Source organism: Vanessa atalanta, chromosome 8 (genome assembly GCF_905147765.1).
Source record: "Vanessa atalanta chromosome 8, ilVanAtal1.2, whole genome shotgun sequence".
NCBI classification, from domain to species: Eukaryota; Metazoa; Arthropoda; class Insecta; order Lepidoptera; family Nymphalidae; genus Vanessa; species Vanessa atalanta.
In genome coordinates this window covers 10,436,521-10,497,468 of record NC_061878.1, presented here as the reverse complement: position 1 = coordinate 10,497,468, position 60,948 = coordinate 10,436,521, and the positions used below count along the sequence as shown (strand labels likewise).

Sequence of the window (60,948 nt, the reverse complement as noted above, 5' to 3'; positions counted from 1 at the left end):
ACGAGATACGGCTAAATTCCAATAACTATTATTGATACATGTTGGGGATGTTATGTACACGTGATTTCGCATGAATACAATTATAGATGTTATCTTAAGTACATAAGAGCTATATTGCAATGTATATACTAGTTTATGATTTAGTTATTTTAAATTAAGAGTCGTCAATTAAAATTAAATATTGATAAGATATGGATTGTTTTGGATAGGTTAGAGAGTTCTTAAATTTTGTGTCGATATTGTTGACGGTATTAATGTGCTGCTAACAATACGATCTACATAAGGAATGACTTTACCTTACTAATATTATAAATTTGAATGTAACTCTGTCTGTTACCTCTCATGCAAACTGCTGAATCAATTTAGATGTAATTTGGTATTGAAATACTTTGAGTTCCGGCGACGGCAAAGTTAGCTTATATTACAAAAATCATCCTTTAATGGTGTAAAAAGGTGGTGTGATTGTGTAAGGGGAAACAATCATTGTTATTTTGGGGGTGAAACGGGGTGACGCTTTGTGTACTATAACATTTTATAAATTTCTTAGTACTTCATGCAATTGCGCCAATGTGATATTTATCATAGGATACAATTTCTATGTTCCATGTGCCATTTATGATACTGATATTCACCCTCCAAGTATTGTTGTATAATATATAGTAGATAAATGATGAGCGTGGGACACCCACCCAGATAGGCTTGCACAGAAAACCAGTAGGACTACATAGGTATATAATCAACTAGTTACAGTCCGATTGCGATGGGTATTAAAAGTACCCTATGTGCTATTTCAAAGTATAATCCGTTTAACCGTTCTGGCATGATTGAATAACAAACATTTATTCGAACTTTGGCATTTATAATATAAATAAGATTACTACAATTCCTGAATAAGAATCAAATTTGTGACATTCACCGCTTAAAATATTTTATCTCGAATTTTGCCTTTACTAGATAGTAGGTAGGTATTAGTTTATCAATACTCAGGGATAAGTCTTATTATTGTTGTTACTTTATTAAAATTTGAACACCAGTCCAGTAACCATACTTTTACAACCTACAGTAAGAACCCTTTGCCATTGAAGATCTCTTTAGTCTTTTCAGTGAAAATAGCCTTTAACTTATGACATTTATTACGTTTTATTTCTGAGAGCGTGTCATATAGGAAATTACCTGACCTGTCCTCGTATACATCATATTCAGTCAGATTAACACTAAAACACTTATTAAAATGAAATTGACAAGCTGACAAGACTTGTGTTTAGTCAAAAGTACTCATTTATTTTGTTAAGCAATAGTCCCTTTTAGCAATGGCATAGGCCATTCAACTGTATTTAATGTATCTCATTACAAGAACTACACGGACGTTTATTGCCTATTTTCTAGATGCTAAATAGATATAAAACTAACCTAATCTATCTTTAGTACATATTTTTAGTAAATTTTATAAATAAAAAATCAATTTTGATCGGGATACAGTTTTAACTGGTACAAATAAACACATATAAAATATGGTTAATTTTGTAATAAACAAAAATGTTTAAAATTATTGTCAATTTATAATAAATAATTTTACAACGATATTTTTAGTAACGAGAGAATTGTTTGCACATCATTAATCGGCGATCCATAAACACGTGGGCGTATTATTAATTGGCATTATTGATTAAAATCTTGTTTCCAAAAATAATGTTCACTAAAAATTATGATAAATAGCCAATTTAAAAGTCGCCAGGTGACCTCTATTTTTATATAAAAACATAGTTAAGTTTAATGAAAATTTAGGCATATTTGAAGAAATGGATTTTATACTGTTATTCTACAAGAGATATATTGATATACCTTCAAATGAAACTTCTTGAGCAGATGTTAATTTATTCATTGTTTCTTAATTAAATGATTATACTAATGACAACATAATAATTTGATTAAAATATTTGCAATGTTGTTGAAATAGCCATACATTATAATTATCGATATAAACTTTTAGACTTAATAGAAAATGATCGAAATTTAATTTGATATAACTTATATGCCTTGTACTAAATAATATACAAATATTAATGTTTGTTTTTGTTTGATATTAATAGACCTCGACATCGTTTGACAAATTATTTTGAAAGTTGGCATACATATTTTTAAATCGATTTTTTTTTACGATCCGCTTTGTTTTAACTCACCGATAGATGGCGTTGTAGCACATTATCTTATTTAAACGTTCGCTATGACAATTTGTGTACACACAATATTACACGGACAGGACGACGTCCGTCGGGGTTCTTAATAAGATTCCTATTGTTTAGAGATCTAATTTTTGCAACACTTGTAAAATAGCTAAGTAACGTTAATTTACTAGTAAAAGATTTTTTTAATTAAAGGCAAAAATTCCCGCGTTTTATCTTTAACAACAAATAAAATTTTAAAGTAATTAGGCGATTTCTTTCTCAATGTTTAATTACTTCATGTTAAATTAAGTGTTCCAGCTAAAAACCATTTTACCCTTTGGCCATTCAATTGAACTCGAGCCGTAATGTCACGCATTCGCGTCTGTACGTTGATACGGGTATCGGGTGTCAAAGCGGCGTTTCTCAACGGTTTAACATTTGGCGAATAATTTGAGCAAATTTTACAATTATGCTTAAATAATTCGACCGAAAAATTATTCCTCATGTCTCTTGCTTTATGGTCGTTTTTTGTTAATCGTTTTTTTGCTTCGAAATGTTTAATTATATGTATGTAAGCTTTAATACTATTCTGTAGTTTGAAAGGAAAATGCAAAACAGTGTTATATTTTTATAATTTAACGTTATCGACAGATTTTTACATATAATTATAATACAAAAGCAGGAATTATATATGGGATATGTTAATTGTAAGTGAAAAGTTGAAATAAAAATAGTTTTAATTTCATAATATCAACTTTTTTATAAGCTTTGACAGGACATACTAAAGATATATTGTTTCGCAATTGCGGATTATAAACATAAAGAACGATCATATTATGTAGTTATTATTATATCAGATGGTCTAAAAAAAGGACCAATTTTACTAGATTTTATTTAATTTGCAATGTTTGTTTGTATCGCTGGGACTCTTAACATTTCCTCACTGTTTAGTTCCGATGATAATGAATTTGATGAAACATGACCATCACCTGATTTAACACCTAGTATTGACTCCAGACGAAGGAACTTCTCAACTATTAACAGTAGAAACACAAAATTAAACAACTTTTATATAAGTATTTAATTATAATAGCCCATTTTAGACGTGACATAGGTACTGCACTGGATTGGCTCCTCATGTAGGAATTGCTCAATGATCCACAGCAATGACAAGACATTTTGTATGTCTTATTCAATTATGATAGTCAATACGATACTCGTCTATTACGATAGTATGGCATAACTTGGCGGTGTTTACGTTATATGTACCGTACTGTATGTAGAATGCAAATTATATTATGCTGGGAGTTAATAGTACATAAAATAGATAAATATTTTTTTAGGCATTGGTAGGTAGTGGTCACCACTGCCATAAATACTAGCGTAACGACAATAGTCCCTAAATCACCAACGTGCCACCAATTTTAGGAATGTTATGTCCCTCTTGCCTATAGTTACACCGCCTCATTTACCCTTTAAACCGGAACAAAATAATACTAAGTAGTGCTTGGCGGTAGAATATATAATGACTGGGTGGTAACTATCCAGACTTGCACTAAGCCCTACCACTAAGCACGATTCATCATACTGTTGTCAATTTAGACTCTAAGCTCTTCAGTGCTAGGCAATCACATGTTGATTTAACTACGGTCAATTCAATAGGTCTCCCTATTGAAGAACTAAATTGTAGTCAATTTATATAAGCATACAACCGTTCAGCAATGATCAATGATGCGTAAATTGAAATACACAGCCAAGTGCATCAAAACAAAGAAAATGTTTAATAGTAAAAATAACATTGTTGAGGAAGTTGAAGCCATCAGTTTCTTATATAATATAAATTATAGGATATAATATTCTTTAATATTTTATGCAATTAACATCTGATCTTAGAGGCAAATCAAACATTATTAGATCTCTATTCAAAAAGCTTCATGTACTTCAAACTCGCGATTAATCGATTATTATCTCGTTAAATCGATTTATATTAGATATTTGTATATTTTATAATTATACAAATATCTAGTAAAAGTATAATTGGACCGACATATCCTGAAATCATATCCTGAAATCATCATTCATGGATCTATATATTCATGGATATCTGATGCTAAAAAGCCTCATCGGCAAAAACGATCATCGGCGTTTAATAAAAATTGATTTTGCAGTTTGAGAGTTATATCATTCATATAACAATATCAATATGCAACTCAAAGTATATAATTCCACATATTTATTAAACATTCTGAGTCTCGTGAACTCTCGAAATACTACACAAGAGTATCGTTGTCGCTCACATGAGTCGAGTACTTAAGCAATTCATTCTTTGGATTGCTTAATTGGTTTTGCATTGGCAAGCAAGCTTCGCGTCCTGAACTCTTTAGCATTTTTAGTAAAATACATAGAGATTTGTGTACTGGAGCCTTTAGTAATTTATTTAAGTATATAACACTTTTTAGAGCGATGTTCACCTTTTCTTCCACAAACAAGGTTTCCAGCAATTCAGTTTTTTTTTGGATTGCAATTACTTCCCCAAAAAACAGTTGTTGCGTAATACGGTGTAGTAATCTGGTACTCCCGCATTGGCGAAATTGCTCGACGCGCTGCAATCTTTGACATAAAAAAATGGGACATTCTTGTACCGACCGCTGTGCAAATTTATGTGGGTAAATAGTAGTTTTCACAGGGGACGTGTAGTGAAAAACAAGTGCAGTTTTAATAATGTTATATTTTGATTCAATAAGTTACTCGCATAACATACTTTTTACATCTTAATCAATGTGATAATAAATTTACAAATATTCCCGTATCACGTCTCGTTTCTTCTATAGATATAAATAAACTTAATTATTTTGTACCTATCATATTGTTTCCTGCTACAAAATATACATTAGTGTGGTCTACGCTTATTTCTATTACAATAATCCATTACCAAAAACGCATACAAGTCATTCCTTATTACAATATTACTAATATATATAAAATTATAAACAAAATTTACTTTGTGAAACACACAAATCAAAGTCTTATAGCTAGTCTTTTTGTTTTTTGTCGATATTTGTTTGTGAGCTAAAGGCGTTAAATTTTAAGGTCCAACTTCAGTGCAAGATTTTACTTAATCAGTGACGGATAGGTGATTGAGCTACCACACACTTTAATTTTATTTTCATATCTTGTTTTGAATATATAAAGAATTATTATTATAAATAAATATATTTATCCTACAAGCAATAAAATATTGTTTATAAAATAAGACAATTTTATTGGAAAGCGATGTATCAGTGTTTATTTAATAATATTAATGTATATGTGTAATAATTAGTGTTTTTAAATGATTTTACGATTTACCATAGATTTGTTTCATTACGATAATTTTTAGGGTTCTGTATAAAATGATAACTATAACATGCAATGTCAACATGAGAGTGTGTGTGTTTATATTAATGTAACATATACGTAGATATGATTTCATTGGTTGAAATGTATTTTAAATTGATTTGACATTAATGCGTGTAATTTTAAATCCGTAACTTCATAGTGAAGAAAGCATAAAGATTTTGACTTGTGTGCGTACGTGAGGAACTATAAACAAAAATACAACTATACAACAACACAAAAACAAAAACCAATCAATTTTTTATGACGTGTATAAAATTTTAACATTCATCTTTCGCGCTTTATTATTTAGAAAGATTTTATAAATAATTTACTAATTATAACCTGTAAACTATTTCTTCTAATTAATTGTTTCAGTTGATGTTTTTAAATTAGATTTTATATAAATTTATATATTTTATTTTGAACATCCTATAACGTTCAACTTTCATTATTCATATTAAATAATCTCTCATTACACAAAGAAAATCGAAGCGAAACAAATCCACAATATAAAATTTAACGCTTGACCCAATGTACCTCAGCAAAGTGACCTTCTATATAAGTTAAATAAAACTTTTGAAATAATAAAGCAAATAAATCCGACCATCCACTAAACACTTAGCGATATAGCGCCAATAAAGCGAGTTTGCCAGTAGCTTACGCTACAATCGAATCCTCATTACGCATTTTATTTTATTAAGCGATATGTAAGATCATATTTTGATAAAAATATTAGTGTAACATAGTACTATAATTTTGATAGTTTACCAGCCTTTATCAGTGTTGTGAGTAAAAATGGCAATAAAGCGGTCAGCCATATTGTTGCACTAATTGGCGCTTATCGGCGGTCTCGCGTTATACATTAATTACTCATTTTACGACTCGAGACTCTCCTATGCAATCATATTTACGTGGACATTTTTATATAATTTAATTATATCGAAATGTTATTCAGAACAATGAGATTTTAATAGGTTATTCGGGTTAAGTGGAATCGTAGATTAATTTTGAGTTAATGATGTTGTTATAATTTCGTAAACATGGAGTTTGATCGTATATCATCACGTCACTGTTGGCCAAATATGTATACTAATATTATACATGTGAAAGTATATGTACGCTTAAACTGCGAAACCGATTTATATGAAATTTGGTAAGGAGGTAGTTTGAGTCTCGAGAATGGATATAGACCACTTTTTAATTCACCTGAGAGGATACAATGGGGGTGACGGTTTGTGTGCTATAGGTAGTTTTATATATTATGTTCAGCTAGTTGTCAATAAAAACTCAAGAATAAATTTACCAATTTAAAATATAGTCATAGTCTGAAAACGTTCTACTGCCGGGCAATGGCTAGAAAAATTGGAGTTTATTCTACTGTAATGGGAGTTGGAATTGCAATAACTTTCTAAGTATACGAGATCGAAAATGAACGGTTATTCCAGTTTTGAGTTCCACTAAAATAAATCATAACCGGGAGTTATCAGCTTAGCATACAAATTGAAATCAACGGATTGCTGTGCGTTTCATATTTACTCGTAACACCTTCGACCGGTTCTGTTTGCTCGGAATTTATTTCACTTACACATCAGCAGGTGTCCTTTGACAACATAAAGAGCGCAGTAGCAAAAACTTTATTTAGCGAATATAAAAGGACAATTTATTAAGTTTGTAAAGTGGTAAAGCGGGGCGTGTAAGAAATTATATTGTAATGTCGGCAATTAGGTTAATTGCTCGCTTCGCTTGTGATGGAACAAAGTTACTTAATTTTCTGTTAAATGTCCGCTATTTCCACAGACGATAAATGAGATAAAAGCTTAATTAATTTAAAAAATAGTACTTTAATATATATGTGGATGAAAAGATTATTAATAATATAATGTCGTTGCTTAAAACACTAAAAATGACATTAGTAATACCTCATACACAACCTTTGTTAAGTCAAACCGAAAAAAACTGGCTTACAGTGGTCAACATTTAACGAAATTCTTACATGTTACTTATTTGTGTTTCATTGAATGTACTCATTGAAAATCTAGATAATTATACAATATATCTGATTTAAGTTTTAAGAAGGTTAATTTTTTATAAGTACAAAGCCAACATCTGTAATTTTAAAAAAACATGAAATATGTAACCTTTTTGGTTAGGGCTAATACTTCAGCCATAGTATCGTAAGATTAAAAAATAAAATAGTGATGCTTCTTTTTTCTGTATTTTTAAGAAACCCGCCAAAAAACTTTCATTTATTGATTTACTTCCGAATAGTATAGGATCTTAAGTTAAACGAGATCGATATTTTATGTAGAGAAAAATCGTTAAACTTTTAATTTTTCAATAAATATACACGTGAAAAAATAAAATAGTAAATGATTAACAAATATTTAGATTTTTTTGTATTATTGCCCCACGATGAATAAAATAATAGATTAACAAGACGAAAATAAATATAAAATTACTATTTACACTACTAACTATATAATACAAATCCTACCTAATATTCACAAAGGGATATGTAAACTGGTACCTATAAGTCTTAACCGAAGCTGATTACAACTAATGATAATAGTTCATTAATATTAAAGCAAAGGAACATTTCACAAAATGCCAGTGTTTAAGTCTGTGAAAGAAAAGTTACATCCGGAAGCCTCCCAAGGCGTACTTATTCTAGAAAAGTCATTTTCACGTGTTAAGGAGGGATTCTATACTGAACGGATTGTGTTTTCTTGTTCCCCCGTTTTTGGAAAGGTCCTGTTCGGTATTTGAACTGCCGCTCAGGTCTAAGGATACTGCTCTGCCAGAGTCAAAATCGAATTTGTCGAAGTTGCTAGCAGCTGTGCTGAACTGCTTGAAGAAAGACGACTGAGGATCGGGTAGGGGGCTAAAGTTTCTTGCTGAGTGGCCGTCTGAAGTAGAACTATCTGAATTATTGATAGCATCAGTTCCAGAAGGTGCGCGAAGTCTTCCAGAGAGTGAAAAGTCTTCTGGTCCGGAATCGTGACAGGAATCGCCACCGACTACATCTATCATGCATTCTTCTCCTTCGATTTCTCCATCAGAATCCGAATAAAGTCCACTGTTTCTGTGCTGTGCCAAGTATTCCGCCTTCAAAGCTTCGAGATCCACTGCGATGCCCTTAGCACGCAGCTTTCTCGCTTGACGCTCTAATGCCTTTGCCAGCTTCTTTCTTCTTCTCGCCCTGTTGGAAATTGTAGGGCCTAATTAGTATAGAACCTTATTTTAGAGGGATAGAAGTCGATAGTAAAGTTAACAAGCCTAACTTAAATATTCAAAATTTGTTCTTTGTAATGCTATGTTAATAGAATATATAATATATTAAAATATATAATAATAAATATATATTAATATATAATATATTATAATATATTATTAGAATACCCTAAAATAGTGATATTTTTGAGGATCTACTGACATTATTAAGCGGTATAATTTATTAACAGTGTTTTATTGACAGAGCGTTACACATGAGGTAATAACATCTTTTGTGGCTGATATTAAATAGTGTTCATAAGCCATCAGTCCACATACAATGAGCAATATTGTCATTAGGTGATCATATTTGATGGTCTAATAATAATTATTCTGTATGTGTAATTCCATCACCATCATCATTTACTTTAATATAATATATTATTTTTTCAACTTATTATTTCAATCAGTTTTTTCTAAGCTATCCTTAGAGGTTTGGCCTGTAATCTGCTCACCTCTCGCGAGCTCTCAGCTCATGCGGTGGGATGGGCTCCCCGGAACAGGATTGTGGGTGCGCGTTGTGGGCAGGCCGCCCTGGGCCCTTCTTTGTATGTTCCTTCTTGCGCCATTTTGCGCGACGGTTCTGGAACCATACCTATGGACAATGGAGAATCGAGATTAGATATTGAAATTAACATAATTCTTGACTTTCAAAAACAATTTTCGACTGAAGTTCCGTAACAAACGAGTTTATACATTTATTTGCTTAGACAAATAATGACAATTGATTTATTTATACGCGGCATTAAATCATTACACAAATTTGTATTGCACAAAATTGGATAAGCGTTTTTTGATTCGGTTATTTGTTTTGCTGTTTTAAAACATAACTTACATAGAACACGATAAACGATAAATCTTAGTTGTAGTGTAACAGATAGTTCCAACACGATAATTTAAAAAAAAAATACAATAAAGTACATATAATTTATTCCGTAACTATTTTATTCCCTACAAACAGGTTTAGGCCCACTTATCAGATATTTTGCCGCTAAAGAGCAAAAAGCTAAGTTGTGTTGTGTTGTTGTGTTCCGCTTTGAAGAGTGAGTAAGCCAGTGTAACTACACGCACAAGGGAGATAACACCTTCGTTCCCAAGGTTGGTGGCACATTGACGATGTAATAAATGGTAAATATTTCTTACATCGCCAATGTCTAATGGCAGCGGTCACCACTTACCATCTGGTGACCCAGTCCATCCAGATACATATAAAAAAATTCGCAAGCTCAAATACAATATTTCCATTACAAATTATGCTATTTACAATTCTGACATAAATAAAAATTGTCTCGTATATAAATAGAACTATTAATTTAACATCTAAGGATTCCACTGACAATAATTACGGAACAGATCATATTTTATAATAAACTCAATTTATTTTCATAAAAGTCGTTTATCTTATGCCCTTTTATACTTAGGCTATCATTAAATTGCTTTTAGCTATGAGAAATATAATAACTCTATAAATAATATAATTTCAGTTTATAATTAAGGATATTTATCTACTCTTTTTAAATTATCAGTTATTATGAGTAATACGGATACTACTAAGGGGAAAAGTAATTATCTAATTAATTGTGATATTCTATTTTTAAATGTACTTTTGATAGCATCCTGTCAAATTGCATTTATCTTATTATAAAGTTACGTTACGTTTTTATACTTTTTGTACAACAATAAATAGTTTTATTTAAAGAAACTGTTATATTATTTACTTGTTGAAGTCACTTGAATTAGCTAGCATGGTTTTTATGGCTCTATGATTTTTAATTCTATTTGTTAAACACAGAGATATTTTTGTAAGCTCTGTAAGACTTTTCCAGTCCAAAAAAGGGATTTGTTTACATATTCAGCGATAGATATCGAAAAATTAATTAGATTAATATTGATCGGATTTCATTTTAATAAAAAATCTTTAGGTATTGTTATTAATTAAACAAAGCAAGGAATTTTTAATTAAAATAAACTTAGTGGTAGGCTCTATTAATGGAACGAATTAAGAGTAAAGCTAACAGATGTTTGAAATGTATATTCAACCGAGAAGAACTGACAAAGACTTAATACTCCTTTATATGTATATATGTGTTATAGTAGGTAATATATACCTTTGACCTTTACGTATTCATATTTTACATTTTTTATATATTGTGCATTCAAACTAACAGATATTAAATAAAATAAGGAATATACTAGTCAAACATTGTTTACCAGTCACTTTAAGCATAAATTTATTGAAATTACTAAACGAATAATTAAAAATACAAGAATCGGTAGCTATATGAAGACGTTTATAAGGCATGTTTTCGGTAAATAACCTTTGTCGGTGCATCGGCGCATGCGCAGGCACGTCTGAGTCGTATTTTCGCATCAGCCCGTACGCTTTATGTCTCAATTGATAGCTGTCTCGTGAATTCTTTTGTTCGTTGTATTTACTACGAGAAAGCATATTCAATCATTTATAATTCAATTCAATTCTCAGCTTAATAACCTTTAATAATAGTATTGCTATAAAAATAATTGATTGTAAATGAATAAAAATAAAACGTCGCCATAAAAGAAATATTATACGATGGATATGTCAAGGGAAATCTCTTTATGCTTTTAAAGCGTTGGTTTCTTTGATTATTATATACATTCTGCAGTTCTGTGTTCCAATAGAATGTTAAATAAATAAAATAAAACATTTTATTATCTCTGAATGTAATTACAAAAGAACAATTAAAAATCTATATTAATATTGTAAATGCGAAAGTAAGTCTGTCTGTTACGCTTTCACGGCTGAACCACTGAATCGCATGATGATGATGACATTTCTTACGAAGCAAACTTGAACCCCATGGAAGAATTATCTATATTTTTATAAGCCCGCTCCCCTAACAGCCAGGCGAAAACTGGTGTTATTGCAGAGGTTTATGTTAGAATTTAAAAGTACCTATTTATAAAAAAATAATACTTATCTTTAAAAAATCCCTTTATTTACAATCAAAGTAATATATAAGACTTAAAAATTACCCTGTTTTATAAATGAACCTACTTAACGAATTCATATATAGTTTTAAATAAACCGGGTGTGCAATTCGGACTCGTGCACTGAGGGTTCCGTACAATCGGACACTGATGCAGGGCTGGGTCTACCATATGGCTTTTTGGACTTCAGCCCAAGGCCCCGTTGATTTAAGGGGTCAGCTAAGTCAAGTTAAAGTTAAAAATATACGATAATGCAAAAGAATTAGCTAATTTAATTCAATTAAATAGGTCGTATGGTTTGTAGCCCTTTTTTCTTATACCTGTGCTACAAGCTATTGCTTCTTGTCAAATTTAATAAGTCAAAGGGAAGTAGCCTATAGATTTTGATTCCATTTGTATGGGAAACAAACTGCATGGAACATAAACGGCCATATCTTTGCGTAGAGGTTTGATATTTTCACAGCTCCGGAACGGTGACCGATTTGATCCTTTCAACTTTAAACCTCTATGCATTAAAAAAAAAGAAACTTGATGGATAGACAGACAGACAGACGGACAGAGGGACAGACGGACAACGAAGTGATCTCGTAAAAGTTCCTTTTTTCCTTTAAAGGAAAGGAACCCTTCTAACAAATTAATCTTTCTTCAGTTATTATAGGATAAAGAAATAATGCTCATTCTTTCATAAGCAGAATTTAAATAGTGAAAAGAATATAAAGAAATAAGTTATTTGTGTTTTCCTTATACAAGTGAATAAAGCTGTATATTTGTATTTATATCGTCTATGCGTTCCTAAGCCAAAGTCTTGTGACAAAAATTTGGTAAGTATATCTGTGTACACCAAAGGTTCGTAGTCCAAAAAAATTTGAATTCTTTCTTTATTTTGTCCGTTGTATAGAGTACTATGTAGACCCGTGCGAAACCCGGACGAGTAGCTAGTTAATACATAATTTCATCCACGTGTAGTCACACTTTAAAGTCAATTAAAAGTGTATAGCTTCAAACAATAGGCTTAACAAATGAACAATGGCCAAAACAATTCAGTTTTCACGAGAAAAATATTTTTAAACTCAATATTGAAACGAATGTATTCCATAAATACGCTTTTATTATTTTAGAAATTCATTTTAGTCATTTATTACAGGGAGCATGTAATTTTTATTTTCAATGCACTATTTATAGCTATTAAGATAAGTAATGATTACCGACACGCTATACTCGGTAGCAATTAGTTATTTAAAAATAATTTAAAAGAATATAATAGTCTTCGACATAAGCATCGTTTTTAAAAATAAGCAAGCTTAATTGGCTTACGCGTCTGGCTAAGACGAAGATAGATCGATAGCAGCTTATGTGTGTGTTTATATATAAATGTAGGTTATGAAAGAACATTTTGACTGATAAATTAAAATTAAATACAAAAAAAAAAAACATTTTTTTTTTGCATAAACGTGGCAGATTCTTATCCCCTCCATTACATGCGGGCTTCCTCATTATATTTTTCTTTATCACAGATCACGATACGAATTATAAATACAAAATAAGCACATGATCAGCGGTGCTCGGCTAGGTTTGAACTCGGAATCGGAATTCACATCTAATCACTGGGCCATCACGACTTGTAACTAATGTATAAAATCTTTAAATTATAAAATTCCCATGTATATAAATAATGGTATTCATTCGCATTCTAAGTATTAAAGTGATACATTTTTTTATGTAATACATAACATCTAATATCTAATACATAACATGAGCTCTTTATGTTCATTATCAATAGCTCCGAGTATATAAGCCGAGTTTTTAATTAACCCCGTAGTCTGGCTCAAATCGAAATACATTGATTACGGAATAGAATCCGAACGGGCGGCGGTAATGGGTCTGCTCGTTTCCCTTAATGACCACCTACCACCTAGGGGGGATCTCCCGAATAACTTGCTTGTTTTGGCAATGTGGTTGGTAGGAATTCGTTGGGATATATATGATTATTTCGGAATCAAACTGTTGTTTATACTTCTAGTAATGGGCATGTTCTGTAGATTTTTGTACTTCTTAAGTAGTTATCTTGTTATATTTATAATTTGTTATAAAATAAAATAGTTTTCAAGAACAGGCGATAGATTATCATCACACGAGAAGATGCTTAAAAACATCGTAATAAATAGTGTTACCATCTTGTCAAATTACGGGACTACACATACACATATTGACATACTGGTTAAAATGAGCCTTGAAGATACAAATCTGTATCCGAAAAAGGCGTGAGACCGTATTTAAAGCAAGATACATAATGTTAGTCGTTAGTTAAGAAGAAATACGCAAAAACGCACGTAAACAAAAGTGTATATGAATGTGACAATTCGGAAGACAGAAGTAATTGTCATCGTTCACAATCAAGACCCTCTCGCTCAATTGTTGAGAGCGAAAAAAATCTCTTCCCCAGTGAATTGCCTACTTACGCAAACCAAACAAATTCATACGAAAACCATTCGTGAAAATCGTATTGTGTCCGCAATTGGCGCCTTTCCCCTAAGTCGGTGTAAATAAGAGTAGCGTCGATACATTGACTTGTATTTAGGTGTCTTCCCCTACTAGGAGGGCAGGGGAAATATTCCCTTTTATCCTCAACGTTTGCGGTTGGAGCTATGAAAATGTCACGGCCTTTTTATACAAATAATTCAACCTTCACAACGCTAACGTTCGCTTTGAAGCGTATTTTGTTTTGATTTTTCTATTCGTAAGATAATTTGTGATTTATTGTAACAGTTTTGAATTATAAATTTTATTTTTTATTGTTTACTTTTTAATTTTATGTAGTTTTAAGAAAATGGTAGCCCGTACTTTAATTCGTATCACGTTATCCGTATATCTCAAGGCTTTAGGGTTGGTAATTCTTCAAATTCATAGATAAAATAAGAAATAAAACTGAACAGCTTCCATCAAGTTATATTATTAGTAGTAAATATTGTTTCATATAATATGTATCGTTAAAACGAGCTGTCGACGTTAAAATAGCATCTCATTTCAAGTCGTAATTACATTAAATCACTTTCTAACGAAGTTAGATTTGTTTGTCATTGAATATAATATGAATGTGCAATATATAATACTTTAAGAGGCAACCCTGATATTTCCTCGTGTCTATCTTTTACCGCTAAGCCTAGGGCGGTAAAGGCGGCACGCGTTAGATACTGTAGAGCGAGACGAGAGTATAAGAAAAAAACAAGTTAGATAGAGACAAGGAGGTGTCCTTAAATTTTATATTCTATCCGCATTTTGTCGCCTAAGCGTTCCATTTAGTGTGCCATATTTAAACCTCGCGCATTTTCTTTTTCTTGTCAGCCAAGCGAAGAATGTAACGCAATTTTCTTTTTTTTTTATTTCAGGTTTCTACCCGCGCGGATGTGTGCGGAATACTGATGTGTGCGTACGACCGCCGAGGCTCAGTTAGGGAATGAAATTGGCATATAAATGTAAATTTTATGCCATGAATTTTAAAATGAAGTCGATACTTCCTCTCTTACCGCAGAGCGGGTGAGCCGTTTTCGCAAGTTTTACGTTTGGCAGGGATAAAATTAGATTAGAATTTGCTATTTAGGTAACGAATGGCGTTTTAACGGTGCGCGTGGAACACTTGCTTAGGGGTTGATAATTTTAAATCCACCGAGACATAAACAATAAAAAACTTAATTATTTAAGTATTGCATTACAAAACATATAAAAAACAATACAAACTGTTATATGAATATCTTCTTTTTTATAACAACTAATATACATAGAGTTAAAATAAAACATGATACCAAAGTTTAATTCAGAAATGTCGCTGTTTGAACGAAGAGAGGAAAAAGAGAAATCAAGAAGAAGAAAAAATCCACTTTACAGACGCAAACAAGTCACTTAAAGTTTATTGAGCTGTAATCGAATTGTGACGTCCCTGCACCGCGTTTCAGTCGGAGCGCGCGATCTATACCCATCCTTATCTGACCCGACCATTTAAATCTATGCTATTCAATCGTGCCGTCTCGCTCGCGTCCCAGGGGTGCCGCCGAGATGGCAATCTTTTGATTTATACCAACTATTAGGAGTGGTGCGGCATAGTCTGTCTTTTGAAACGAGATTCACTGCGATAAACGTAGGATACAATCGACGTTAGTACTGATTATAGAAATAGATTCATTCCTGTTCCTCTGGGGAAATTTGTTCACTTTACTGTATTGTGACCCTTAGATTCGAACTCTATTGAGGATGGTTTCATGATATGCCACATTTGTTCCTTCAGAAAAAATTTAAGTGTACATAAAGACACGTCTTCATAAACTTGTCTGGAGTGTTAAGGTACAGTAATAGGGTGCTGTATCCACATACGCAATTATGTTTAATGCTTAAAATGTTCATTAATTGGTTCTTTTATTTTTATAATAGTTACAAGTCAATAAAAAGAAATTAGCAATTAAGTTTAACAAGAACACATACGATCGGCCTGTAGATACAATAAAATAATTAAGTAATTATTTATTGATAATTGATCCCGTAATATTTAAAATTAAATTTAATTTAAACAATTTTGTCATTCTGCTACTGAAAGTTACTCTAAATGAATTCAATTAAGATGAATGCTGGTTTTAGTATGTAATATATATACGATTGTTGTATGAAACAGTGTCTATTGAAAGGGATAATAACCAAAATTGTCTATAATATCGTCCGGTGAACCTTAGGTAAAAAGTCGACGTCCCTGAAGGCCGCTTAGACCGGGGGGTATTGGGAAAACGAAAATAGCCCCTCATTTATATTGAACGGGAAGTTAGGCATACACACTGCAGCGCAGTACTAACATACTCCTTATAAAATATTACAGTTTTTACGTTTATGTAAGATAGTGCAGTTAATTTATCGTTTTTTATTCTTTTTGGAATATGAGATTTATTCTAGCCATTTTTTTTTGTTTCTTAACGAGAAAAAAGGGTTGAGTCAAGACCCACGATTGACGTAAATATAATCGATGGTCTAATATAGGAAGAAATTTTAATTTCGCACAGCACTAGTATCTCAATGGATACTTAGTGTGTACCTGTATGAATAGCAAAGCGTAAATTAAAGAAAGGGAAAGATGATACTTTTTTTGGATTATCTAATTCAAAAACTTAATTACAATTATAATAATTTAACTTATAATAATATTTCAGCTTGAATGATGGATCTAGTACAGACTTTAAATATAGCGCACTTGTCGATTATTCTATCGTCAAACGGTATTCATTTGTATTGCTATTTTCCAATATGAAGGGTGAGTAAGCAGTGCTATTATGAGCACGAGACCCAATCAATAATGTATTTCGTAACTTTTACTGAAAATAATAATAAACGCTCGTGAATAGTCATTTTCAACTAAACATATTATTATTATTAATGATTTAAATACGTTTTTGCAAGCAAGGATTAACGAGACGCTTCTAATTGTCATGTACACTATTATTTAAGTAGAAACACTACGTTTTTTTTCTACTGGCAGATAAAAAGTTCAAAACCGATTTTTTTTTCTTTCAATATTTTATCGTTATACGTTTTTATTCGTCCTCGCAAAGATTTCGCCCCGTTTTATTATTCATACACAAATTTCATGGATCATTGAACGGGTCAATCTAATCGTTAGAATGGTAAGGCATTTTAATACATTTTTATGACAGTTGAAACTAACCAATAAAAATATATATGTATATAACAAGCTATTTTATTTTTTTAACAACATATGGGACTCGTATATTTGTTGTTTTTGTTTTTTTTTTTTAATTATATATAAAATATAAAATGATTTTTTTTGGTTTGACTGGATAGTAAGAGATCAATACTGATCAAACATTGCTTGTAACCCGCATTGGAGCAGCGTGGAATATGCTGCAAACCTTCTCCTCAAATGGAGAGGTGGCCTTAACCCAGCAATGGGAAATTTACAGACTGTTACTGCATTGATGATTAAGTGAAATGTAAACTTGTATATTTCGATTAACATTGTATAAAATGTTATGTCTCTTGTAATTACAGTATATTTTTAAACATTCAAGTTAAGCCTTAATAAAAACCGTATTGCGGTTAAAATATGGGTGGAACTCAAGCCAGGAAAGCCCTATAATAAATTTAGATAATTATAAAATAATACGACAGAACGGTCTTGCTTAGTCATGCGTGTTTTATAAGAACATGCTATTGATGCAGATTAGACATTTAAATTCCTAATACACTAAATTATTTCCTTTCGGAAAACAAGACCCCTTGTTACGATATAAGTTAATTAACTAAAATTGAGGAACAATTGTCAAGCGTATGTACGGAGCTGATTTATATAGGCATAGACCATTCCAGATCATTTTTTTTATTTTAAGGGAGACAAGGAATTCAAGATGTGGTTAAACAGAAAGAATAAGAACAAGATATAATGTTGTAGCAGACAAACAAATGTGTTAAAAGAAACAAAAAACATGCGGTGAAATTTTAAATAAAATGCTTTCCAATGAATATAAATTTTAAATATCCTGAAAATCGTAAACTCTAACATTAGGTGTGAAGCGAATTAAGACGTTGAGCGTAACGCCCAGCTATTACAGCTTTCGCCACAGACTAAAAATATTTAATAACCACGCGATAATAAACTGTAACTACTGGACAGTTAAAGTGTTTATGGACATAGCGAGAAAATTGGTTCTAGGCTTAAATAATAATCGAATGGATTCGTTAACATTATTTCTGAAGAAATTAAGAAAATATTTATCTTACCTACCGGATATTTATAGAATTTGAATGTAATTTGTTTGGAATTAATTGCCGAAGTTATAAGGAAAAAGAAATATCTTAATATTTGGGGCAAACAACCAATATTTAATTATACAAATTGATCTTAAACAGTGCAGTATTTTTTTTCTCTGTTTGTTCACTGATTTTCTTTCTATTTTTTGTTAAGCTATGGAATAGCTTTAGTGTTATCAACAACACGAGCATGGAGTTTAAAAAATATTACAAAAAATATGTGTTGATATAGTTGAATAGTTGGCGTCGTGATTATGGAGTGTTTTCTCCGAGATATATCAAGAATCCTATCATATCCTCGATAAATAATATAAATGGAATATCCAATAAAGACTTACCGCAACCCTGCTCTCCTTAAGGTCCAAGCGCATCGCCAGCGCCTCCCTCATGAACACGTCCGGGTAGTGCGACGCAAGGAACGCGCGCTCCAACTCTTCGAGTTGCCAGGAGTTAAAGTTGGTCCTTGACCGTCTCCGCTTCCCACTGTCACCATCATCATCACCAACGCCACCTGAAGGAAGAAACATTGCTATAAATCTTTTTTTATAGGCGACTGAGAACAACGGCCAAATTTTTCCATGATTCTAATAAATGAGGTTTATATAGGTAGATATATTTTTATTCTATAACTGTTTATGAGTAAATAACGATCATATTTAATTGATTTAGTATGGATCTATTAAGTTTAATGTTTCTATTCGTTACTCGGTTATTATCGTAGCACTTTCGTCGCAATTCTCTTAAAAATGAAGGTAAAGTTTAAAATATTTAACGATTCAAAATCTAAATTAGACCAATTCAATTTATCATAGAAATAACATCATTGCTTTCAACAGTTTCTTTATTGAAAGCGATAAAGTTAAATATTTTATTGCCATAAAGCCAAACGCGTAACTAAAGCTAAAATATTTCCAATCATAGCAGCGCAGTATTGAAATGAGTAACACAATCGTAAAAGACACCGGCTTTAGCATTGACCATTTAGACAATCCTTTGGCCGTTAAAATAAAGCCGCGACCGGGGGCTCATAAAAAAGAGATAATCTCCAACAAAGCGTCAGAACAAGTTTCTGAAAATAGAATATAATTTCTAATTTTCTCTCGGTGATTTTAATTAAAAATGGTCCCAGGAGAGAGAGACGGCTATAACGCTCGTAACAGGGGTTGGAAAAGGACGACGGTAAATTACTCGCTCTGTCTTTAAATCTAAATAAATTAGAAGTGATTAAAAGGAACACGCTTCTGTTGCGCTGAACACGTCGTTATATCGTACCTTTTAATTTATTAAGCCGCTTTGAGTATCATTGGTTTATGAAAACGACTTTATTCTAATTACTTGAAATAAATGTACAATTTGAAAACTACAAAGAAAATTATATAGCAACCGCCGAAGTCGTACAAATGTGAGTTGCCAACTAGATCAATGAGTTATGTAGTCGCCTTAAGAGAAAAACTAATTTACGTGAGTGTGAGAGAGACGGTGATAGCTTTCTAATGAGCGGAGTGAAAGAGATGACTACGCTTATTGTATTAAAACAAACGACCGCCTTGGGCCCAGAGAGAACAGTTTTGGCGCGCTTTAATTTAGTCTGCCTCAATGTTTTAATGTCACTGGGGAGAAGGGAGGGGGGACTCACTAAGTATCTATTTGAGGGTTGTATAACGCGGTTAATAAATTCGTACAGTTAATAATTCTACTTTGTTTGTTGTTTCTGTATAAATAATAGCAGAGATAGGATTCGCTCGGACCTATATTTAATACGTAATTGTTCTCTCTATATAACTAGATATTAAATTAATTTAGCATATAACAAAAAGGCTTAAGTCAAAAGTAAAATTAATAGAAATTCCATTTTTTTTTTCTAGTGTATGGGCGACGAGGTGGTAAGTAATAATAACCTATTTATATCGAAATATTGGTACTGTTAGAAATGTTAAGCAATATTAGTCTTCATCACTAAGCGCTACAACAACTTGTACACTAAGATCTTATATCCTCTGTGTCTCTACACTAGGTCACTCACCATTCAAACAGCAACGACATATTGCTGTTTGGCGGTAGAATATACCTATGACGAGTGAGTACTCACACATACACAGCCTTACCACCAAGTAAATATCGTAAAATACGTAATTAAAACACTAATTCCTTTCAGAAAACAATATTCGTTCCGCAATAGAAAAATACTAACATCAGACAATGGTCGTAAAGATTTTATCAAGCAAATAGAAGCAATAAATTTATAACATACAAAGCAGAGAACGTAATTTTCCCCTCGCTTAATAGAAATATGAATCTTGAATAACATCGCTTTTATTGAATAGAGACTATTCCGATCTGCGCGATAAATAAGAATATTGTTATTCTTTTAAATGTATTGCGTTTTGATTTTATTATCTGTGTTAATAAAACGGGTCGTTCGAATTTTAATAGATAATTAATGTTCTTTAATTAAAAGGTAATAAGAACCACCAATTTTTTCTGAAGCAAAATAGTCCTAATAAACCAATAATCATTTGATTGGAATAAAGTAACTGCACTGAACAGCTTACTGGACACAGACTAGAACATAGCCCATTTAGACCTCCTCTCCTTTTAAGGAGACGGTTTGGAATTCCACCATTCATGCTTTCTAATGCGGATTGGTGAATTAGACAGAATTTTATAAATCACAAACGGTTTTCCTCACGATGTTCTCCTTCACCGTTTCGTTTTCATTGTTTATTTTTAAACAATGTTAAAAAGTTATGCTTATTACTCTGCACAAGGTTGGTCTTGGTGGTAGGGCTTTGTGCTAGCCCGACTGGGTAGGTACCACCCACTCATCAGATATTCTACTGCTAAACTGCAGTGCCCAGTATTGTTGTGTTCCGGTTTGAAGGGTGAGTGAGTCAGTGTAACTACAGGCACAAGGGACATAACAACTTAGTTCCCAAGGTTGGTGGCACATTGGCGATGTAAAGAATGGTCAATATTTCTTACGGCGCCATTATCTATGGGCGTTGGTGACCACTTATCATCAGGTGTCCCACTTGCTCGTCCGCCTACATATAGGTATCATAAAAAAAATAACACTATATAGATTATATTAGGCTAGAGTTGCTCAGCTGATGTACTGATTGATATTCCTTGATTTTTATATTTAATTTAATCTTGTTTAGAACAAACTTAAATTCAAATTAATTTTGATTATGTAATAATTATACGATAAGCATTAATTAGAAACGATCACAAAATAGATACAAACAGTGTTAAGTAAAAAATAAAATAAAAAAATAAACAATAAGTGATCCTCTTTAAGAAACAACAGTCGTAAAAATTAATGAATCGGATAAACGCTGATTACAATCAAATTTGAATAGAAAATAAGATAAAATGTTCAACCGAAAGTTTCCTAAAATTATAATTAATGTTTCTTAGCGTGTTTAAGTGTTGTCAAATGCATTATGAGTTAATTGGTGCTGGTCGAACAATTAATATAAGAAAGAATTCATATTTAAATAAAATTAAAACGTTTTTGAATTAAAAATGAGTGTAACTAAAATTAAATGTAGATTAATATCAGCGATTATATAATTCATAGCTATTTAATTTGCCTTATCAAATGTAGTCTCGGAAAAATTAAAGTAATGTTGAGCTTCAACGTTAAACCTTTCATAATACCTACTAGTTATTAAGGCAATGATTAGAGCTTCAAAAAACACTCTAATTCGGAAATAATAAGAACAAATCTAGCCATACTAAGTGTAAGTGCTAACTGCAGGAGTATGGCGTACCCTTTTAACTTAATAAAGTAGTATGTTTTAAAAATTAATGATGACAAAAACATTGTCTAAACGAAGGTTGTAGGACCTAAATATATACCGAATGAAATGATTGAATGAATCTGTATGAATTGGAAATAATAGGTGTAGGTACACTTAGAATTATGTTTTAATGTGTCTTATTAGTATACTTAGTAATAGGGCTATATCTTAAGTGTTTTCATGTTTTACGTATTGACAGTTTTCAATACATAATCTCTGGTCTATGAACATGCCTATAGGTATCAGTTGCCTTTGCTTTTGTTAACTAATCTTAAAACTAAAACTATGAAATTAAAGATATATATATATAAAATAGCCAAAGAATTCATGATGAAAAGTTCACTATATTATATATTTAATGATTACTTTTTATTTTTTTTAGTTAAATTTAATTATCTTATTTGTTTAGTAAATTAAAAAAAAAACGTTTAAATTGTTCATCTATGGGCATAAAATTGATCTGGAACCGTTATGGATCTATTTATTCACGAAGACGCTTCCCTTCACGTTAAATAATCGGCTTCATTAATATTGATTGACGCTCTTGCTTACAAGATTCTCTTAGTGAGCGTAAGACAATCATCATAAGAGTTAAGACTGCAAAAAATACAAATTAGATCCTATGATTATCTTTGTTTTTAAGTTTTATGTGTACATTATCGTGGAGAGGTTGTCTTTATTAAGTGAATAGATCTATACATTGATTGTTACTTACCAGTCAAGTTAATAAAAGCCTGTTACAATTGTAGATTCATCTCAGTAACGTATTTTCCTACGGGCGTAGAAATCGCCCGAGGTCCACACGTCCCAGCGTAGTTACGTGTGAGTGCAATTTTTTTAATGTATACCTACCACACATATTGCTGAGACGGTTGATCTTACTCGTCTAGGCTTTAATATTTAAATGAACATAGTATAAAAAAAATGTTGAACATCCTGACACCCTCTAGTAGGTAGAATTGAATTGTATTTCAGATGCTAGCACCTATTTCTTTAATATATTATAATTATTCGTATGATACGTAAATTAAAAATAATAAAACCGAATAAAACAACATATATACAAAGAGCTATATTTGGTTTTTAACACATGAAGGTACACATGTAACTTTATGGAAGTAAAGTGAAAAAGTATTAATTATTTTCAAAGCAAGCACCTAATAACTTATAGTGATAAAGATATCTCGCGAAATTACATCAAGTTTATAATGCTATGGTACCTGGAATCAATTACCGATGGCGGTCTGCGCGCGCGCAACATGTACTTTTCAACATTAATGACGTATCGATGCAATGAAATTACGGGACATACATGCAAAGAAGATATTATAATATTTTAAGATTTACAGTTCAGGTTAAAACGTATGATTCTTATTTAGTCAATTTTTGAAAAAAAATTTTGGTCCACAGACTCGGCTATAGTGCCTTAATTTTACAAATTTGTGTCATATTGCTGGCAATTCGACAGATTGGAAAAATTTACCTTCATGTCAAAAAATAATAATAATAGGATCAAGCTGTTTCATTTAAATGTCTATGTTTGTATGTTGTTATGTATGTCTAGCTGTGACTATACACACATGTACAAACAAGCGCACACAAGCCTTTACTCGTATATCTTGGAAACCGGCAATTTTGATAAACATTCTTAAATGTCATTCAGAATTTATTTAAGTACGTAACTCTTGCTCGTTTTTATTTGTACTGACGATTATGATTCACGATGTTAATCAAGCGTTTCAAAGTTGCCAAGCTACAACTTAACGTTGAAGTTATCACAGAATCTCGTGACGATAAGTGCAATAATATATGATGTGGTTTTTTCAATGGACTTTTTAATTAAATAATAGTAATATTAACTGATATGTTTGGTATGAATTCAAATGTTACGTTATAAACGTATGAAATATTAGTTATATAATCCTTTGCCTTTTTTATATATAAAATATACATTGTTATCGGAAGAAAAAATCCTTTCTAAATTATATGTCCAAATATCTTATACAATTGAGACTATTCTTGAAAAAAAAAAACTGAAAAAAAAAACATCGAATCGCGGAAAAAAACCCGTTCACATTCGCATCAGATTCGCCTACTTTATCAGTTAAATTTCAAATTTTATGATTACTACTGCTTAAAAATAAGTATACCCAGTATATACATTGTTAAAATGCGTTTCAAGTGATTGCATCAGCCCTCGCAACACATTATTAATATCGATATCGATAATGTTCACACTAATAATTGATGCGGTAGTTCGCCAACGTTTTCAAGAATCGAATTAAATCGATCCAATTTTTCTCGAGTGTCGTAATTGTGTGGTTAGGTGCTCTGTGGGTTGAAGTAATTGGATAATTGGGAATCGATTGCAGGTTGTCTCGTTTGCGTTACAGATTTCCGATCATAAAGACATTATGTGTTTATTTTTTAATCGAAATATTAATCGTAAGCTGAATGATATGACGCTTTCGGAAAAAGAAATCTAGTTATTTCACCTTTTCGTAAAGGATTTCGATTTTGTACAGTTATTTATTATTTTTAAAACAAAATAAATTGAAAACAAAAAACAATTACTTCTTCTGGTCTGCAAATTATGACAAAACATTCGAAAGTTTTTAAAACAACAATATTTTGATGATATTTTAAAATTAATTAAAAAAGCTCAATTTTGAATGAGCGGATGACATTTAATTTTGTTTTAAATGTCATCGGGTGTGTAACATTTTTCGCCTTCTTTGCGACGATATTTGTAAAATACGAAATTGATTTAGCAGCAAAAAAAATAAAATTATTAATAACATACGAAAAATTCGACCGCCCGAAGCAACCGAGACGGTGTCCGCCTATAATTTTGTCTCGATCCCGGGAAATTAATTTCTGAAATTACCACCAATAATAAAGTAATAATTTTAAACCTAAATACGTACCTTGCTGACTGACACGTTCGCCAGAGACGGATTTTGTCGTTGACAATATTTATATACATATCTTTTTACATATTTGAATAAATATTTAATATAGGTAGATTAGGTATGAAGTAATGTGTCTTGATTGATTTTTTAAAAACGAGGTTTTATTAAAAACCGGTTTAGATTTTTTTTTATCTACGTATAAAAATGCACGAAATGTTACCAGCACCCGAAAGATCGTGATAAAATATTATGTCAATTAGTTGAACAAAACTGATTAAAAATTCAATTTCATGATTTGTCGACATGTGATGTGTGTGTGACGACAACTTACAAAATAAAGATCATAAAAGCTTGGAAAAACGTATTTCAATTTATTTTTATCATATCGATAATTAGATAAATTTATCTCACGAATACGTTTCTACAAAAGGAAATCCACAAAAAATACTTTCATCTTATTTTATTCATTTAATCATTAATGTGATTTAAAAAACGTTTGTACTTAAATTTATTCGTCCTTTAGGTATAATTCCGTCCCTGTGAAGAGAAATGAAGACATCAGGTGAAGCGATGCTTAAAAAATCGATGTTCTGCGAACAGCGGTAACTGTAATGCTTAATTGAAATCGGGTAAAAATATATTTACCGTACAATCGTTGAAAATTATTGTAATCTTGAACAAAATCTACAACTTCTCATATCTCTGTATCAATTGAAATTCAATATAATTCCTATTTTGTATATAAAATACACATAACTTTATTTACAGTTTCAATTATAAAACAATCGAAGAGCAGAATTAAAAAAAAACGCATACTACTCATTAGAAGTAAAACCTTTTTGTACCAAGAACTTTTAACTCTAACACGCTGCACTAAATTCGATTTAGAAAAATATCCTCAATGCGATGAAGAAGTTTCTCTACAAAGTCTTCTATCAAAACTTTTCAGAGACTAATCAATGCGATTCGAAGCAGAAAAATAACATTTGATTAAATAAATTTAATGAAAAATTATGACAATTAATAAATAGCCCGGTCTTATTTATTATACTATCAAAAAATAATCCGATCCAAAGTATTTTTACGTAAATCCTGACGTGTAATATTTCGATGCGTCGCTCGCGGCCTCAGGACGGCGAGATTGAAAAATGATAAATAGCACTACTATACATTACGCCGGTATTAACCATCACCGTTAAAATAAGGTGTAATAAAATTTTAATATTATATCCATACACTGATAGGTTTGAAAAATAGCCGCGGACATAAAGCTAGTAATAAACCCTTGCTTGAGTTTACTTCATTATTATAAATTGCATTCAAAAATTAATACGATGACGTCACTAAGTTCAATATAAGGATGTCAACATACTTTAGTATAAGAATACAAAAAATTAAACAGTATACTACATATCTACATAATAAGTATTCGAGTGGTCAAGACAAAACTATTGCCCCAACAATAAGTCTATTCAAGTATAGACGATAGTCATGTTTCAAAATTTTATAATAAATAATATAATTTTTTTCTATGAATTTCTATTAAATCTTCTTCCATTGTTGTTGTAAGTGCATGCAATTTTATTTTTACACTCGAATGAAGAATAAGTATATCAATAAAAAGATAAGGTAATTTATAATTTTATAAGCAGGATAAGTTTGAATAGCAGCAAACGTCTCAAATATAAATGTATTTATTCATTTATTTATACATAAAAATGTACAAAACAAAATACTTATAGCTAGCATCTGAAAACCACCCAGGTTTGTAATAAATGCTAACATAGAGTTAAATCTAGGTTCGTTATCTACACAACATTAATGCCAGTTAAACATGTGTATATACTATAATAACTTACTTAAAAAGTGTGATTTAGATTTATTCAATATATGTACTGATTTTTACTATTGTTCTAATTATTGTATCGAAATCTTTACAAATATTATAAATGTGAAAGTAACTTTCACGTGGTACACATGAGGATTGCATTCTATCCACATTTTCTGGCGGAAATGCCATGTCTATGTAATTATTCAAGATAAATAATTCTAGTAAAAAAAAATTTGACATTGAAACTGAGCTGACAGTAAACAACTTTACTACACAATAATCCATTTTTAATATTTTCTATTGAAAATCAAAATCAAAATGTTTTTCATTGCAAGCAAAATCATTAAAGCACTTATAAATCGTTATGTTACAGTATTAAATGAAACGTAAAGCTACCCGAATTCTACCGAGAACAACCAGCTAGAAACTCAATAGTTACGCTACTTTAATTACAGAGATTATATCAAACACAAACAAATATTATACATGTTTTACTACCTGGAAATCATAAAATTGTAACTCCACGCTTTTTATTAATAATATAATATCGTACTGAATAATATGCCTTATTTATTATTATTTTTTGACTTACGATTTAAACATGCATTGGAATTGATGGTATTACAAGCTCCATATTCTTTAGAAGAAAGGAGGTCCGGCTGACATATTGAAGATTTTAATTTACGTTGACTTTAATAAAAAAAAAAGACGTATTGCAATATAAAAAACAACATAAATCATATATAAATTCATTTTTTCATCAAAAAGAGGGCTATAAATAAGAAGTTCTCAATTCAACGCAATGATAAGCTACACACGGTAACAGTAGTCATGGTACAGTACATTATCTTCCTGCGAACCTCCTGGGAGCCATAACTCACTGCACTGTTTCCAATCTGTTTACTTGTGGTCGCTGGACTGTTAGGGTAGAGAATTGTTTGCTGTTTCTCTTAAAAACTTGACACGAATTACTTTATCTAGTCTAAAATATGTGTTAAATGTATTATACATCATATACTCTATTATTGTTATAAAAACCTTTATTAAAAAATATATATTTATTTTCATTTTAAAAACATACAACTCATTGTATAACTCATATGCATGTTTTCACTTCTTTCAATAATAAGAGCAACTTGTTACTTGGAAATTTAAATCCTAAAACGTATCAATAAGTTATATCGACTCCCTTTAAGGAGAGAAAATAAATACCGACGAGTATTACATAATAAAAGATTAATAAATCAGTAGAGACGCATGCTACTTATTTATTTTTCTATCTCAAAATTATTAATTATTGACAGAATGCCAAAATTAGTCATATAGGGTTACTTTATACGGTAAGCATCCACTAAGAAGATATTTCTTTGTATGAATTTTATTCGTACGACATCGGATCGAACATGTAGTATCTTATATAACAATCATTCATAATAAATTAACCCCCACAAGTGAACACAGATAAAAAGTCATAATCTTCGTTATTATTATAAATCTGGGATGAATGGATGTTTGTTAGTCAATCACACCAGAACGGCTGAACGGATCTGAATGAAATTTGGCAGAATCGAGAATAGCACATACGTTACTGTATCATGAAAAATCACCTAACACCTTCACCACACACATACACAAAAACTAGTAATACATACCATTGATGCACCTAAAAATAAAGAAAGACCGAATAAAAAACTTAAAACTCATATTCTTATAACGGAGTAGTGATCCATATAGCAATATTACTCAAATTAAGATATCTAACGTAGGCTTAACACAGAGTTAAATACAATTGAAAGGCGAAATTTATAAAATGATAAAACTAAGATCATGATAATCTAACAAGGGAATAATTCAGCATCCACATGTGCAGTCGATACAAGCAAGTATAATCTGTTGTCGGCGCCGCGACTAGTGCCCTCCAGAGACTCGTCTATAACGTGTTTCCAAGCAATGTTTAATGCACTAAGGTGGAAATGAGATATGTTTTCGTGATTGGACCATTGCTTCATGAACTAATTCTCGGATAATACTGGCACCCGAGGAGCGCTTGCCACATTGTTTAACGATATATGAGAACAAAACGTTTATACAAGAACTAGTCTTAATCACCTCTTATTTATATAAAATAGGCAGTAAACTGGCAAATGGGCTGATTGGCACTGTGAGAAACATTAACCATTCCTTACATTGACAATGCACCACTAATCTTGGGAACTGAGATGCTAAATCCCTTGTCCTTTGTTACACTGGCTTATTAAGTCGTAGTAGGAACACATCTATACTAAGATTGACGGTATAATATATCATGAGAGAATAATACCTACCCAGATAGGATTACACAAAACACCACCACCAAATAAGTAAACTGATTCCATTTACTAGCACGTTCACGTTCTGAACTTAGGCTTCGCCTTCCTCTCGGAATTTTAAATAGTGAAATATCTGGTCATCCAATTTATAGATATACATACATATAATCAAATTGGAGTCTCTGTATGTAATATTAAATTAACCACTTTTAACTAAATGAATATGTATGTATACACGGTACATATACCAAAATAACATTTCTTTTAATTAATGTGTGTCTGTCTGTATGTCTGTTTGTTCCGGCTAATCTCTGGAACGGCTGGACCTATTTTGACGGGACTTTCACTGGCAGATAGCTGATGTAATAAGGAGTAAGTTAGGCTACAACAATAACTTTTTTGTTAAATTTAAACGTGCACGAAGTCGGTGGCACAGCGTTTTTAAAACAGCTACCATCTTTATTAAAATGATAAATGCGAAAGTAACTCTGTCTATTTGTAACTGTCTGTGGCTCTTTCACGGTCAAATCATTCTACTGAATTTAATGATATTTGACATGAATGTCAAGCTCTTTTTTATGCCTAACACCTGATGATCGCCTCTTAAACACAAGCGAAACTGCCGGCGACAACTAGTAATCCATATAGGAACAGTTAGTGAATGTATAATCCTATTAATATTATATTTATCACATAATCTTAGCAACGTTGGAAGCTTTGGCTTATCTCGCAAACTAATCATTTTTATATTATTGATAAAAATAAAGTACTTTCAAACACGAACTGTTTTTAAGCGGCAAATATCTTGTATCGAAGGAAAGTTACAACGTTTATACTTTGATTTATTGATGGTACCACCATTGTTCCCTTAGGACTCGTCTATCAACCTCGTTGAGGTATGGTTAACTTGGAGATGAAATGGTACGAATTTTATTATTTGTAACTGAATGTTATTTTATACGGTTCCTTTATTATAAAAATCATCACGATGTGCTCATTAAAATGAATTTTAAATAGTGTGGTCTAATATTGATAAAACTTTTATATTTTTTAATCATTACCAAAAGTTTTTGGGCAAACAATATTTTAGACAGCAATATTAATTGTATATTACACAAGCTTATCAGGGAGCTTGCAACACATACAATTAGTACAAACAATTTAAAAAGGAAGTTCATCACAGTGGGTTGCTTCAGTTATCCTATCGCCAAAACTTAGTACGATCTATCACTGTTCCGATTTATAGACTCAGTGAATAAGTATTGTTACAGGTACCTGGGATTACAACATCCGAAATCGTAATTATATTAGACTTAGACTCTGTGCTATGGGCATAGTTATCCACTTATCATCAGGAGTCCTATAAGCTGTCTGTCTGTCTTCTAAAATTCATAAATAGATACGATTATTGTTCTGGAAAATTATTATAATTTTGTGTGCCACTAGAAATGGAAACTTTATCGAGCATATTAAATATCGAATAGATTTATTATAGATAATCAATGATAATATAAATTACTATTAATGCATTGTTACGGTTTCACACTTAGCTTATTGAAGTGTTAGCTCAGGTAAATGGTAGATTAAAAACGGAGTAGAGCGGAAAAATGTCGCATTTAATGTAATTCTGATTCGCCGTCACATTTAAAATGAATTTTGTATAAATGCCTATAAAATATTTTCTTAGATATTCTTAGATATCTTTTTTTATAATGTTCTTGATGTTAAGGCAAAACACTATTAAAGAGTGATAGTTTGTTAGTTATTATTAAAGAGATAACAATCGTAAATCTAGCAAGCGTTCGGAAAGAAATATAACCGAATAGAATCAGTCGGCGATTTGCGCGTGAAATAATAACAACCAACTTAAGATGATACGCGATATTGATACGTGTTTTCTTTAAATTTTATATTTATTATAGTCAATATCGCATATCTTATTCCGACTTTAGACGCTCGTGTTCTGCGGTGAGTTTCAATTGTCTTCAAACGCAATACCCATACAGGCCTGATTAGCCGCTGATATTAGAGGGATTATGAGTGATATTCAATTAGATTTTTAGATTAAAAGGAATTTCTCACAAAAAATATTGTCAAAATTTGAAGATATCCTCTGCCCTGATTTCTTTAGGAAATTATCAAAAGTTTGCTAGACAACAATGTATATTAATTAAAACCCTTCGGCTGCCCCTGCACTGTGCACTGTACCCTGTCGGCTTGCTCAAGGGCCGCATTATCATGACACCACTAGTTACAGATTTATTACACTTATTATCGCATGCCCTTTGGGACACGTTAAATAATTAAGTTCAAAGATATCGCTCGATATCGGTGTTGCTGGAGACATTATGTTACGAAATATTGACTTCATAATTTAACACCGATAGTTATACTTGTTGTCTGATAGCGAAATGTTTGTTTAATATTAGAAAACAAATAATAGCTTTTCATGTATTTATCGGACGATTTTATGTTTCTTAATGTTTTGTTTATAATTTAAATGCAATAAAATAATATTTCGATTGTAAATTTATATTTATAAAAATGAGATTAGAATGATGATAAAAAAATCATTTTTATTTTTTTCAACTTTTTTTTGACAAATTTATTGTAAGTGATGTTATCTATAAATTGATTTACACCTTTTATATTTCTGAGTTATATTTTAGAGCACCTAAATTCAATATTTTTTAGAATGCCCAATTCCTAACAACTAAACTTTATTTCACCTTGTTTATGGTACATTTAAGTCAAAAAGTGACCAAGCCCCTAATGCTCCTCAGACCCCGACGTACTTAAACATTGCACGCATCGGGCGTGACGTACGGGTTAATTTTATGCTACATTAATAAAGGAGGGTTGGAGCCACTTTTTAATAGGGTTAGTTATGGTGCGAGGTCTCTCAGACCCTCCGCCACATTCTCAGGGTTAGCGATACATTAGGAGATCAAACGGATTATTCAGTCATGTTTGCTTGGTCTGATGTTTGTTTTACTAATCCTGTTTATCTGCGAGCGTTACATGAAGATAGCTTATTATTAATAGCTTATTTAGTTCAATAAATGTATATGTGTGTGTAGATACTAGCTTATGTAAAATATGAATTACCTTTATTTAAAATATCTATTGTGTTACAAGTATTTATTAATAAAACTCTTTACAACTCGAAAAAAAATTAGGTATAGATATAATTGAATTGCAAATATTTGTTCAGGATATGATTTTTAACAATTAATACCTTAAGTACCTTCTTTTTCCGTAAACCCAAAAAGTTCACACGAATATGCTTCGAATATATATTAAAAGAATGACTTGTATTTTTTTCAAATATTTCCAGTCCAATTGTAATTATCCACCGTTAATAATTTAGATGAATTTACAATAGAAAAACGTAATTGATACGCGTGTTTGATTTGTAATTAGTAATAGAAAAAAAAATCAGAGGGTGATGTTTTTTTCTCCCTCGAGAACGAGCTAAAAAACAATACAATAATAAAAATTATTTATTTTATTATGTAATTAAATTCACGAAACATACGAAAGCGTAAAATTAATATTTTTTTTGCTTAAGCAAAAACTGTGGGTGACATTTTTTTTTATCGAATCCCTCGGAAAACAATGAATGCGATTGATTAGTATCGTACAATTGTCGCACGTGACAGTCAGTTCTATAACTTGTTTATCCGTGAAAACGAAATAAAAAACAAGAATAACGATATAAATTTTAATACCAGTGGGGATTAAAAGTCATATTTGAGCTCAAAACTTAACAACACATACAAATATAATATTAGTTTTATAAAACATTAAACGTTAATTTTAAACGTTTAAACGTTAAACTATAGCCGATTTTGTAACTTTTTTTAACCGATTTTTTTCTTTTTAGGACATAAAATTACTTTTCAGAGAAGATACCGCCAAAATTCTAAAGCTTCATATATTCTATACAATTATAAATTTAATTTTAAATAACATAAATATATTAAGCTTTTTTTATATTGGTGATATGCACATTTAAAGAAAAATATAAAATGAATGAATATTTAATATAAATTAGAAATATTTAAGCGTCTGAGAAGTCAACAGATCAATATAACGTAATGGGACTAAACCACTCCGTCTATAAGTTTGGTATCAAAGCCCTGGAGCCCAATTTCGATACTAAACCTCTAAGTACAGGACATATTGGCAACACGTCTCCCGCGACCAATCGCGAGGGTGAACGGTTTTGAACGCTACAGTGTAAATAGTAAAAAAAGCATATCGAATTAGACAAATGTATGTTTGTAGCCACGCGACGATAGATTCGCCACGGTGCATGCGAGATGCGACAATTGTATACCCTTTATTGACTTTAAAATAATCAAAATTTACTACAAAATATTAAAAACATTTTTTTCTACTTAAAGCTTTTGTCTCTATCGCGAATAGAATAGAATATATAAACACTACACATATCACTGGGATTTCTTTTGATTTTCAGATTGTTCAACACCAATTAACTGCTTATAAAATGTCTCTTGATTACCGTAACATAAGTTTTATAATAAAAATAATAATAAGTAATCTTGTAGTAAAGTAATGTGTTAGACCAATAAAGCTCTTTACAGCGCTATATAATACTTTATACATTTTATTGGATATTAAAACCGTTAATATAAATAAAAAAATCTATTCGTTATTAAAAAATAATCGAATTTGACACATATTTTTCATATTTAGAACAAAAGTTGCGCTAGCGCAAAAATAATAACCCTATATTTTTAATATTAGAAAAAAAAAACTTGAAACGTCAAACATTTTGACATAAAATTAGACAGACCTAAGCATATCCCTATTAATTTTCCACAACAGCTGTGTAATAAAAGTCTTCGGTTTTATTTTAGGAACCGAGGTCACTCCCCTGTTCAGGGTGTGTGAGGAAATGGCCCTTGAAATTAGCCCCCACCGGTCTCGGTTACATTTCGCGCACCTTGCCATCGCTCGACGACTTGACAAATACTTCTTATTAGACCTTATTACGAACATTTTTGGCCTTTTGTCACTTGTTCGTGGTAATGACGATGTTTTTTATAACTCGGACACGGTGTAAAGTGATCTTATACTTGAAAAATAATTTATTATTACATCATCGCCTCGTTACTGCTCACTGCTTACTTATGTTATTATGTTATTTAATTTGCTTTATTGTGACGCATAATGTGTCTTAATTAACACCGTTGATAAAATTACGATGAATATAACATTATATGTAATTTGGACACAATGACATAAAACCAAATTTCTTTATAATCTGTCTTTATTATAATATTTCAACGATAAAATATTTTCTTGCATAATAATGGCAACATTTGAATAGATAAATAAATGAATTAAATACAAATATAATTACGAGCTAAAAGAGAATATTTCGTGTGGAATTATTACAATTTCACTGACTATTCATTACAACACAGCTATTAGGTAAAATAAACACAGCAATGTGTCTTTCAAATATTGTTTTACAAGCATTTATAGATAAAAAGTATTGCATTTTAACGAGAGAGGGAGAGCGTGCGGATATTTATGCGTTGTTCCGTTCAAGTCGACTCCCCTACGAGTCTGGCCCTTTGTTGATGTGCTTTTGACTAGTTGTGATTTCTGTTTATTAGACCATTTAACTTTGTTACTTCGAGAGGAGTTTGTTTCCTTGTTGCGTGGGGGACGATATGTTTACATTGCGCAAAATTACTACGATGTTTTGAGGTTACGTTTGTTCTAGAGCCATTTATAGCCGTAATATTAATTAATAATAATTATGAAGAATCGCAGTGTATTTAAGGATAACACATGATAACTATTATTGTAGTCGGACTATGGCGCAATTATTTATTGTAAGTATTTATTTATCATTATATTTAAAAAAAATATTCGATTGTTCATTTTTATTTTAAATCTAGAATATATATAATTGAGATTATCCTCTCGACCGATTCTGAATATGGCAGTCATTCTGGATGTAGAATAGTCAAATGTAAGGGGATACGCTTATAATTCGATAGGACCATTGGCGTAGCGTATAACAATATGCCTGGATACGCAAATGGATGAGACATAAATCGGGATGAGTTCTGGCGCAAGACTAATAATCCAAAGCTCTTTCCACAGCACGGAAGTGTAAAAACGATCAATTTTGAAACTCCAGGCTGACTCTAAGAAATTCTTGACAGAAAATAGCGGTATATATCCCCTAGCCGATTTGATCTCAGCACGTCTTTATCTGCAGCCTTATAATTATGTATAGTTAATTATAGTTAGTGTTACAATAGAAATCGTAACAATTTCGTGCTTGTAAAACAATTTACAAACAAGTTATATTTCCTTAAACCCCAAAAAAATAGTTTCCGTGAAGTTCTTATTAAGATGTCAGTTGTGATACTTTAGGTGCGTATTTCGAAAGGCGGCAATTATAAAGTTTAGTGTGATAGCTTGATTGGCCAAACTTTTTTCTTTCACCGCTCGCCTGACGAAGAACGAAATTGATTCGACCTGCTCCAAATGACAGAACGTTCCCAGTAGGCTCGATTGTCTTGAGGCCGTTGATAAAAAAAAACACATAATCGACTGTGTATAAAATTCTTTTGCAATTTACTGTAACGAGTTCTCTTAAATTCAGTTTTTTACTATGCTCCGTATATATTTCATTTACACAAACGTGATTGTTTACGTTTAAAACGTGAATTCGAATAACGAAATACGGTTGAAAGTCTTTATTAAAGTATTTCATTTAGTGCGTTATGAAAAAAATATGTGAGTGTTGTTTATGACGCGGCGATGACTTTTTTATGTCACCCTATGCGCATAGGATATCATGAAAACTACACGATGAAGTTGCTCGCTTAACCGCTAAGTGTCAAGTCGCTCGAAATAGACAACTTCACACATTATCATATTTTATAATGTTTATTTGATTACAAATTTCAATCGTGAACGTTTAAATTTGTGAGTGTGTGTTATATTATAATGTAGTGACGAACAAGAGAAAATTTTTTTTTTTTTTTTTTCGTATTTATTTATTTTTACGTAATTAAAAACTATTTCAAACTCGCCGAAAAATTAGAACTTCTCGCACGCGTACATAAGTACACGCACCTGTTTTTAATATTATAGGAACCAATATGTAACATATAAAATATTGATCGATATTCTAATTATCTGTGACAACTATTTAATACCGACGAATCAATCAATAATAAGCAAATTAGCTGCTAGGACATTTCTTGTTATATGAGGGGTCATTAACACTATAACTTCACGCTAATAATAACATTAACAAAATAAGATAAATCTTATTTTATTATGACATAAAGATCATAGTTCCGTAGTCTACGTATGTCCTGCACGAGTAATATTATGTGATAAGTAATTATTGTAATATTGTTAAACTACATTTTGTAAACATGTGAATTAATCAATAAAACATTTAATTACAACAGTATGATTTATGGCATCCTAGTTGGGATTATTCGCTTTACCGATTACGGAAATTTATAGATCTGAATATCATTTAAAATATACTTTTTAATTATAAGACTATTTACACAAGATGTTTCGAAAACACCTTCGCTAGAGTACAATCAAAGAGGTTCTATAGATATTCAGCTACATAAATCATATCGATAAAAAACATTGATATTTCTATTATATGACGATAAAAAATGAATTGTTGTCAAGACACAAAGCGGGGTGGTCATGCGTCATCCACATAACATTTAACATCCTAATTTTGTGAGTAACACCTCAGCGCTAGTGCCGACAAAAGCGTCGATAAAAATCTGGGTATCGACATCGTGGAGCGAGCGACGCGCGCGCAGCAGGCGGCCTCGCCGAACAACTAATAACTTACATTTGGATTACGCTCGTTAGCCTCTTCGCACCTTGCCAGCGTTTATTTTTTTATTAATACAAAATTTATTCAAACGCGGCCGGAGCGAGAATATTTCGGGAATAATGCCTTAATAATATTAAAACGATAACTTATGGCTAGTATAAGTAGATCGTACCGCGGAGGTTATTTATTAGGATATTATTTTTAATCTGACTAGCTCGCTTAAAATCAACACACGCTTTAGTTAAATAGTGACGTCGAAGCGTGAATAATACGGCCTTGTCAGTTGATTAGTAAATTGTGATGCATTCGACCATAAGATCCGTACGAAGCGAACGTTTATTTTTTATAACGATTTTTGACAGTGATCACGCCTAACAATTTGCGTGTTACAACACTAGTCTATAAAATTAAAAAACAATTGAAATGTTATATGTAGAACGCTATTACTTAACAACTTTAGTGAGCTTCAAAATATATTTTGGTCGTCGGCAGTTTTTTTACAACATCATAATTATCATTGTCTCCTCGAATAAAAATACTGTTCCAAGATATTAATAATCACTTCAATTTCTTTTAAGTGTAATACCTAAGTAATAAGTTGTCTATAAGTATGAAACATAAAGTATATATGTATAGATACAACATAAAAGCTCACCCACACATTCTTACTTTTATTAGTCACTTATTATAAGTAAGATTTTTTTTATCTAGTATAAGACTTTTAAAATTTTAATTCCCTATATTATGATAATAGCACAAATATAACTTATGGTTATATAATAATTATTATGTTTTAAACTTTTCATTTTCCAATTTTAATTACTTTTTTCTTATTTAAATTAGATATCTTACGTGTCGGGACCTAAAATCAATCGATCTAAAATTTTCTAAATTGTTGTCTATCGTTCTAGCATAAATATTAAATCATTACCTAATCTAGCATTGATTGAATGTGAGTGTTTGTTATAGCCAAGCTTTCATATTTCACCAAAAAAACTCATTCTTCACGAGTATAGGTAACTACTTTAAAATTACGTACTATTTTACGTTTGAATAAGTTAAACTGCTACTTTGCAGGTTCACCGGTAGGTACACAATTTACACGGCACTTCTAACATTTAACAAGACATTCAATATCCCGCATCGCATCATTTCTCTCGTTTAATTTAAACATTCCTATTAGATACACGATCATTTAAATATGCTATTTATTTAATATACACGTAATATATTAAATTTACATTGTAGACTTAAATAAGTATATAAAATAGCTCCATACAAATCTAGACCACGTGTGGAGGCAAGAATGCTAGCAAAATTTCCCCGTTAAATTGCATTACAATTATCTAAGCGAAAACGGACCAGAGGAAGCAATAAGATGAGGTGTTATATGTGTTAGAAATGTTTTTAAATTCATTTATATTAAATGAATTTAAAAACAATTATATTTAATAGATTATAGTTAAAGTGTATTAAAAATATGTTTATTGACTGTAGGTACATTATCGTTTTTAATTAATACAGTATTGACAATTGTGAAGAGTAGGTACAGAATTAATAATAAGTATAAATATATTGAAAAATATTAAAAGTTATGTTTACTGCTCTATTAAAACCTTTCTTTTATCGTCGAAAAAGTATTCCAAATTTTTAATTTTCCATATTTATAATAATAACTTTTTAGTAGTAGAAATTCAATTACTTGACATCTCTATTAAGTCTAACATAAACATTTAAAAATCGAATATGAACCAAAACCATTACGACAAATAAAAAACAATTATAGATAAAGCTTAAAATAATAATAACTCTACAAAAGCGCGCGAAATGGAATAAAGAATGTATTTTATTGCCAATTAATTTGAAATGAATAGTAAATCATGACTAGTGAGATTTCAAGGATAGAATAAAAATATATTACATGTATTTCGTTAAGAGTTCGGACAGACAAAAAATATAAGTATTTATAAATTGAATAAGTATAAAATACTTTTCAATTATGATTATAAAAAAAAATCTACATTATTACCTACCATTTAACTGATAAGTATTGCCGTTAATATTATTAATGTACTTGTTTCCTAATACTTTTAATTTTTATTCATACAACAAAATTTGATTAGAAATCATGACAGTGATTAAATTTATAACTGTCATATAGTTTTGGATGTTGTGAAAAAATTCTAGTGATTATTTCCACAAGCCGAAGTCAAGTAGGTAATTAAAGATCATACATTTTAATTTGACACACATAAAACTGACACATTATTTTAACATTAATCGACCCGTGAAAATGATTTGAAAACTTAAAAACATTTAGATAAACATAACGACTTCATACTATACAGTAGTCATACTTGGTTTATTGTTTTTTATTAGTGCCGTTTATATGGAGACTATTTATATTAAACATAAGACGATTAAATGTCATATATAAAAAATATAATTTAATTATATACAAACATGTAATCAAAACTAATAACCTATTTCAATTAACGACAGTTCATAATAAATAAAAAAGTAAAAACATTGCAGGACAATTTAAAATTCAATCAACATTTTAGGCTGTCTGATGCCATGTCTTTGCCTTATCCAAAAAACAAATATCCCATAATAATACTGATTATAGAGTAATGATAGACGCCTATAACCATCATGGGAGTGAGTCATGGTAGTTTAAAAATTGCCGAAAGCTCGCGTGACCTCGGTTCGAAGCAATATGCTTTATCCCAATTCGATTTGCAGCGTCAAAATAACACGGGGATAATTGCGTATAATTGATTGATTTATTCTATTGTCCTGAACTGTACAGATTGTATTATTAAATTAGTCTTATAAAAACATTTTAGTTTTTTAATATGTATGTTTCTCAATCTACGATATTATAGAAAATAAAATACTGCGCTTGCATTTCATTTAAAAAATAAAGTATTTTAAAATAACAAAGATTTCAAATTTGTTACAAATATGTTAAACATTAATGAGCTACAATATGGAAGATAAAAAGATTAAGACAGCGGCTTCTAAAGACACCTATAGTCTTAAGTCATTATAAGTTATTGATATTACTTTTTAACACTAAATTAGATTATTTTAACGTTCTTAACCTATTTATTTATTTAATGTACATAACTTAAAATATATAATAACGTATTTTATACTGTAAAAATAAAGTTTTAATTTTATAAGCATTATCTACAAGGAAGTGTACAAAATAAAATATTTTTACATAAAATTTATATTATACGTATAAATATGTATATTAACATTATTATATAATTTTTAAGTTTTATAAATATATACACGTATAGGTATTAATAAACTAGAGACATGATTTAATATTGAATGTATTGAATACATGTAAAATTTCAGTTTTAAATTGTATTACTTGAGCGTGTCTGAATGCATTACTTCGATGTCGTGCCTGAATGTATATAGATTTTATAAAGTGGAGAAATAATCTAAAATACGATTCTATATATATATATATATATATATATATATATTTTATTGTGTTGTTGTCGGTGATTCTTACAAACAAATTTTTATTATGTTATGAACTCGTTCAGTATTTTTATATGATTTTATTATATATTTGCTATTTGCTTATTATTTTAACCCTTGCCTTATTTAAAGATTGAAAATTGTTTTTTTTTTTTTTAATAGTAAAGTTACATGCCGTAGATGTCCCATATGTGGGCAAAAGCCTCTTCTCTCAATGTGAATGTTCCATTATTATCTCATTAATCATAATATTCCACTGCGGGTTTGTAAGTAATTCTATAGACTATTTAAAAATAAAAATAATAATAAAAGAAATAAAAAGAAAGTGTTAAGTCCTACGATACGCCGATATAAATGATAATAGATATATTTTATTTATAATTCTGCAATTTATTTATTAAAAAAAGCGCTGGTTCTTTATACTTAAATCGGTAACCGCTCTACTTTACTAAAAACAAATAGTTCAAGGACAGTTATTACACTTGAAATTGATGAATTCATGTTAAAATTTTACGTTTAACAAATAGTAAAGCAGTTACATTAACATATTCACAACTAAGATATAACAATAATATTGTCCTCATTAACGAACGCACGAGACGTGTCGACGACAAATGTCTGGGACCAACTCGTGTACGAAGACTCTACTATAATATACTTCGATTGCCTAAGATATTTGAGTCGTTGTGAGTCGAACTTGCGCTGCCTTTTGTACAAAGGAGCGATTTTAATAAATCAGACACTTTAGTTTTTCATATAAATTATGTCTGAGTAGGAATATAATTTAACATTTGTTAATATTAAACTACTGTTTATAGAGATTTTTAAGAAGCTAGCGCTTATTACAAAATAATTTAACACAAAAAACTAAGCAGGTAGGTACTTGAACGTTACCTTAACTTATTGAATTTCGAATAAATGTAACATTATCTACTTCTTAATTAAAAATAAATAAAATAAAAACTATTTCTTTAAAGAATCAAGACAAGTACTTAAATTATTTTTCATCAACTAACTTGCATTAAAATATCTAATTGGCAAGAAGGAGACAACTACAATTTTAAATTAAGAATTTAATAAACATTTTGAATTAATAGTGCAAGCACAACAAATTTATAAATCCTTATAAGTAATCTTAAAGTAGGTTGACACTATGTAAATAAATAAAGATTTAAATAATATATTTGTGAATAAGGTACAAAATCCCTTACAAGCAAATCCATAGCAATAACTAGAATATACAAACTAGTTTAAGAATAGTATTCGTTTATAAATCGAAGTGTTTTTTTTAAATTAAAAAATAACTATTTATAAATATTTTTTTTAATTGTTTTTTTTTATCAATTTGAGTTGTTGTACCTACATATTATATTTATGTTTATTGCTTATTTCAATTATCCTAATCACCGACGGCAAAGTTACAGTTTTTCACCTTTCTCAAATTTTATAAGCCAAACATAAACATGTAACATTTGTTTTATTATACTTATTGTTAAATTAAAATTGTTCATATGAAGTGAGGTCCCAATACAAATTAAATTAACGATAAATCATTGAAATTAATAGGAGTACAATTTATACAAAAATATAAATTATTATATTTCATATATTAATTATTTAATATACTTTATTAATTATAATTATTAAAGTATACTTCAATGGTTGCAAAATTGAAAATATCATATAGCAAGTTGTTAAAATAAAATAAGTTTTTTTTTTAAAACAATATCCCTGATTATATTGGCATCTAATTATATTTTTTTTTTTATATTAAAAGTGTAGGTACGTAACAAAACTTTACTTTAAGTATTTATTAAAACGATGTTCTAAGTTAAACATTTGTTTTAAATATTTTTTGTTTATGACTTGTGAAGTCCGGGTTTAATAATAAATCATTTTCAATGCTTAGATGTGTAATTTTTTTTTTAAATAAAATGTACTCTAAAATTTTACAAGTATTGAGTTTCTAAGCCGTTAACATTATTTAAGATAACTTACCTTTACTGCTTCCACCGTCCTCATTGGAGTCCTCGCTGGGCGGTCCATGCGGCGCCCGCGCGGGCAGCGGATGCGGTAACCTCGGCCGCGCCAGGAACGGCGGCGGCACCCCAAAGAACGGCAGAAACGGCGGCCAGGCCGGTCGCGGAGCAAGGCCTGCGGCCGCCGCCGCGTACAGCTGCAGCGGCGCCGGCAACCCGCCCTCCAGCACCATGCCGCCGGTGCCACGCTCGACACTCGATATCTTGATTATCGACTACTGACAACACTACCAACCGCAAGCATTCTCAGTCATTACAATCACCACCAAATTCCAATTAGTCAAACACTATCGTTCGTTACACACTCATCACGGTTAAACGGTGTGCTCGCGCGGCTCGCTCGGCCCGGCACTGAGATGGCGCGCCCGACGCAGGGCGGAGCGTCGACCCCCCTACCCCCACCTGTGTACAAATTAATTCCCCGCCTCTTTCATATTATAGATTTATTCCTCCGACAGTACAACGTACGGCGTAGCTAAACAATATTAAACCTTATGTCTGCCGGTTACAGATGGGTATTGAATAGAGGGCCATAAATTAAGGCTTGCCATACGTGGAATTAACGATATCGGAGGAAGCGATCTTTGTCACGCCGAAATGGACTTTGCTTTCTATGGCGTTAAGTTCGTTATTGACTGTATAGTGATTATTCAGTGGATTTATAAGGCCGTCGTACGTTTATACGAGGCTGCGGGGCCGTCATAATCTTTTTTAGCCGCATGGCGCGCCGCTACAACGAGACTTATAGATAATCGGTAAGACGTTATGTTATAGATTGTTGCCGCCAACATTTACGTTTTGAAAACTCATGTTGTCTTACAGACACAACAGTTAGAATAATAGGTGATATTATTCAATGTCTATATTTATGTTTTACAAGTGAGAAAATTTGTACTTAACTTAACATCTCTTTGGCTAATGCCTCATGAACTTAAAACTAATTTTAAAATATTGTGTGTAAGCAAGTTTCTATGATAAATGTATTAATAAGCATTGATAAATAATGCTATTGCCATTTATTCAATGCTATTTACTTATTAGTTTCAATGACGTAAATAGTTTTTATAAATATTTATCCTACTATCCTAATCGTAAGTAAGCTTAATACGATACATGCAATTAGTAAGGTAATTTCAAAGAATTCATCCATATCTAATGTGACAGGTAATCATCAGATGTTATAACTTAAAAATAGGAGATGGAGTTGAGATTATTAGGCGGCACAATAGATGTGTTGCGTAAAACTAGATTGCGCCGGACTTTAATGACCCACAACAATCAATCATAAGAAATTAACACGTTACAAAATATATTCCTGACAGTGATGAATCATAAGCGACCGAAAGGCAATCAATTTCACAAGCGATTCCTTATTCCATTAAACAAAAAAGTAATAACCTAATTGACATAAATAATAATAAAATATGTCAAGACAGCGTAACGACCCGCCCGGACACGACGTGACAGCTCTATCAGAAATCTCACACTGCCTGTACTCGCTTCCACGCCCCTCTTCTCATTGTACACACGTCGCTCGGCGTGCTCATTGGTCGGCCGCGCGGGGTGGGGAGGTGGGCGGCCCGTTTACAGAGGGTGTTTGAAAAGCTTAGTGTTGCATGAATTTAATTAGTGTGAGGAGCACCTCGGGCGCATTAGGAGTTGCGATGGGCGAAGCAATAAAAGATATAAAGGAATGAGTATAAATTAAAAGTTAAATAGAGAGTGCGGTGGGAGGGAGGCAGAGGGGTATATCGCTCCCTCTCGTTCTGGCCCGGATGAGCCGTAATTGTTTGACGATCTTATTAGTATCAGTTAAATGTCGCGCTCTCTTTTCCTCTCCGCGAATTTAATTACTCTTTAATTAGAATGTGCTTAATGAGATTCTTTCAAGATTAGTATTTGTATTTTCTATGTACTTTTTAGGAAATTGTTTCTTAATTCATTGATGTTTTTAATAGACCTCACGTCTTAATTTCGATAGAAATTAAATAGTATTTAAGGTGTAGTATGTGATCAAATGAAATTTAAAACTTTAAATACACGCAAATACTTTTAAATTAGTTTTAAGAATTTTTAAAAAGCTTTAAATATAAATTACTGCGTTAATTATTACATATTAAGCATAATAAAAAAATACTTTAATAATTCTGTTGAATGATGTAACTTAAATTTAAACTACCAACTATACAGGTAGGTTTAATAACTTTAAATACATTTTTAAAATCAACATTATAACTTAACAACAAATTTTGAACAAATTAACTTTATTATAAGTTAATATTATTAATAGCTACTCTTGACACACTATTAATAGTATTGTAAAATATTATTACTTTTATTAATATTATTGATAGTATTGTAAAGAGCGTCAAGCTTGTCCAAAATTTTAACTCGATCGGTTGTGTTTTGGTTCATTTGCAAGATTTGACCATGAAATAAAATATTACCACATACGGAATTAGTACCAAAATTATTTTTTATATTAACAGCTGTTGCTTTGGATTCCTTTGGCTTTTACTTAAAGAGGGTGCAAAATTATTATTAATCTTTATAAATCTAATCATTTCAACGATAATAATATTAGTTTTTTTACATCTTTATGTATGTTAACAATTTTTAAATTATTATATATACTGTCTTAATAGATCATAATTAAGAGAAGATAAGTTTATTGATGGTATCTACTCAAACCTACCACTATACCAATATAAATCAATATAATATCCTACGAATTCATATCTAAGTACCTAACTTCGTAGTCAGACTTAATGTCGTCACAGAATAAATTAACAAATATTAATCAACGCTTAAGTAAAATACATAAGAATTATGAACAATAAATACTTACTTATTCTTTAGAAGAATTTATGTTTGCAATTATAATGTAGATAATTTTTATAAATAGTTGTTTCCGTTTAACCTTTATCGATACATTTGTTACATATTTAATTATAATATTTCTCCTCTGAGTGATTAATTATAATCGATTATTACCAATGTATATGCTAAGGTCTGCATACATAGGTCGGTACATAAGTTCCACCGGGAATTGAAACGGTGTTTTTCGATTGGTGGTTTTTTTATCTATTAGTTATATTTAAAGGCTATTTGATCTTTGAAGACATTTTTTATAAAACAATTTACATGGATATGGACAATTAAAAAAAAATTATTAAAAAATTATAACATTGAAATACCATCAAGTCGATGATGTAGGATGCACGTGTAAAAGTAAAAGTGCCATATACTTAAAATAACATTTATTTAAAAAAAAAAAACTTTTACTTAAAATATATAGGACCTACCTACGTATTAGGTATAACATAATAAAGTAACGATCATCATGTACATTAATGAAATTATTTATTTATAAGAATAAGCTCTTTAAGCCTGTGGGTATTATATATGTACAAGTTAAAATGTAATTAAGAAACTACACGTACAAATCAAGATTAATATTGCAATTTATCGTGTCATTGACCTTTATTATTTATAAAATCATCTAACAACAGGAAATATATTTCTTGTCTAAGTTCGTTAATTGTTATTAATGTATGTAAGTATATATTTAACAAATGAAAATTTATTGTTCAAACAAAAAACTTTTTACAAAACAAAACAAAAGATTAAGTAGAAAAAAAAATAGATTGCATATTTTAACTGTCACAAGAAAAAATATAGTCACAGATTAACAATGATTTATGTCATACCTGTTAATATTAAAAAAATATATATATGTGTGTACCTGTATATTGTTTAATTTATTAACCTTTAATGTTAACAAAGAAATGCATTTTTTTTTGGCATTAGCAGCCCGTAAATGTCCCACTGCTGGGATAAAGGCCTCCTCTCCCTTTGAGGAGAAGGTTTGGAGCATATTCCACCACGCTGCTCCAATGCGGGTTGGTGGAATACACATGTGGCATAATTTCGTTGAAATTAGACACATGCAGGTTTCCTCACGATGTTTTCCTTCACCGCCGAGCACGAGATGAATTATAAACACAAATTAAGCACATGAAATTTCAGTGGTGCCTGCCTGGTTTTGAACCCGAAATCATCGGTTAAGATGCATGTTATTTATTTAAAAAAAACAGTGACAAGCATTGTATACCCAAAAATAAACTTGTAACTCCAAGTTTCCATTTCCGAAAAGTCAACACATCCTTCCTTGGACAATATTAAGTACATATATTGCTCGCTACTTTATATAAATCTCAGATATACTTTTTGCTTTACCTCTTAATATATACATATTTTTTTATATAAAATAAGTATTGCAAGTATCATGCGACGCACGCAAGAGTACTTGAAGTTCAATAACGTTTCATTTCGGCAACCATTTTTATTATTATGCTCTAGTTAGGTTAGGTTTGTCTTAATATCTTTATAAAAATAAACTCTTTACTTTTCGAAATTTAATTTATTGAAAAGGAATTTAAAAATAACCATCAAAGTTGCCCAAAAACTTCACGTCAATCAAGACCCAAAATATTGTACTTAACTTGCGAAAGAAAACTCTAAAAACTGACTTAAATTTTTATTTTTTTTGGTAAATTCGTTTCAGTAATTGTAACCCCTACTGCGAATAGCTATCATACTCAGTGCCGCTTAATTATATTTAATAAAAAACTAAAAGGCTTGTATTTTAGGTACATCTATATTTTTTCGTATAATTTTGAGATTTGACAATAAGGAGAATTGTTATTTTTTTCGGTTCAATGAGCATTATGAGACGTGCATTTTTGAATTTTTAATTTAGGTATATTATGTGCATCTGAAAAGGTTTTATTTGTATCATATATATAATATATGTTACTTTAAAGCAATTGCAATATAAACTGTTTATCTTATTCACATTTAATTTTTTCCATCGACCACTAACATGTGGCCGCTGTCGTCATTCGTCGACTCTAACTAACAACCAATTCAAAAATAACTCAACACATAGAACTCAAATAAATATAATTATAAATAATAAAATGTTTTCCGCATATAACTTCTAATACAAGACTTGCTAATCACAATAAACAAGCAAACGCCTTAACAAACATTCACTGTAACATCCATCTCCGATTCAGTTTGTACATACATCCATCTCATTCTAATGTATGTATGTAATATATTTCCGTCTCAACCAACACATTAGGCGGGCCATGCACGTCCGCCGTTACTCCTCATTACGCCGCGGCTTACGTCGAGACACGAAGCGTTTATTGTCTGCCTTGAATGGCCGATTTAGTTGTTTTATTGATGTATCATTCTCCTTTATATCATACGCCACTCGCTCCTCAGGAATAACACGTTTATTTTAATTCAAAATATATGTCATACTTAATGGGAATTCAACCCTTAAGTTAATGTTTACAGGGTCAATCCCGGTTAATTAATATTTTTGTCGTCGATGTTTGTTTAAGTCTTATGTCCATGTAGGAGATAATGACTGAATATTCTCAGAGTCATTATCACCTACATTAAGATAACTTTTTCGTTAATTAAATTAAAAAGACAGTGTCCATGTGATATGGTCATGGTGCCTAAATACTTTCACTCACCTTTGACACACATGTCTGTCTATCTGTCTGTCTCCAAGCCACCAGCCATGACATCTAAGATATATCTTGTGGCTTCAATTACCTCAATCTTCTTTAAAAATGAAACGCAGTAATAGTAAATATTGCTGTGTGAATATCCGAAAATTAGCTGTTAACTTTTATTTAAAAAAAAGCCCTGTGTGTGATGATGATAAAAATTAAATAAGCAAAAATACAACAGTTTAAACTAATTCCGTTTACTCAGAACAGACGTATTTTTTGTTAAAAATATACATATTATTTTCATAACGCTTAGAATGTTGGTGTTGCTGCATAAAAAAATATCGACTATACTTTAAAGTGTCAATGTTGCTATATAAAAGTCATATTGATAATGTTAATAAATTATTTCAATACGGAAATAAGACAAGCCGTCGGGAAATGTCACTGTGACGTTTGATTGATGATTGCGAAGCCAGGGACAATTGAGTTCGCTCTTTTATATGTACTAAATATATAATACTGATACTGAGGACATAAATAAAACATTAAATATATTATTACTCTAATAGTTTGTGATGTAAAAACATATAAAAAATTACAATTTGTTTTAGTAGTTGAACTGTTTGAGTTTAATTTAAAAAACGCATATTTAAATTTTTAATGAGTATCTATTTTTTTTCTCGTAAAAAATCAATATAACCTTTTTGTTAATAATTAAAAACATATTTAAATATTGTGTTTAAGTTTATCATCACAGCGTGAGCACACCAAGTCTGGTCAGGCTATGTTGTTAGTGGTTTTGTTGTAATACCGACTTTGCAGTGTAACAGCAACAACAATATGTCAAGAAAACTGTTGGTACAATATATATAACATAACAAATATGCTTTGCGTTACTGGAAGGTGGCGAATAATAGAGGAGAATGGAGGGAAAATACATGCAGCGCCGACCCCAAATAGTCCAACTGCCCTCGTTGGACAGAGAAAAGAACGAGCGAATATTATGTTTATGTACAAATGATGAAAGCTTTAAACTTTGCATTCTAATATAACCTTCAGCCTTACTTTAGTGATAACTTTTGTGGCCGATATATTGTCATTTTACTCAGAAATTTAATAGTATATTATTATGTAACTTATATGCTAGTGCAAAAAAATACAATATTCGATCTTGGAATAAATCAAAATATAATATATAAAAAGAAGATATATATATATACTTATATATATTCGTTTTTATTTATCAACTTAACTTTAATTCTAAATTTACCGTAAAATCACTCATCGTCAAATAACAATGAGACATTCGTGACTAGTTTTTCCAAAGAAACTTAAACATTTTCAATTAGTCTTATTTTAGCAAAAAACTTTTAATAAGTACAGTCAGTTAAATACTTACGATATAGCTATTTCACAATTATAAGTTCAATGATTATATAATGTATATTAATAATTGAATAATTAAATTTTTAGGATATAAATATGTCTTTAAATTTTTGCAATCAAATGTATAAAAATACCAATGATTTACATATTCTGTAATGCGATTGAATTGCTGGTCTTATATAGACTAAAAAAAATTCTTGATTAATATATTTTTATTTATAATATAATATTATTTCACTTAACTACTTATATCCACTTTAAATTTAATGAGTAGTTATTCTTTACTATTCCTGTGGTTTTAATTGACATTGACATAACCTATATGTCAATCTGTAGCTTATAGAAGCCGAGAGGTCACTCCGTTGCTGCATAAAACAATAAACCAACGAACACTTTCTCAATAATAATATTATTAGATGTATCTAAATGAGTTGATATTATTGATTCGGACTGTACATCACGATTCTCATTTCCGCGCGTCACAATGTTAACCGGTTCATTGCTAATGTTTTTTATTGATAAAGCAAGATGGATGGCGGGCACGCGGCTACAATTGATTTAAAATTAAAATTGCGATGATTGATGTGACGGTGTTCCGTCACGCCCAGACTTCCTGGGAATCGAAGGGTTAAACTAACATTTTGGTAATCGCTTTCGACTGTTAATCGCTTTCAAATTTGAATTAGAGGTCAATAATCTTAAAACATACGAGGATATATTATTAGTAATATTGAATTTATTTATAAATCTATTTAATCGCGAAGACGCGTCTCTACATGTTAAATTAATGAATTTTTTATAAAATACCAAAAAAAAACATTAGTCTGATTTGTAATTCTTTGCTCTCTTCACTCTTAGTCGTGTCACGCACACTAATATATCTTAAATATAAACACAAACGTCACTTACTTACACAATTTGATAACGTATCCTGGCGAGGCACATTTTAGTGAGAGTAGAGATCTATATTTTATTCACTTTTGCAAAACTAGCTGCTAATTAGCTAAGCAGTCCACCTGGACTGTAAGTGAACTCGTTCTTTAATCTTCATTATCACTTGATTTCTACTCGTGAATATCATTTACTAGTAGTTTTGACAGAACATCTTAAGTTCTCTCGTGTTTTATCTCGTGTTTAAGCCGCTAAACACGTTTTAAAGTAGTAAATGTATATGTGGGACGACTACTAACAATCACGTGGTGTTTGCGCATCGGCTTAATAAATAAAATCAAAGAATTATCGTGAAAATTAAATATACAACCCATTTAAACATTATTTTCGTAGTGAAACTAATAGACCGACGGTAGTCTAGTTGACAAAAATTTGATAATTAATCAACAGCCTTAGAAGTTTGGTGATAATCATATTTGTGTTAAAACAAAGAATAATGTTTTAAATATAATATGAGAATAGAAGAAAATAACACGAGTAGTACCTATCTATATATATCGCAATATTCGCTGCTTAGCATATAAGTCGCGATGTTCGTATTATAATCACGCACACCCTTCATATGTCTTTAGATCGTTCAACTTTTTTCATAATAGGCCATAACTCGTATGAAAATGCGCGGAGGTACGAAATTATTCAAGTTTTTCACCCTTAATATGCAGATACAGCCATTTAAGTAACACGCTGCTTAAGTGTACGCTCAAAAAGCGGTCGGATTCATAATCTTGTTAGCACTGAAATTTGCATTAATTAAGCTTGAGGCTCGCTCGTCTAAACCCGGGGAGGCCGGGGTGAAGACTTAGATAATATTCAAATGGTACATATAACGCGCCCCGAGTCCGGACAACGCCGCCCGCAAGCAATATAGGCGGGACACTCGTAGAGACAAACATTGAGAAAAAACATTTTTATTTTCTACTAATTTATATAACGTACTAATTACTTTCTTAATTATTTTGTATATGACCTTGCTCATCTCTATCCTTAATTTAGCTTTATTACATTAAAGTACGAAAGGTTTGGCGTTGATTTTAACTTTTTTTATTTATTGTAATAAACAGTTTAAATAACAATGATAAATTATTAAGATAACGAAACACGAGACTCCTTGTGAAACGTTTTGAGACAAGTGAAATTACTTTTTGTAATATTTTTACAGTTGCTCACATCCCGAAATTACACTCTTTTTCTGTTTTTTTAAGACACTTGTACATTTTTTCATTTTTTTTAAATTGTTTACGAAATATTTGTTAAAAAATAACAATTATACAAAAATTATTAAACTTATAACATTTTTCCTCTTGAGCGTACATCTCTGAGAGCATCGAGGGTACGCTCGACAATTTCCTCCTCGGGTAATTCACTAGGATTTAATTTAAATTAGTTTTGGCTTGGCTTAATAGCTTCCCCCCAGAACGGGTGGGAAAAGGGGAGGTTGGGGATGTGGCTTCGTTCGAGGGAAGTATTCTGGATGCTCTCGAATACCTAATTATTTTCGACGTGCTCTCTTAGTTTAAACTTCCCCATTTCACTATTCTGTTATTGCAATATTTTTAGAAAAGACTAATTTTAATTTGTTTTACGTTTAAAATATCGTAGCAAGCGAAGAAAATTACACATAATGTATCTGCTTAACACTTTCAGGGACAGTACTAGACACAATAGATACGTACCTAATTATTGTAACGTCTGGACTTTTACCAAAACGGATAATCTTGATATACGATACCGTTTAATAGAACTAACATGATGGATCATCTTTCAATCCACGGTCTTTTTCAAGGGACTAGTAGACTTTGCAGTATATACCTATACGCACAAATATGTGCGCAAACATAACACGCTCCCTTCCCTTACACTACCAATCCGGTAAAATACGTCCGAAAAGCGTGTTCAACAAGAGAATCAACAGCTTTACTTCAACTTCACTCATTGATCTGACCCTGAATATGATTCATAAACTATAGTATGAAGATATGAAGACCGAGGAGACAGTAATACCATAACTAGACACAGTACTACATATTATCACAGCTCCACCACTGTCTGTCGGTGTGATCGTGATAGAAAACTACCGAATGGATTTTAAAACGGTTTTCACTTAAGAGTGATTCGGAAGAATTTTTAAGCGTCTAATTAATTAAGGTTTTGTATAAATTGTCTAAAATTATAACGACTGGTCTCTTAAGTGACGTGTGTCGCGATAAGCAATCCAGTTATTATGATACACACATTTTATGTGGACGTTAATCTACGCGTGCGAAGCCGGGGCAGATAACTAGTTTAAAGCTATAAAACAAGAAAACATAAATGTAGAGCATAATTTATGTGTTTTACTTGACGGTATGACAAGCTGCCTTGTCAAATATCTAAATAACTTTGATGAATTGTTCTGTTTGTGCAATTTCCGTTCGTACAATTAATGGCTATGACATCGAATCAATTTTAAGTTACTTTAATAAAATATTTTTGAGCAATGATCATTTGTAATTTTCTAAAGATTATTTTATGTATAAAGTAGGTAGACATACTGGCAACAGACCAGACGTTAAGAGGTCACCACCCGCCCCTATATGGTGGCACAGTAAGCAATGGTTACCATCACTTATATCGTCAATGTACCAACCCAATGTACAACCAACCTTGAATACTAAAATGCAAATGGTACATAAGTACCATGTGCCTGGAATTCCACTGGCTCACTTACTCTTCAAGCCGGATAAAAGTACTAAGTATTTCTTTTAATCGGTAGAAAATGTTGTGGTGGTGCCTGTCTAGGTGGGTCGGCACAAAACTCTCAGATTGGTAACAAAAGTTCAAAATTAAATAATTACAATAATTATTCCTTTCAAATTTAATACGTATAATAATTTTATAGAATAAGTACGTTAGAACTTGTTAGACAAATAAATTGAACGATGCTTGCTCCTTAGTAATTATTTGTATTGCTTTAATTACTGACGATTATAGAGAAACTAATTTGATATCTTCAAATGCATATTTTATGCTAAATAACGTAAGTATTTATGTTGTTATAGAATAAGTATGTCACGTCGACTTATTAAAGCAGAAAGGTCGCTCTTGGCTCTGAATGTAATTTGCTTTTAAATATCGCCAATTATGAAGAACTTAATACATTAGCTTATTATAAAATAAAAAAGTAACTGTTTAAATGCTGTAACGAAGAAGACTTGGAGTCTCATACATACATAGGTGCATGTGTTATAAAATATTTTAATTATTTTTAATCAAAATATTAAATAAGAAAACATCTGTCAGTCTGTTTGAGTTATACTGAAAAACGAATTACAATATTTTGATTAAACTTTTTAATAATAACTAATCGATGGATATGAAATGACGACTTCTTAATAAACATACAACGGATGAATCCACAGTTATAAATTAGTATTGTATATAGCTGTGTTACCTCAGTATATGTAGGGGTGGATCTGAAAGAGCCATGATAGAGACGGAAGGGAAAGTTATGACCCATTAACCCAGAATTAAATTGAGATTTTTTTGAAAATTTATAACATATCGCATCAAATGTTTACGGTGCAAATATAAGTAATAACATCTGAGTATATTTACATAGTATTTTTTATCCTGTTAATGCTGTTAATACGGTGGTCGAGTTTTCACGAAGAATATCTATGATTTTCTTTAACTTTATGCCCAACTCTATTGAAAATAGAGATTATATTCTATACAAACTGCTCGACACAACTTTGTAAACTTAAAATTCATATAAAATTACAATTTACAAAATTATATACTAAAACATAGTTTACAAAAAAAATACCTCAAAGAAGCTTATTTAAAATCAATTGAAAACAGTTTATAAATAAATAAGTATAAAAACAGACAGTCAAGAACACAAGTAAATAATATAATAAGTAAAAAATATAAATCTACTACGAGGATTGTAGTAATGTTTTAAATTAGTAGAAAATTTATTTTTTCTCCGCGCCTTTCTCAGCACTGTATAACAATACAGGACAATTATCCAATTAGAATCATTCTGAAATAAAACTAGTTTTTAACGGATTTAATCGCGTATATTAATTATTTTAACATCCCGACGTTAATATCCGTTAAAAACTAGTTTTATTTCAATGTAGAATCATTCTATTTGCGTTATTCTCTCTCCTGAGATAGATTTAAGGTAACATTGCTTCACGGTACGAACCAAGAAGCAGAACAGCAGTGAGATTCTTTAAGAATTATCTTCGTATCTCACTCGTGAAATGTTGACAAGTGACTTACGGTGATACGCCATTTTGATACATGTATCCCATACATATATAAATGTAGAACTTTAGTGGTCAATAGTCACTCGAAATCGAAACATTACATTGATTGATAAGAATAAAATCTACCAGCAGAAAAACACCTCAGACCTGAAAAGAACCGACACTCAGTCAAAACTCAACGAGATGTTTACTAAATACAGTTGTTGTAATTGTAAATTACAATTTTTTATGTTTTTGCTATTTAAAAAATATAAAATGTTTCTGAGAACCTAGCATTTTATTTATAAATATAGCTGTATATAGAATAAAGTGCTTGATAAAGCAATTTAAATAATCACGTAAATTGAAAATGGAACACCGAATCCTTTCAAATATCATATTTACTCGAGCACACTATAGTTGATTGTAGATGTGGGCAGATGCGCTAGTTAACGCTTATGGGTCGTCAGGGAGTCTGTCTCGCGAGACACGGTGACCTGTTGTTGGATGACTTTGCAATTGAATACTAGGCGTAATCCGCGTTATTTTTGCTGAAAGAACAAATTTTTAAATGTATCTTATATAATCTTAAGTAATTAAAAAATAGTATAATAAGCTTTAGACTTCAATGATTTAGATAAAAAATGTTAATAAACAAAATTAAAAAAAAACAGTTACATAAAAAGTACCCACTTTATTTCTTATCGTCATATTAAATTAAATGTTTTTTTTTATTTATACATATTTTCAAAACTAAAATAAGATTTATTTGAATAACATAATTATTATTATTTATTTCATACATCGTATACAGGAAATTAAGTCTGAATACAATTCAAAAGCCATCCACAATCTTTAAATTTCATCGACGTTTCGGTCCATTGCACAATCAACCCTAAGACTTCCATGTAAAATTAAATCTAAAGTTCAAAAAGAAACTACAAATTTAAATTAAAAGCATTTTTTTATAATAAATACACAGGGATTTTATACTCGTTATTATTAGTGTAAAGTGCAAGGTGTCAAGTTTAAAGCCTTTATTAGATCAACAGATAATAGTTTTGTCACTGTTACCAGTAAACAATACTCTATTGTGACAGCACCGCGACACATGTTTCAATTATTCTTATCAGATATCTTTATTTCGGCTACATTTGTCCCTTTATAATATTGAAGTTGCAACACAGATAATACAATAAAATTATTATGTGTAAACAGATATGACAAATAATAAAAATAACTATGACTAAAATAATAGACAAATAAATATAATCATAATATGAGAAAATAATTAGATAAACCATATTCTGTAGTCTATATTTAAAAGTATTTTCATTAATCTGGATTCGTTTTTAATTTTTTTTCTGTTAGAAATTTATAATTGCTAAAAGTCGTTAGCATTCTTATCAGTTCTTTCAATTTTTGTTCTGTTTTATTCTTTTAAAACAAATATAAAATTGTAGCGATAAAAGAAGTGATGGGCAAGATAATCGTGAATCATTTAAAGCATTATCTCTCTGTATTCAGCCGCAATCGAAACCGACTTTTGTTGTAATTGTCACATCTGCCAAAATACTTGCCGCTCCCTACTTTACGAGAGAGTCGTTTTGTCACCATTGAAAGTCAAGGGTTAAATTTAGAATTCCGTTATTGCAATATTATTTATCTATCTTCTTTTAATATTTTTTGTTATCTAAATTTTTTTTAAATAAATGTACTAATTAATTAAATTTAAACATTTATTCTAAGCTTATGCATGTCTCATGTGTGTAGTGAACTTAGATACATATTATATTGGTATACAATAATAAGATATTTGAATAGAACCTCTTTGGTAAGTGTAAAATAACTTATTCAAACCGTAATTTAAATTCAGAGCATTACTTTTCTTAGACAAGGTTGGTCGAGCTAAGGTAGGGAAAAAATAATTTATTGAGCTAAAAAGCGCGAAAATGATGAAATATCGCCGCCCCTACCGATTCGCGCTTCGTTCGGCCGGTGTCATTAGCCCTCGTAAATTTTACGTCCTAAAATCTTATGATATGATGCAAAACGATAAAAAAATTAGTGTGTTCAAAGAAGATAATATACCTGTAAAAATATATGTAAATAGTGATTATTTATTTATTCAAACTAATAAACAAAAGAAGTTTGTAAAACAGAGAAAAAGAGATAGATACTAAAGCGTTTTGTCTTTGCCTAAATTATAAATTACTTATATTTTGAATGTTTAAATTTATTCACAATAAAGATATTATTTATATTTATTCCTAAATATAAAAAGAGTTATAACTAAAATATTTCTTATTCTCCAAAATACTTGAATATAGGAAATATTTAAGAAAGCAATTCACCCTTAAATTAATTTGCAGATATACAATAAAAATATAATAGCTTTTCCCCATAGTAGAGAGTACCGTCGTAATTTTTCCAGAGCGCTCCCGCAGTACAATTTTTATTTATTTTTCATCGCCCCGGGCTCGCCCCGATATTGTATCGCCCATTCTCTTTATTTTTATTATGATATACGTGTAAGTACACCTATTATTTTGTAAAATGATGTCACGAAAGTACGAGCGATTTGTAAAAGTGCTATTTTTTCGAATGTTTTTGTACGCACGGAAATAACAACTTTGCGAGTAAAATGTTGAAACTCTTCAGAGAGATGTGTTTTTTTTTATTATTTATTACTATATTTGAAATGTTTTTCATGTTTTAATGATAATTTAAAAAAGAGTTTCTACTACAGTTTTAAATAAATTTTGATGGTGTTAATTAACTAAACATTTTGAACTTATATATAAATTATTTTTTAAATTGGAAACGTAGCAAGTACTACGTATACGTACATAACATAACACAATGTTGCTCTAAATAAAAACAAAAGAATAGTCGGCTGTATTCCGTACCCTCTCCCCTAGACATGTATGCTTCGTACGAAGTATTCAGTACGCATACAACACATAAAACAAAATTGAACGGCCAGATTTCGCTGAGCCCCGCTTACACCGATATTTACTGTTCACACTTACGATACTAGTTTGGTTTGTTGCGGATAGTATAATACGGACACATTTACTTGACAAACAGATAACAAGAATGGTAGAGAAATTCTATCATTATTTGAAACAAATGCTTGAATCTTTGCCTTGTAATTGTGAAATCAAATTTATTTTATTCAAGTAAAGTTTGCAATGACGCGTTTTTGAATCGTCAATACTTAATCACTACCACCGTTGCGGAAAGCAGCCTCCAACGAGAAAAAACGGCAAGAAACTTGCATAGCTCTTTTTAAATAAACCGATTCACAATTAGTGTTCAATCAGCCCTATGATGGAACTCAAGCCTATTATTTTAATGAATAATAAGATTTATTGATTAATTTAGTCTTAATAAACTTTTTAAATTTGTTAAATGGTAAATTGATAATATTTTCCGGTATCTTATTATGTATGCGTATACCATTGCCAAATAACGTTCTCTGTACCGTATGCAAACGGCAAGTAGGGGTTTACTCTTATTGTTATGAAAGCTATGATAAGTTAATATGTTTATTTATTTTTTACCACTTGGTAGTAGGGCTTTGTGTAAGCCCTTTTAGTTGGTGGTAGGGCTTTGTGCAAACCCGTCTGGGTAGGTACCACCCACTCATCAGATATTCTACCGCCAAATAGCAGTACTCTGTATTGTTGTGTTCCGGCTAGAAGGGTGAGTGAGCCAGTGTAATCACAGGCACAAGGGACATAACATCTTAGTTCCCAAGGTTGGTGGCGCATAGGTGATGTAAGGAATGGTTAATATTTCTTACAGCGCCTTTGTCTATGGGCGGTGGTGACCACTTACCATCAGGTGGCCCATGTGCTCGCCCGCCAACCGATGCCATAAAAAAAAGCCCGTTTGGGTAGGTACCACCCACTCATCAGATATTCTACCGCTAATCAGCAGCACCCAGATTCGTTGTGTTCCGGCTTTAAGGATGAGTGAGCCAATGTACCTACAAAATCAAAATATACTTTATTCAAGTAGGCTTTTACAAGCACTTTTGAATTGTCATGTAACAAACTTTATTAAGTGAAGCTACCTCCGGTTCGAAATGTAGATTCTACCGAGAACCGGCAAGAAACTCAATAATTACTCTTTGTAGGGACATAACATCTTAGTTCCCAAGGTTGGTAGTGCATTGGCAATTGCTCGTCCTACCTATATAAAAAAAGTTAATATCGTTTATTCTAGCCTCATTCATTCTACCTTTTAATATGAAAGGTCTGTTGTATGTTTTTGGTATACTCGTTAGGCTGGAACCACCCTTTAAACAATCTAAATAGAAGCAGCCTGGCCTGGTTTTTATTTATATCTAATATTATTTTTGAGTGTTTCTAAAGATTTGTTCTATTTTATTATATACGACAAAAATATGCGATAGGGCTTTGTGCAGGTTCGTCTCGGTGGCCACTAGACCACTCATGAATTATACTCTACTACAATACTCTTGGTCTAACAATATAATCATTAAACTGGTTATTGGTCTACCAGCTGGAAGACCAATAACCAGTTTAAAGAGTGGATAAGCCAGTGTAAATCCCAGCACATTTTAGGTCAATTTTCCTACTTTTCAGTATCCAATATCTACTAATTACATACCATTATGTAAACATTGTCGGCCTTCCTGAAATAAAAAAATACACTTATCAGAGTAAGATCGATCCTAAGTCTTTTAATTATTAAAATACAACACTTAAGTCCACACAAAATTGATAACTTTTGAAGGTAGGACGTATTTAAATCTTGGTACAGTTTTGTATGAATCGTCCACACTATTTCGTTTAGTCATACCCATCAAAATTGTGTCCAATACGTCCACCGCACCTTTGATCCAATTGAGTGCACCTTTTTCATCAATAACGTTTTTGCAACCAACTTTGTATTGGTGGACGAGACATATTATTTTATTACGTTCGCTTTTGTTTTTTCTTTATTTAAACCAGTATTTGTCGTTAAGTTGTATCCTATAGTTCTTTTTCCTATGTATTCATTAAAAATATATTATTAATTAAATATTAATATTATTATTATAATAATAACTTATTCAAATTGATTGGATGAAAATAGATCCAATATTTTTAATTAAATAAAATAGTTTTTAGTATAGTTTAGTTAATGTATTTTTTTTATATCGTGGTAAAATCATATACACACTTAGTATGTCATTATGTCTTTACCTTTTATGTCATTTTGTCGGTACTACATGGACAACATGGTTTTTACGATTAGCTATATATTTTTTTCTTACTATACATTTTATTATAGTTCCTACTTACTTACCCCTTAGTTTGCCAAGGATACAAGTAAGTAACTTCGCGGTGGTGGCGTGGTCGTTACGCCCACAGAAGCGATTGACTGACACAGTGCTGCTGTTTAAGTTCTACTGTTCCTGTCATTAACAGGGCAAGCGGTTCAAGTGTACCTACTCGTATAGCATAGAATCCATTCCGTTATATTATCGAGACTGTGATTGTCAGGGAGGAGACAACGTAGCGGAATTGATAGAGGATTGAACCAACTACAAACACGTGCCTTCGTGTATTCCGTTAAACCAAATACTTGCCAAATCTGCAGAGTACGGTCATCACGGTATCTTTAGTAGATAAGAATTCTCCATAAAAAGGTTCTAAATATTTACCTCTGCTTAAAAAATTGTTATTTTACCAACATGGCTCAAATGGCTGGTTTTTAGAAGTAAATTTTGAATTTATTTTTACAACAACAATACTAACACAAGATAGCAATTGCATGTCACTATGATTGTTAGTTTTATCTGAGAACTAAATTATTGAAAAAACACATATGTGTATAACTGTACTTAAGTACAAATTCCCGACATGAATTTGAATATACAAAAACAACATATACAATTGTACTTAAAACTAATCTCTTTGTCTAATTTACGAGCGACTGTATCTATCGGATCAATCAGTAATTAAAAC

The 60,948-nt window shown here is 30.9% G+C and overlaps 1 protein-coding gene and 1 long non-coding RNA gene across 4 annotated transcripts; both read right to left on the bottom strand.

Moving 5' to 3' along the window:
* Positions 1-302: 302 nt before the first annotated feature.
* LOC125065828 lies at positions 303-7,852 on the bottom strand. The gene is made up of 3 exons (XR_007119642.1): positions 6,663-7,852; positions 3,149-3,154; positions 303-339 (listed from the first exon to the last, which is right to left on the bottom strand). It is a non-coding gene; the product is annotated as an uncharacterized LOC125065828 (long non-coding RNA).
* Positions 7,853-7,963: 111 nt separating this feature from the next.
* LOC125065827 (homeobox protein unc-4-like) lies at positions 7,964-43,230 on the bottom strand. 3 transcript variants are annotated; one of them, XM_047673668.1, is made up of 4 exons: positions 42,815-43,230; positions 18,923-19,095; positions 9,269-9,408; positions 7,964-8,742 (listed from the first exon to the last, which is right to left on the bottom strand). In XM_047673668.1, exons 1-4 carry the CDS (start codon positions 43,026-43,028, stop codon positions 8,226-8,228), a joined length of 1,044 nt encoding a protein of 347 aa, XP_047529624.1. In that variant the 5' UTR covers positions 43,029-43,230; the 3' UTR covers positions 7,964-8,225. The 3 variants fall into 3 exon arrangements, with proteins under 3 accessions (XP_047529624.1, XP_047529625.1, XP_047529626.1); XM_047673669.1 differs by having other exon boundaries at positions 7,964-8,733; XM_047673670.1 differs by having other exon boundaries at positions 7,964-8,730.
* Positions 43,231-60,948: the final 17,718 nt, after the last annotated feature.

Bases quoted from the DNA above. Each gene is read 5' to 3' on its own strand.
- LOC125065827 (XM_047673668.1), bottom strand. From the start codon at position 43,028: ATGGTGCTGGAGGGCGGGTTGCCGGCGCCGCTGCAGCTGTACGCGGCG. The intron at 19,096-42,814 runs GTAAGTTATCTT...TTCTTCCTTCAG, and splicing joins GGACGGTGGAAGCAGTAAAG to GTGGCGTTGGTGATGATGAT. The intron at 8,743-9,268 runs GTGAGCAGATTA...AATTTCCAACAG, and splicing joins GAGCTGAGAGCTCGCGAGAG to GGCGAGAAGAAGAAAGAAGC.